This window comes from Opisthocomus hoazin, chromosome 12 (assembly GCF_030867145.1).
Source record: "Opisthocomus hoazin isolate bOpiHoa1 chromosome 12, bOpiHoa1.hap1, whole genome shotgun sequence".
Lineage (NCBI taxonomy): Eukaryota > Metazoa > Chordata > Aves > Opisthocomiformes > Opisthocomidae > Opisthocomus > Opisthocomus hoazin.
Genome location: NC_134425.1, coordinates 29,528,649 through 29,594,251, shown reverse-complemented (window position 1 = coordinate 29,594,251; position 65,603 = coordinate 29,528,649). Strand labels below are relative to the sequence as shown.

Sequence of the window (65,603 nt, the reverse complement as noted above, 5' to 3'; positions counted from 1 at the left end):
CTGAAGGTTCTTGCTTTTGTTGCCAGATAGAACAACTTTTGCCTTACTATTTAAATTTCCTACAAAAGCAGAATCTGCATACGGACGATGCTTTGGGACAGGACAGATTTCGTGCCTATCAAATTTAGGTCTTCATTCCCCTCTAAGCTTGGCCTTCTCAGCTGAAATTAACACAGATGCCATTTAACATTACCAAAAAATCCTCTGTAATTTATATACTACTGCCCTCTACTGCATTTTTAATATAGATCATAAAAGTATGCACTATATCACGCTCAGCAATTTACAGAGCTTTCATGGACAAAAATGTAAATCAGAGTTACAATTCATGCAGAAGTACTGCACAATTTGAACTTCTCCACATTCATTTTTGCCCCTGGATCTACCAAAAACTCACCCCAAACCAAAACAAAATCAACTCAAACCATATAAGTCACGGTTCTTATCAGGTTTATGAGGATCATGCATGTCATAACTCAGCCAGCCAACCTGTTCAGCAAAGCTATAAAACAAAAGGTATTGAAAGTTTTGGGGAAGAAAACCTCAATGTGCCTGAACCAGCAGACCCAAAAAACCCCAAGTATTTGTATAGCTGTACTCCTTGTCTCCCACCTTTCATCTCCCAACTATATAAGAAAAATACAGCCATTATAGAGTTAAAAGCACCCTCCGGTCAGTTTTAGCTGCTCCAATACAAGTTTAAAAAAACCCAAAACCTGTAGATGTGAAACACCTAAGTAATATTAATGCCTTTGGTTTATCTGAGATTCACAAATCTCTAATGCTACTGACTGCTGAAGATGTCTACCAGCACAGAAGACGTAAGTCTACACAAACACATTTCTTTCCCAAGAACTGAAGTTGTCACATTATTGAACATGGTTCACATCCAGGACATGTCTTGGAATAAATGGAATAAATGGTATCAGAATAAACTAGGTGTTATTCCTCTTAATCGAGTGCCCCAGGAACTGATGTTTTGTTTCAGCGTAGGAAAGAGGTTTCTGCAGGACATGAGGCACTACAGACTTAACCTAGTTCCTCCAATATTTACCAAGCACTCTGCATGCTCCTACTCACTCCTTTCTAATGGGGAATGGGCAGACTGAAGTAGACAGGCAATGCTGCATCTTTGCCATTAAAATATAAAGGATTAAAGTCAGGTAAATAACTTTCCTTGATGCCATCATGCTAGGGAACAGTTTTTCTACTGCGAGCAAGCTTTGCTGTTCATTGCCAGGCCACCACACCTGAGCATCTGTTGAGGCACCCCTCCCTCCAGCCGATACTCTGCTAGCTGTACCACGAAGCCAGAGCCAAATCTTGCATCAAACTGAGTCCCATTTGTCTTTACAAAAGCGTGCCTACAATCTTCCCACTGTTTCCCAGAAGTGAAATAAATACTGATTTTGATGGCAAAAAGACTCCCTGGCACACAGAATTTTAACCCGAGCAGCAGCGTATCCCAGGGGGCAGCTATGATTTGAGCTACTGTTGCCAATGTTCGAATTCCAAACTTCCAGGTGTTTCCAGACAAACGAGATGTTTGCTTTCTAAAAATTTCCATGAGAAACTGATGCAGCAGTTACAGCCTCAAGATCATGATGTCACTGAGTCTTCAGTAATTCCTCCCAGTTAAAAATCTATTACCTTTCTAAGCCCTCATGTTTAAAACAAATTTAAATGAACACACAAAAAAGCTCAAAAGCCATTGACCACCGAGAACATCCCATTTCCTTTTGTTACAGATTTAGAATTTGTAAGCAAGCTTTACAATTGCACCAAGTTGGGACAAGAAAGGCAGTGTAGTTGTTTTCTCAATGTTAAGAGTCAATATGCTAGCATATTCCAAAGCATTGTACAAACATTGGCTGAATTTAATGTAGCCCTAGAATACACAGAAAGCAGGAGAAAGTAAAACTGATGGTCAAGTTCTGCTGAAGGCAGCGCAGCAAGTTACCAGAAAGACAGGATTACAGCTGCGACAAAAACTACCAGAAGCAACATCCTACACCGCCTCCCTCCAAGCTTTGATTACAGACAAAAATCAAGGATTACTTTGATTTAGCTTTACTGTTCAGAATCGTTCTTTCTAATTCTTTCTTGGATAGCTATCTGACTCACACAGTCCGAAGGTACAGCTAACCTTTCACACTCACCACTTGTGAGGGTGTCCTGGGTTCGGCCAGGACAGGGTTAATTTTCACCGGACTCCAGGAAGGGGCACAGCCGGGTGGGGTGACCCCACCTGGCCAAGCAGAGCCCGGTATTCCATACCCTGTGCCGCCATGCTGGGTTCCGGTGGGGGGGAAGCTGGGTGGTGTGAAGGCAGTCGTGGCTCGGGAGCACAGCGGTGAGAGCGGCTCTGTGCGTTCTGCAGTTTGTGTTGTGTTTTCCCCTTATCTGTATCGTTGCTGTTCCTGTTCCCTTGGTTTGCTGTTCTGTTAAACTGCCCTTATCCCGACCCAAACTATAACAGAGGGGGGGAATAAAACCTCTTGTCTTGACAGTTCATGTCTTTGGACACCCACCGCATTAGTTACCTCCATGTTTGACAGAGTGGCTTGCTGTCAAAGTACAAGTAAGGCACAAGGAGAAACAGAAGTAGCTGAGCATGAAGAAAAGATCTCTTGGGCACAATCACGCAGGCTCAGCCATCTTGGCTGCACTGCAGGAGGGGGCATTTTGGCAGTGGTTATGAAGCCTGGGTAAGGAACAGGGACTGGTTTAACGCTGTTTCCCCTGGGTCAGCTAGTCTGTGGTGCACACGATAGGAATGCTGGTGAAGTGCAGCAGGCAGGAAAATTATAACTCCTTGGTGGTTCTCTTAAGACATATCAAAAGACACTCAAGATGTAGTCAGATACTGCTAAAGGATTGAGAATGATACAACATTCAACATGGTGTAGGGGTTGGCGGTTTTGTCTGGTTTTTTAATTCAGTTGTCAAAGACTAGCAAAACCATCCAATGTTTTCCAGGAGTAAGGCTCAGTGCTGTACACCCAAACACAAGCTAACTCTGTCACAGGGCCCTGTTTTGCAAAAGCCGAGATGTTTAAGTTGTTCACAGTAGTCAAACTCAGGCTGATGCATGGAGTGCGTAACATGCAGCTTCCTCAAAGGCAACGACGAGTAGTTTAGGTGGACCTCATGAAATTGCCCCCATTTAGGGCTGTTGAAGAATCATCACTCAATAAGAGAAAGTTTCTAGTTGGATTGCTTTGTCAAAGACAAAAATGTATTTTCTGTTTGCATTTTTAACCTCCTAAAGTGATCCAGTTTTCAAATTTCATAAGAGGAAGAGCAGTAACAAAGTCCCTAATTTTATCTTACTGGACTCTCCATTTTTTCCAGCTTCTGAGACCTTTTTTCCTGTATTTCATGCTAAATATTCTTTCTACAGAAGGAGACAAGCTCACTTTTTTTCTGCATCACAGAATTTGCTTTCCTTCACATAAAAGAAGTAATTTTGTAACGGGGCCAAGTGTTTCTGTATCCAGGTAACACAAGTACAAAGGTTCATGTGTTCACTAGCCACTCTGTAACTGCTTATAAGGCTACAGAATTGTTTTGTTTATCAGCTGGCTTTCCAGTACCCTAACACTTAAAATTACCTGCTCCTTTCCAGATTTCCAGCAGTAGCTCTTTAACAGCCCCAGTAACATGCTACGCAGTTGTTGGTTAACACCTAAATTTAAGAATTTGCTCCAGTACATAGGTATTGTTCTAGAAATCACAGGCTCTTTTCTGTGCTTGTTAGCTGAGTGACACTGCTCCACATCAAGCACCTTTAAGTGTTGAGAAAGTGCAAACAGTGCTGCAAGTGCCAAGATGTGCTTGAACTGGTAACAAACTGCTCAGAGCCTGCAGAAGTGCTAGAAGTACCAGTACGATACCACTCCTGCTTCCAAACCTGCGGAGGAGGCAGGGGGAGCGACCTACGCTTCAGCTATTTGAGAACTCATCCCCAAAACCTGAAATAAAGGTACCTTGCTAGACTATTTCACACAAAATTAGTGATCACCTGTTACACGAGGAGGAAGGAGTTCAGGATTGGGACATTCTGCTCAGACGCTGCATGGTTTAGGCAACATCAATATAGACAAATGATTAAGACAAACTTAACACCAATGTTTGAGTAAAACATTGCATAAAAAATTTCTTTGATTTCCTGGGCTCATACTACATTCTGCTTTTGCCTGAGGAATGCTGACTCGGGAACTAAATGTTCCACTTAACACTCATTTGTTGATCTGAGTGATGACAAAGTAAATTAGTCTTAAGACAAAGGAAAATATTAAGCTAGAACTCTGGAGTAAAACCGTAGTTCAAGCAAAAGAGAAGTCAATATCATTTCTAAAAACTGTAATCTCATCATTAAAGTAAGCATTTGAGAAAGCACAGCAAAATAGCATCAGGCAATGTAAAACTGTAAACTTTGTTCTTTGAAAGACGCACAACCTAAGATAGCACCGACATTAGACGAGACGCCAGCCTTCCATGTGGCTTGGCATCACTCTGGCCAGGCCCTGTTATCATTCTGTCCCCACTTCCCCACGCTCACAACCTTCCCAGCTTCCTCCAAGAACTGGCACCGTGATTCAGTGGTGGACTTCCCCATCTTCACAGGGAGCTGGAGGAAGGCCACATTCTCCTTTCTCCTGTGATCACAGGGGGTCAGTGAACCTTGAGGAAGGCATCCACAAGAGTTGCACTAGGACGAGATGTCTGATCAGTAGGAATCCAGAGCACAGAGAAAAGCAGCAGTCACTAACACTCCTCTTGAATTACAGTCTTAACCAGGTAAAGAAAAGCCCCCAGAAAGCAAGTTTCAGCCTTCTTTGTTCTTTTTCCTCAAGAGTTAGAAGCAATTGGTTGTGCTATAGGTTCGTGAAGCATCCAGGCCAGCCACTAGAGGACTTAGGCTTGTCCAACAGGCTTTTAGATTACTTTGATAAGGCAGATAATTTCCGGGGCATTTTGCCTTACAGAATCATTGTCTACCATTAAAGTTTCTTCAGAGCCACAAGACACTACTTTAATTGCAAAAAACATTGTTTCATACAACCATGAAATTGTACGGTCAACAGGCATGGGTTTGTGTATCAGTTTGGGAACCAACAGTATAAAGGCAACTGCAAGCATTTAGAACACTTTAGGATCAAGGGACTAATTCCAAAACTGTTACCTGGAGAGAAGCACAAGGCATCCCAAGGATTCGCATCCCCCCCCCCCCCCCCCCAAGGAGAGCCAGAAAGAAGCAAACAAAAGAAATTGAGTAATCTCAGTCCCGCATCTCCATAAATTCAAGAACCATTAACAAACAATTCCAAATGGACCACCAGACAGTACATCCATTTGGAAGATGAACCAAGAAGCAATTGCTGTGAGAAAAATGAGACACCAAGCGTCTGCGGGGAAGAAAACCAGCAACAAGTTGACATTCATCTGAGCAGTGAGGCCACACATTATTCATGACAGGAGACAAGCTGTATTAGATCAACTTTATTATATTATCAAAGTTTGACAATAAAATATTCCAAATCTATTGAACTCATTCATACACAAAAAGAGCATATAAAATGCTAGGTCTCAGAATGTGTTCCGTACAAAATACTGTTAAGTGTAGAGCAGCAAAATCATTGCCAAACATTCCCTGAATTTAAGAGGGCCTTGAACACACTGTGCTCCAAGAACTACCTTAATACCAAACACTCCTTCCTTCGGCCTGCAAGTCCTTTGCAATTATTGCTAGTTATTGACGCCTTCTGGTTTTAAAGAGAATCACATAGTGACTCTGGACCTCTTCAGAAGTGTTACAATGGCAGCTGAAAGCTTCTTCAGCATTTTCTATACATTTTGTCAAAAATAAACACATTTGGTCCTCAAGACTATTTTTGGTTTCTGAAAATATCCCAGAACAATAAAACCAAGTAAAAATTATGGAAAGGGAGAGACGTGATCAATATGTATTAGGTATAATGAAGATACATCAGCAAATTCAAACACTTCAACTGTGCAGTGGGGCAAAGCACCGGAGTTACTCCTCTTCGGGAAGTGCCACATTCTCCTCTCCTTAAAAATTTGTTTCTTCAGACCTCTCTCCCCACACAAATGCTCGAGTGCACGTGGCTCTAGCAGGCCTGTAACAGTAATGCTAAATACTCCCGCCTTGTAGAGGAACGGGCCATAGCGAGCAAGCACATCAGCCTGCCGAGTGAGGTGGTTCTGTTGCAACCACCGATGTAGTCTGCTCGCCACTCACTTGTCAATGAAAACTCCCTCCTAATAGCCAAGAAACTGAAAAGAAAGGGCTGAACATTATTTTGCAGAAAGAAAATGACAGCTTCTGGACATAAAACAGAACTGTAGCCTGCAGAACCATCAAAACCTCACCAGAAGCACTGTGCTTAACACAGTACTTAACACTCAGGTATGCACATTCTTGCACAACAAGGTTTTATACTGGCAAACAACGTAAAAACAACAACAAAAAGCCACCCAAAAAAACTTTCAGCTTCATTTTACCAGGTTAGCTAACAGAAGTTTGTTAAGAGACACCCTTTAGGGCTTGTCTACTAATGGAAAGCCCATTTATGAATCTTTTAACCTTTCAACTGATCTCAGAAACACAGTACTAGGTTGCCAAAATTAGAAAGGAATAAGAGATTGTTTTTCCCCTTTTGGGACACAAAAAAGTAGTATTAAAAAAGTAGTAAAGGAAAAAAGAATTTAAAAAGCGCATCTTTTGGAATCCTGTATTTTGGAACTTCAAATCACAAAAACCCCTGAAGCTAAACTCTTGGTACGATATTGAAAATGCCACCAATTAATGGGTAAAGGAGCTAAGTGAAGCTTAGTCTCCAGATCAGGTTAAGAGCTGTTTACCTACGTTCTTTTCTCAGTTTTTCAGCCCTTGATGCCCATGTTTGTATCCTGCAACACAGCCTCCACCTCCACTCATTCCAGTGCTTATTAACAGGCATTCCACTTCAGCAAGCAATACAGGTTGTGATAAGCCGTTTTCTGTCATTTCTTTCTGTTATAAACCAGTAACACAGCAACTAAGTAAAACGAGTCAGACCATAGGAACAGCTTTATCACCTTGGAGCAGCCTTGGAAGACAAGCCTGAAACTCACCCAGCCCACAGCCCGCACAAAACAGAACACTTGGCTGAAGGACTTCTGGGGGGGAGGTTTGGTGGTTGGTTTTTGGGCGGATTTTTTTTCCTAACAGTTACCAATTACAAATGGCTTGGGGAAACTCAGTACTTACTCTGGAAGAAATCTAGTCAATATTGCTGCTGAACAGTAGCTTCCTGGACAACTGAGGCCAAGATGAACACTCCATTTTTAACATCAGAAAACTGTACTCTCCCTCAGAAGCAACAGGGAAAATGCAGGAGGAAAATGAAGCTACAGAAGGAAGTTAAAACCTAGGAAGATAATTAGCTTATCCATGACTCTAGTTCAAATTGTTCTGTATTTACAAGTCATTTCTGAATTAGAACCTAAAGCCTTAAACCTACTTCCTGCGCCAAAATGTTTGCCTTCCACAGCAACACGAGTCCAAGCCTGTCCTTTCAGCACATCTTATGGATACGTTTAATGGCAGCAAACATTTTATGCATGCTACCAAAATAGAAACTTTACCCTTTAGACAACTTCAGTTTAAGTAATGAACCCTCAATAGTTTCGATGAGTTTCTGTAACGTTTCAAACATTTTTCTTGGAGGACCTAGCATTCTGAAAGCATTCAAAATTCTGTGGTCAGAAAACTGAGTGCAGTCTAACTGGGTGACTGGTCTTACAGCAAGCAAAAGAGAATCTCTGAGTGAAACTATTTCTCCAGCAGGACTTCTGTAATCACAGCTGTAAACATGGTGGTGGTCTTTAGGCTATCATTTCTGTGGAGTTCAGAGTTGAAATTTTCTTAAAACATCTGCGTCAAACAATACTGGAGGAAGTAAGAGTTGCGTGTTCAGCAACTGACAGAAACATTTAAGGAACAGCAGATTGCAACTTCTGGAAACAGCAATCATGAAACTTGTGATCTATGGGAAAATTTTAGCCTGAAAACAGTTTCTCTTCCGCTGAATGCAACGTTGACCCAGTCACTACTTGGTCAGTAACTGGATCAGAGCCGAAGTATTTGACCGAGAGCAAAGTTCATACTCCACACTGTATTACGCTGCCTTCCGCTCCCCACCCCCTTCCAGGAAGATCACTTTGCTTTTGAATTAATGCCACCATCTATTACCATTTCCACTATAGGAGATAATTTTTCCACCCAGAACCACAATTCTGCACTGTACGGATTGTTTGCCAGTACTCAATTCAATGAGCTTACTACTCCACACAGCTAGTTATCGCAAGCACCAACTACCATTTAGCTTCTTTTCCTCACTGATAAACGAGCCCAAGGTGAGGATTCCTCAGACTCCAGACTGTACACAACCAGGTTCTAGAAGCTGCTGAGCAAAGAATCTCTTCCTTTTTTTTTTTTTTTAAAAAAAAAGGTACCTAATAAGAAGCTTCAAATAATTCACACATCTATCTTTTTTTCCCCCCAAAAAAGCTGTAACAAAAGAGAGGCTGGATATGACAAAGTTAGTACAGTACGAGGCAGACCTCTTCCCTATCTTTTCCAGTCAATATGCACATTTACCAACTAAGGTACTAGGAACTGTGGACCAAAATATGAAAGATCATTTAAAAGGTTCCCTGTGCTTCCCAAAATAGTATCATTCCCTTGTTTTCTGGGCATCTTCCTAGCCCTCCCACTCCAAACTCTGCAAAAAACACACAAAGGAACTCAGGTATCTGTGTAGTATGCGCAAGGGGCTGCACAATCTCCAAATGAAAGTCTGTATGAGTATTAGACACAATATCAGAGGCACCAAAATGCATATTTGACCAAATCTGCAGAATGTAAAAATACCGTGAAGCATCATAAACACAAATCAGAGACGAACGATCACTTAGGACACCACAGAACTTCTTGAACATAGCCTTAAAAACCACTAAATAAATAATTCAAATATCTAAATATCAAGGGATTAAAAGGCATTTTCCCACATTTAAGGGAAGGCATCACAGGTAAGGAAAATAACTGTGAATGCCAGGTATCACAAATCAAAGAGCAGCTTTTTCACATAGGAGATCGTAGTATCATTGGACAGCATCTGAATGTGCTCATTTCCCGAGAGCTCCAACACCACCACTTCCTCTTTTTGCCTGTCCACCCACTTTTGACACTGCAAGGCACTCTGTAAGTTCACCGTTCCATCCCCATCGCTGTAAAGAATCTTGGGTTCTCTGTCAGGAAAACTTTCGTAGTAGAAAGAATCGGGTGTTTCCACACCAGTGCCATAAAGGCAGTGTACGCGCACACCAGGAGGTGTCATCTGGTAGACCAGGGGCTCTGTGTTTTGTCTCATGAGCCAGCCATCTTCAAAATTGATGTCCCTGTAGAATTTCTGGTAATCCCGAAGAGTGTAGTTAGCTGTAGGTGTACTTAGAAAGACCTTATCTGGAGGCCACGTGTAGTTGTAGGGGAGCATCCAATTTGTGGAAACCGCTGACCTCTGCTGGTCTCTGATCTTGAGTGAGCTGATCACAGGTATTCTGTTGTTGTCACCTACAAAACAGTGGCATTTCATTACACACAAAGCAAAGCATGAGTCTCAACCAGCAGCAATTATTGCCACTCACAGCGACAGTCTGGGTTTTTCCTCATTTATGATTGCCTTGGTAATTAACTTCTGCAAACTAACTTCTGATAACTTACAGATTTAAATACAAGTTGATGAACAAATGACAGAGAACACTGCTGCCTTTCCAATATGCTCCTTTTTAAAAGGGAAAATATTTCCTATATGAGCTAAGTAAGAAATGAGCTTTTATTAGGTATTATTTATACTATTTGCAAGTTTTGTCTTAAATGCTCTTTTGGAAGTGTGCTTTACAGTGATTCTGGTACCTAGATCATTTTCTTGCTGAAAGAACAGATCAATACTATGATCCACACACGTAAGAACTCATGAAGACACTTCTAGGCTTAACAAAGTGTTTAAAGTTTTGCACGTTGAAAACAAGCGGACAGTGACATTTCATTCAGCATAGCTATAAAAGTTACTATATGGTTTATTTATCATATGGCTTCGTGTTTTACCCATTTATGCACTCCCTTCGTAATGAAACATATCAGAAGATGGCTACAATTGAGAGAAAATGGCAGACTCTTAAGAGGTACCTACAAAGATCACCATCATAAAAGGAAACAGAAGCAAAGCAAGTCTTACTGTCTCTGCTTACGCTATCAAGTAAGAATGCTGCACTCAAGGGCCAACTCAGTCTTTATGTGTAGCACTTTGGCAAAAGAAAAGTTAGAACTTGTTAGCTGCTGGTGGGAATCACGGGAAGTCACCAACCCCCACACTTCCAGCCAGTGTTTCAGGACTGCCAAAACACTTGTGCTGCTCAGAACACAGGTTCTCTCTAATGTAGCACTAATATTTTCTATCAACTCTGCTAACCTAAACTACATCTTTGCCAGCGGGCACAGGCGAAACCAACAATTCTTGAAAGACCAGCTGACAACTACTGTACTCAGGAAATGGTTTCAGCTGGTGAAACTTTTCCAAGGCATTATATTTTCTTAATATAATATAAATCTAGAGAGCTGAAGCTTATTATCAATTAAGGTCTTAAATTATCTGGCACCCAATAAGCCACAAAGTTGTTACCTTTCACCAAATTTAGACTTAATCTTATTACAGAACTAGCATTTGACCAAAACATTTCAGGATTTTTTTTGTAGACACCAAGTCCATTGTTTTCTTAGCAGTTTGTTCCAAGATGACGAAGTTATAACATATGCATCTTTCTTCATATTTTAACTGTTGTACTTGCATCTTCACAAAACTAAAAGCTGCCTAACAAATGGCAGACAGAGTGATTACTGGAAATGAATTTATTTAAAAAAGCCCTGAGGCACACCCAAGTTTATTTTTGCGGTGGCTGCCTGATCAGACCTGCTTTCCATCATCACACTGGCTGGCACACCTCCACTCTTTTGTCAGCAGAACCTTGATTCAGATTTTCCATTATTAGCTCCAAGTGGTTACAGCATGTGGTGATCCAGGTCAACCACACCATAAAAATTGAAATACTGAAACCGAAAGCGCTATTTGTGAAATAGCAGCCAAGCCAATTGTTCAGTTCCATGAGGTGGCACCATTGCTTCAGCAAGGAGACCTCAAGCACAGGCTTTCCTGCCCTCTTGAGGGGGACTTATGGAGACATTGCTAGTGTAACTCTGAAACAGATAAAAAGGAGACTCAAAAGAGCACCACAAGGACCACGAGGGTCCTGGAAAATGCATTTCATATTCCTGTTGGTAGAAGTACTTCACTGTGCACGCTTACCATGAAGCTACTGAATACTGCTTGGCAGTTTTCAGCATAGAAAGGCCAAGTTCCAAACTGAACAATGAAAGGAAGGTGTACAAAGTTTATTTCCAGTAGAATAATCAAACAGAGAACCTAACTATTCCAGCCTTCTCTTACAGAGCTGTTAGAAAATGCTCATCAAATCCTTCACTGTTCCCTGAAGTGCAGAAGTACCGTATGGCCAAGGCTGTGCTTGAGTCAGCAGGCGCACCACTGGCTGACATCAGAGTGAACAAAGTATGAGGTCTAAGGAAGACACAGCTAGCATTTCGGGCTGACAAAAAAAATTTGACCAACCCAACCACCGCAGTGAACTTTTGTCTTTGCTCACTGTAGTGGGAAGAGCATCCTCCCTTTCTTAGCACTGGAATTGTAACGATATAAGTACTGATCCCACAAAGCACATGAATAAGTAGCAGAAAGTATCACAATAGATGTAGAGAAAATAATTCCACCCGCCTACTGTTCACCTCTTTAATAAGAAAACTGTAGATGTGACATGAAGTTCCTAGCCATTACCATATTATAAACACAAACAGGAGCAGAAAGAATGCATTCACAGCTTGTCTTTCCTGCAGCAATGCAATATTTTTCTTACAAGCAATAATCCTTCTGCACACTCATGCCCTGACCATGTCAATTTTAGAAACTCTTGAACAGACTAATGTAATCCAAGTGTTAAAGCCTGATGGTGGTGGTTTACTACAGATATTTTAGACAGAACTAGCCTAAAAATGCACATTCTGATATTATGTTCTGCCCATTTAACTTTCCTACATGATTCTTTGGCTTCTGCTCTAAACCAGAGTTTAGTACAACAGACATACAGATTCACATTACTACATTTTTGTAGAAATTTAACTATTCAGTATGCACTTGTATAGCTAGCCACTTCGGATGAGATGCATTATAAAGGATAAACAAGATACGAAGCACAGAAGTTGAATCCAACAGAAATCTAGGACTGTGGAATTTTATGAATGGGGTATTAATATTGCTCACTTCCTGCCATTTCTGTCTCATGCAAACTTGTCAAAGCCTGTGGGAAATGGGAAATAATTTTTTACTGTGCCATTGCAATAGACTTCATGTGTAACTCAACTCCAGAAACATCCAGTTTAAGTTCTCTAATTAGTAACTTGAGCAGTGCACTACTGTTCAGAACCAAGTGCCTTTGCTAAGCACAATATTCTTTGATGTGTCCATGCATGGCTGGCACTTGCGGTGTGTTCTGCATTTTGATGAAGTCCAGTTTCCCACGTCAGCTTTGTTTAGGAAGAAGATCGTGATATCCAAAACTAACAAGTCTTTAGCTTGTTTCTGAATAAGACAGAAACATCATCAACTAAATTCCAGAGCACCTGAAATAATCATGGTATCGCACAATGGGGTAATTGAACTTTTTCCACCAGTCATTTGCAGTCATTTAGTGAAATACTTTAAGCCTCTTTATTCAATTATTTCAGTCTCAGGCATATCCAGTATGCTAAACCCAAGATCTCAAAGATCCCCTTTCCTTCTCTGTAGGGTTATAACTTTCGACCAGCCTTTGTGCCATGGGCACCACTTCACCTTGTAAACTTCGTCTACAAGTTGCTCTTCATGTTAATCTCACGCAGCTGTGTGATCTTTAATCATAGGAAGCTACTGAATACTCTGGAGTCCCTTGTTCGCTTTGCAGTACTGAACAGAGAGCAATCAGGCTGGAGGGAGAAGTGACAGCAACAGGAGACACCAGGCAAGACTGCAGACAACATAACCTGCTGAAAATAGGTCAGAAGGGGCTGCAGCTCCTGGTTAACAAATTTTAGTTTAAAAAAAACAAACTTAGTCCACTGCTATGCACACGAAGAATGACAGCCTGGTCACAAGGCTTGAAACAAAGTTGCCATCACTTATGAGAAAATGATTTTTAACTTTGTAGTACCTTAAAATCTCGTCCTCCAGTCTTACAGCTCGCAGTCTAGCCAGCATCCTGCGCTACTAGCACAACACACTGCAAACCCTGGAATTACCTACCTGAAGCCAGCACACGGAGAGTTTTAGCCACTCCTCCCCACGGAGCACCTAATGACACATAATCTTTAATGTACTTGTCTTTCCAATCCTGAGTCTGACGGTTGAGGAAGTAGAGGGTGTACATATTGCCCATACTGTGGGCAATTAAAACAACAGGGCTTCCATACTGCTCATACATCAACTCGATCATCTTGCGAAGGGCCACAAAGTAGTCTCCATTCTCATCTAAAGTAAACATACACAGGTTACACCGTTATAATTAGCGTGAATGCCGAACTTCAACACAATTTTTTAAAAGGTTATTTTTTGAAACTGTGTGGAATTAATGCAGAGCTTAGAAACTCCAGTATTCAGTAGAAGGGTTTGGCTTGGGGGGGTGGGTGGGGGGGGTGTTGTTGCTGTTTTGTTTTCAAGTCTTAAGTAGCAAGTTATTTAAAGCAAAGAAAGAAACCACACCAAAGAGCTTTCATCTGGATCCAGGGGTACCCAGGCCCCAAGAACTAGTCAAAATTAAGGTTTCGAGCATAATTGTCCAGGTAGGATGAGAGAAGAGACCCAAAACATTATTTGTTAGCTTGGAGAATCAAAATTTTGTTCAAGTAACCATGTTATTTACTTGGTGCCTTTCGCCAGTCATAAGGTGCTCCTCTTACATCTTCATCACGTTTGTAGCCCCAATCTACTAAACTCTGCACCAGCATGTAAAAGTAACTGCCTGTAGACATCAGATAAGAGAGAAACAGAACGGTGAAAGATCAGCATTAGAAGCAACCATCAAGACCATCGTGAAACAACCCAAGTTCTGGAGGCATTATCTCTGATGCCATACATACAGACACTCGAACTCTAGTCTTCAGCTTCGACAATCTAGAAAGCTCCATGTTAAACAGCACGAGCGATGCTCGCTGTTCCCACAAGGGAGAGAATACCATTACTGAAATATCTCACTAGCTGGCTGATCTATGAAACAAGTGTGGCAGCAAAACATAGCATGCACAAAACGATCAATTTTCCTCAGCAGAAATGTGTGGAGAATACACTTCAGAATTACTACATTAGAGTCCTAGCTTTTGTTGACTGCACAGTAACTTCAGGTAGGGTATATAATACATGCATCAAGGTTGGCCTGGACTTCAACGCTTATTCTTGGAAACAAATGCTTGCAGTGTACCACAGGGAAAAATGCTGGAAACTATCCCAAAACTATTTTCCTATCAGGGAGTGGACTAAGACTTAAGTAACCGAATGTAATGCTTTAATAGCAAAGAAGGAAGGCATTTGCAGACTGGCTGTATATTGAAAGATGTTACGTATTGCAAGCTTTGACACACAGGCTGTAAGTATTACCACAATTAAATGCATCCAGTAACAGTGAAAAACTGTCAAAACAGCCTGCTGAGCATCGGTCATATCTAAATTCTGAGCAGAACCTCACTTGCCAGTCTTGAGTGCTTATCATCTAGTCCCTGAAGTGAACACGGGCACCTTTAAATACGCCCCTGTTCTAGTTATGAGAGTCATCCAGTGAAGATCATTAAGCACATGACTGCCCTTTTGGGGTTGCTCCCTACAGAAAAGAAAAAGAAATCCACACTACGACAGATGAAGCTGAGTGCATTACCGACTATACTATTACTTGGGTCTTCAGCCACAGCTGACAACTCCTCACAAAAGCTTATCAGAGTCAGTGGTTTCTGAAAGGTGACTTCTACAAAACCACTAAAGAAAAAACCTGCAAACACATTAATGCAGAAATCTTTTGCAGCACAAATGTAATTATACAATTATTCTGACACTGACAAAAGACAGGGAACTATGGAGCATGGTACCACCTCTCCCAAGCCCATTAACTCATTCTTAGGGCCAAAGAACATCTTACTCGGAACTAAGCTGAAATGAAGTGGTTTTGTTTTTGCTTGTCAAGCTTCAGTCAGAATTTTCTACTCAATCCATCTCATTTTCTGAAAGTGTCTGTCTTCAAAGTGCGTACTCTAGTTTCATCCAGAGAACTTCAATTTGTCACAAGACTAAATAACAGAGAACCTTCTTGTCTCAATCTCTCATGCCAAACAACAGATAAAACAATACAGTGCACTGAAAACACTTAAAAGCTAAGTGAGCCGTGTGCTACCCTACTACAAAAAAAAAAATAATCAGTTTTTCTACTTCTAAACAGAACTGTAATTTGAAATCATATTTTAGTAGCTTGTTGTATAAACACACATTAGAGACATCCTACAAGTGACAAAGCACTTCAGACACAGCTCGTACATACCAACACTCCTTTTACTTGGGTCAAGGAATTCCAGAGAAAATGTCTGCCCAAACCCTGGCACTCTGATATCCACCCCATCTGGGGGTTCTGTAATCTTACTGGTTCGATTATATACCAGCCTGGGGGGGGAGAAGAAAAAGAGAGGACAACATGAGACATGTCATATTACATGACAACTCTCAACTACATTGGGTCTCACATGTGCAGTACTAAGAATTTTAAGTGCTATTACGCAGAAACAAACCCACACAAACAGGCAGACATGGGTACTCTAATGGCTAAAATTTTATACAGTGCAAGCAATTATTTTAATGCTTTATGTGCAGAATCCGAGACTAATCTATAAAACTGAGTATACGGTATTGTGGCTGAACTTCAACTTTAGAATATAAGCTACTTGATATAGTTCTATCCTATTTCACTCTGCATCAAGCCCCACAACAGAAAACACTTGTCAAGAACTTAAGAATGTGGCAGTAGAAGATAAAATACCTGTAAAATCAGATACCAGAAAAATTCTCCTAGGTATAAGTAATTCATTTCTGTTTAACTAGAACACCCAGATCAGCATAAGGGAGCACTTGACATTTCTTGACTAATAATAGTTTGCACTTCAGGAAACACAGAGGTAGCGAGTGTTTTGTAGATACTTCTCAAATCAGTTTGAGATATGAAGAATCTGGAGCATTGGGTCAGGAGCAGGTTTTATTACTATTGTCGGGGATTTGTTTGTTTGTTTTTAATACCATATCTGTACAATTGCCATTTCTGATTGCAAGTTTTTACCCCTATTATAATCTGAACTGATACTCCAATCTTCATACCCCAAAAATATCTCTAATCTGTAAGGGATATAGCAAGACTTCAAGCAGAGGTGCAACCACACAACAGCTCAGTCCATTCACACAAAAAAGCAACATGTCAATATAACATTTTTAAATTGCACAAGCTAAATATTTCCTGTTTTCACAGAGATATTTGACTTCTACAGGAATATTCATGAAGCAGACTGAACGATGAAGTAGTCTGGAAGCTTTAAGTCAGGCAATTTTTTAAACCAAAATCATTCTGGAAAGAGACTTCCAGGCTGCCCTGGCAGGACCCCCTGTGTCCCAGCTGCCCATGAGCCTGCTCTCTGATGACATACTGCCAGCAAAAGCGCAAGCTTGCGTCCCTTCTGCCTGTCCCCTCCCAGCTGCCCAACCCACCTCCTTCGCCCCTTGCCTCCTCAAAACTTCAGTAACTTAGCAAAAGAGCAGAAAACATGCTGCTTGAGATAGCCTACAGAGATGTCTGGTCAGTGCTTAAACCAACACTGGGTAACTGGGTGGAGAAAAAGTGGAAAAAAAACAACTAAGAGAACCTCTGCTTCTCATCAGTGCTGAACGACCTCCGATGTGACAGCGTCACATCTTCTGATCCACCCTGTGACTCTCCCCAGCAGAATTCCAAGTCATTTCTCTCAGTGGTCTTCAATCAGAAAAGAAAGTTTAAGACAGCCATTCTGTCCAAAGCACATCAAGCGAAGGAGAGAAATGCCGAGAGCAATATTTCTGGTCTTACCTGATATTATCAATCCAACAGTCAATGATGACGGGCAGAAGCAATTCTAAATTCAACCAGAGTGTAAAATAACTGTCTGTCTTCTTCGAGCAGAGATAGTGCACTACTGATGGCTTATCTAACTTCGCTTCCAACTGGTTACCCAAGTCCCCAGGAACTGAAAGATATAAAAAGGAGAACTTAAGATGAAAGTGTACAACATTTTACATTATAATATACACATCTTAATACTGCAGACCTCATATGCAGTATCACTGCATCCAGGGATAACATTATTTTTTGTAAGTGGATACAAAAAATTACATAAGAACGAAGCACTGCATGCACATTCTCCGCTGAAAACATTTAGACTTCCTAAAATCATTAGCTGAGGACCCACCATGCAGAACAATACTGGATCAGTTCACAACTTCCAAGAGCAGACTATATAGGAACAGGTCATGTTAGGCCATGGGTATGAAACCCAGATGGTCTCAGACGTTATCAACACAATCTGTGTTTTACAATGGAAACTGAACCTTTCTGAAAGAATTTTTCCTTTAGAGTACCTCAACTGCCCATGCAAGGTGTTCTGCTCTCTTCACCGTTGCCTGCAAACTACCAATTTGACAAAAAATGCGAAAACCAGAAGCAGCTCCATTTAGGGTTTTTCTTTTCACTTCACCTCCAGCTGCCTTTTTGCCACACAGATCTGGCTGGCACAACAATCCAAATACGTAGGTTCAGGTCTCTGCCACGCAGGTCTGAACGCAGCCACAGTTTGGAGCGTCGCATCTTTTTGCCCCGTTACATCACTAATACTGGGAGGGAATGGGCTTGTCTCTGTGCCTTCTCCGAAGCGCACTGTTCTTACGGCATACACTAAATGCCAGTATTCCTTTGATGAAGCTTTATTTTCCTTTATTTTAAACACTAGAGACAGGAATTTTAGTTCTGAATTAGAGCTAAGCTTAAAACCAGCATTCTTGCAGTTTTCAGCAGCAAGTTCCAAGAGAAGCTTCTCACATTCTGTTATGTCCAGTCATTTTTTTCCCCCCCACAAGAACCAGAAAGACAAAGATAGAGAAACTTTTCAGCTACTGAAGTATTAGAAAAATTAAGGAGTTAAGGACTTCTTCAGGGTTCCTCCTGCCCCTTCCACCTACACCCCCCCCCTTTTTTTGGGTGTGCCTAACTATATCCCGTTTACTTGTCAATACTTTATTTTGAGGTTTTTAAATGCAGGCCTACCCACACTGTTGCTTTTTTTCCCCCTTCACTTCAGTAAATTATTTAATCAAAACAGCTTACGTCCTATAGGGCACTGATACTTAGCAATGGTTTAAAGAAAGAGATAAATTAGGTGTTCCACCAGAAACTACTAACTGGAAAGCTCGACGTGCTCTCAGAGCAACACTTCCCGCAGAACTGAAAAAGGACAGAATGTCACGCTAAATATAGACCTGGACAACCACGCTGACAACATCCAGCCACTGCGGGGTACACCCCGCCACAAAAGATACATTTCAGGATTTCTTTATTAACTACTCCTACTTTCTCGTTCGGTTTTCAGTGATTTTTATTTCTGTAGTCTTAAGTGAAACGTTAAAAGACCCGGTAGCTGCCCACAGTTTATTTTAGGTCGTATTTCAAGGGCGCTGATATACTGGAAAGCATAGTAAGGGTGATTATAGCATTGCATCAGACCCTCGAAAGAGTTTACTGAAGTTCAGTCTCGTAACCTCACAGAACGCTGCTTAGCTATTCCTCACAGAACTGTAAGCAACAGCTTGTGCCACAGTCTCATGCCTGTGCTGTATGGGTGCTCTTCATTAGCACGGGAACAGAACATTTATCCCGCTCATTCCTGGCTGGCCAGTTTCGGCAGCAGACCTGCCAAGGACAGACCAGGCTGGTGTAGCCTTCAGTTTCAGTGCAAAGCAAAGCAGCAGATTCTGTTCTACCCTGCAATCTCATTTCCATGGGTAAAAAGCAAGTTCTTGGAGAAAAGACACCTTTCAAAAACTTCAACAAATGTCTGGAGCATCAGGGTGTCAAAAACCTGCAGGGGTTTCCGAACAGCACTCCAGTCACCATCCGCACTCCCACCCGGCAGGGAGACTCGCAAGCGAAGAAGTTTAAGATTATAATCCAGACACATTTACCGACCAGAGTACTGGAAGCAGGAAGAGTCCAAGTGAGCCTTGGTACAGTCACGGAGTGATCTTAGATTAACTGCAAATTGAATTTGGTGAAGATCTGTTCTCCTCAAGCGTCGTGAGGACAGAGGCTGTGCTGCATGCAGTTCAGAGTGGAAGATGAGAAACATCACATACTAACAGTCACCCACCACATGCCAAAGAACAAGCTGAAAAGTTTTCTGTCATTCTAAACAGCAGAGAAAGAGCAAGTTCCACCCGTGCCAAGACACAACACTGCCATTCTGTAGCCTTAGGTACAGGTGAGGCCTGTTTGCTTATGAAGCAGGGACTAACAACATCTTTTTTTTCAGGTTTATGTTTCTGTATTCATAGTGAACCTGCTAATCACTAATTCACAACTTGTGTTTTATTTTCTAGCATATATTCTGCAAGCTGAAGAGGAGTCATGAAGAACATATAGGGAACAAGATGCAAATTGTGATTTTTCAGATTATGGCAGAAAACATACAAGATCTTCAGTCCTCACCCCACACAATTTAAGTGTTAATGATTTACATTTCAGCTGGAGGACTTAGTGGCTTTTTGATAAGTAACAGGTTAAAAAAGATCACATTGAAGATTAATTCTGTAGGATAAGCACATACCTTTCTGAATTTCTACTGCTTTCAAATTCCATCACAGAAAAAAACCCACATTTCCCTTTGCTTTCAGACTATACACAGAAAGCATCTGTGGGCAGAGTAATCTTCAAGTAATTTTTCTCCTCATTCTCTCACCTACCAGCATCTGTAGTTTCTAAGCTTTTTTGCTGGAAACATCATAGAAAGTTCTTACTTTCTAAGGCCTGAAGCCTGACCCCATAAATGTACAAAATAACTGGCAAGCGAAGTTCTGCAAAATACATCAGCGCTAGCCAAAACTGGATGTCCAGGGAAAGACCTCAAGCAGCACCCTGGCTTCCCTCATCTGCAGTTGTGCAACACATGCATTGCCTTCTGAGCTGCAACCTTTGGAAATACAATGAAATTTCATATTCAGCAGAAAAAAGCGTTTCCATCAGATCTGATGATCAGTTCTAGCATATTCTCATTTTTCACAAAGACGGTAATCCCGACAAAACTCATTCCAATACGTCGGTGAGCCAGATTTACTTCCAATATTAGAGTGTCCTTTGCTGGGTTTTTCGTCTCATCTGCCCTGACAAAAATAGTAGATCTTATCCTGAGGTGTGTTCTTGTTTGATTAAACTTTATGGAAAACACATTTATAATTTTCAGCTGACAGTTTCAAAAAGGTTACAGACTTTTCCAAGTCTGGGGACTACGCTAACTAGCTTTAGGATACACTGATCCTGTGTCACTATCCTTAACTCCTACTGGCTGAGTCACAGTTCCCAGAAGAAGACAGTAAGTAAATTGCACCCTGGAAAGTGACTCATAAGAAGAGAGGATAGTACCTATATAACAACTGGGGGGGGGGGGGAAGCTATTGTTTGTGTGGCAAAGAGGGCACCAATCGGTACTTTTTTTACAACTTCTATCTGCAATCCAAATGCCTTTGGACATATATGAACCATCATAGCTTTTTTTAGTGGTGTAATTTCCTCAAATAACTGTCATCTTTTTGGTTCTATAGATTAGTCTTCCTTTAAAATGAACCAGGTTTTCCAGAAAATTTTAAACTCTGACCACAGTTTTCTAAGAAGAATTTCTCAAAGTAGCTCATAGACTCCATGACAGACCACCACAGAAAAGGCTTATGTTTAAAATTAGGAACAAGAAAGCAAACAACATCTCACATGATACTCCCAGATACCTTGGATCACATGAGGCGTAAACATTTAAATCGCTGCTGACATCTAGCCAGCTGACCATACAAACACACACCCGCCTCCATTAGCGGTCAGCAGGAATTCACAGTCTTTTGCATGTAAATCAATTATTAACAAACTTCTTTTAGGTGTCTTTCTAGAAAACTTTAGCCAAGTACCTAACAAATTGTTTGCAGAAGGTATCAGAACATTGATATAGTAATTGTGTTGAGTCAGCTCTAAAAGGTAAGGAGTTCTGTGAATCCACCACTGATCTTCTAAAGACAGGTTATCAGCTCCCAAAATTGATAAGACACAAGATAGTGTGCAGTGATTAGCGATGGGCTATGAGAAAATGGAGGAAGAACAGCCACAAAATAAAGGAACTTCTCACTGCAAGCATTGCAAGACAAGCAAGTCGAATACATAACCAAACTGATAAGACACATGCAAAAATATTATAATTGCATATAAACATGAAGCAGATACCCAGAAATACTTGCACAGAACATATGTATATATTTTTAGTAGCTACTGTCAGTAGAGCAAAGATATTCAGTAGGTTATCCTGGCTCTTAAAGGAGATCTCCCTGTATCAATATATTGTCCTGGCTGAATAGGAAACTCTGAAAAAAGGCACAAATCAATTATCTTAAGTTGTCCACTTTTCCCCAAAAGGCTTTAGAAAGGAGCTCCAAGCCAATCACCTGGCATTTTAATCAGCATTGTGGCTTTGATATCAAGCCTTCAGACAGGATTCTGGAAGTAAGGTTTTGACTTCTACCTCATGTTTCTTCTTCTCTGCTTCCACTGTTCTAGGAATACTCTGTGATATTTAAGTCTCAGGGAACACCGATCACTTGCAGTGCAGCTTTACCAACACGATCCTCAGGCACAGCCAGCTCCTGCTACCAAGGCACCATTTGATTACGCATAGACCAGCTGAAAAAAAAAAAATCACCTGATCCAAATGGAGCTGTGCCACTCTCCACATTCCTTGGGCCAGCTCCTCCGTTAGGGTAATTCAGCTACAAAATTAATCACTTCTTCCTCAACAGGTTAATTTTCTCATGCTTTAGCAAGACAAACAGCTCCACAAAGCTGCCAGTAAGCATGCCCACGGAGAGCTGGGGGAGCACCAGCGAGCTGCTCGACTAGCATAGCTGTCTCAGAGCCACTCTTCCCCTATGCCAGGGAGGGGGGCTCTACACATCCAAGACCTGCTGCCACCACTACTACAGGCAATCGTTACAAGGCTCTATTCAAGCAGCTCATCTGATCTCAGATTGGAGATTCCTACAAGCAGTATTTCTGTTAGTACTCAAGGAGCAGAACAAAGTTACCCATATATGAGCACCGCCACATATTTGCAGACTACTGCTCTGCTTCCTCTTCCGTGCCTTGGGTAAGCGCAGGTTGCAACTGCAAGTAGGGCCATTACACAAAAGTTTAAGAACCAGCTGCACCAAGTCTTGTGACCATCCCTGGTCTCAAACATTCATGAAGCACCCATTATGTTGACAATGTGCCTTTAAACTGCATTCTTTCCGACCAGATGGCCACCTCACCACACACAGAGTAAGACCAGAGTTGTTAACTTCCCTTCCTACTCCAGGGTTTTACCTTCCACACAGACCACGAGTGAATGCTTAGATCTTGAGACCATATTTCCTACAAGGTCAAAACAGATTAAAATCTGAACACTTTTGACGAATTAAGGGTCTAGACACCAGCCTGATACATCAGGAGGATCAACTCTGTATTCCCCCCTGTGAGTGGGCTCCAAAACCATGGCAGCCTTGCACAGACCCGTGCGGAGCAGCCTTGCGTCCATCTCTCAGGCCCCTGTCGCACTTGTGATTCCAGGGCAGCATGTGTTTTTCTCCCCTCTCCCAAACACCTCTGTTAAGCCAGCACTCAGAATGCCTCCCTGAGTGATTCTCCTAAACCCTTTTGCCATCCTCATCGCAGCAATTCCTAAAAAGCTTATCTTAACTTGTCACATACGCAAGAAGGGTGAAGAAAAGGTCATGAAAAGTTAACCAGCATCAAGAGGAGAACATTTCATACAAAACCAGCGAGTGACCGACAGTCACTCCTCCTTTGTTTGTTTAACCTTCACGGCCCATGTCATGTCTAACTGAAGCTGAGCTCTTAGTGCAGGTGTTTTTACAATAACGCTCATTTCTATCCATAAAAAAACCCATGGTACTTTACAATAGGAAGTTACAGCAAATGACTCCCTAGGAGCACCTATTTTGTTAAACATACAGGCAACCCAGAAAAATTATGTTAAAACCGATTCAATCTTCAGTTTCCGGACAGGTCAGGACCAGGCAGCAGCAAACACCAAATTTTAAAATGCATACCCTGACTAGAATAGTAAGAGATGCGTGTGCTGTTGCGTTTGATGAAAATCCACTGCAACAGCCACGGAGTCTGGGTTTTAAACCACTCCCTGACCAACGTGTGCTTGGCCACGCGGTGTTGACCAGCATGTCTCTCGGGAAAAGAGGACATAGGTCAGCTGTGGTTTTTAAAAGCATCCTTAGGGAACACATATACTTACAGTAGACCCACGCTTCTGTAATCAGTACCCCCTTATCCCAACTGCTTTTAAGTCTTCTTTGCTTCCTTCATAGCTAGAGCTGAATACCGGATCAACATTAAGAAGCTTGCACTGGAGTAAGTGCCACAGCTCACTGCTAAAAGCCAGCATTGTGGAGTGGAAAGGCGGGATCAGAGATTGCTTCGAACCTTCACAGACAGAAGGCAAAGAACTTTTGTTCACGTTTCAAGTCCAGCCTCTTAGGACATCATTTCATGGCTCTTGCTTCCAACCCTACCCGCTCTCCGTTAGCTCAGCCACCTCTTCAGAGCTGGGAAGCTGCACCCACTGGCCCCGAGACACACAGCACCTTCTAAAGGGTTGTTCTGCGTTTGCCCCGCTGTGCCACAAGTTTGTAACAGCAGTAACAAAGTCAACAGAAGAGCCTAAATCCCTGGAAAGGAGAGGAGCTGAGACCGAGCAGCGTGCCGCTGGCTGCTCCCCTCTCAGCACTTCTCCCCTGCCCCCTTCCTCACCACGGGTAATGGCATGGTAAGGCCGCGGAGCGCGCCCAGCACCTTCACAGGACTGGCCACCGACACCAACACCACCAACAGCACCGAGCTGACGTCCAGGGGCGCTTCGGAACTGCCACTGCAGCAGACGCGTTATGAAAACATTTAAAATCCATTCACAGCTCTGCCCGCCCGCGGACACCGGCGGCTCCCAGCGCCCGGCACCCAGCGCCCGAACACCGGCCCGCGGAGCCCAGCGCGGCCGGGGCCTGCCTTGGGGAACGGGCCGGGGCCCCGCACCGCGGGCCAGCGCCGGCTGCCCCTACCTGCCCGGCCCAGGCCTGCGGCTCTCGCCTCCGCGGCCGGGCCCCCCTCTCTTACCCAGCACCACGGGCGGCCCGGCGGGCCGGCGGCGCGGCAGGCACCCGCCGGCGGGACACAGCAGCAGCAGGAGGAGGCTGAGGAAGGGGCTCCCTCCTGGGCGCGGGAACAGCCTGGCGCCGGCCGGCGGGGCCATCGCCCCGGCACATAACCCCGGGGCCGGGAGGAGGAGCCGCCCCGTCCCTCCGCCAGGGCTGCCGCGGCTGCCGCCGGACTGCGGCCCCGCCGCCCGGGCCGGCCTGAAAAGGGCCCGCCCCGCCCCGCCGGCCCCGCCCCCGCAGGCGTCACCAGCTGATGGCGGAAAGCTCGAGGCGCGGCGGTGCGGGGCTGCGTTGGTGTTACCGTGCCTGCCGCCGCCTGCCCGGGGTGGGGGGGAGGTCCGCGAGCAGAGTGAGGGGCGTTCGGCGCGAGCCCGGAGCGCGAACGCAGGCGGCGCGGGGGGGGCTGGTCCGGGCGGGGCGGGGAGCGGTGCCTGGAGCCGCAGCTGATGGTCAGGGTTGCGCTGGGGTTGTGCTGCCTGATGAGGTTCAGCCAGGGCAAGGGCAGGGTCCTGCACCTGGGGAGGAACAACCCCAGGCACCAGTACGGGCTGGGGCTGAGCTGCTGGAGAGCAGCTCTGCGGAGAGGGACTGGGAGTGCTGGGGGACGACAGGGTGACCATGAGCCAGCAGCGTGCCCTGGGTGCTAAGAAGGCCAGTGGGATCCTGGGGTGCATCACGAGGAGTGTGGCCAGCAGGTCGAGGGAGGTTCTCCTCCCCCTCTGCTCTGCCCTGGTGAGGCCCCATCTGCAGTGCTGTGTCCAGTGCTGGGCTCCCCAGTTCAAGAAAGATGAGGAGCTGCTGGAGAGAGTCCAGCGGAGGGCTGGGAGGATGAGGAGGGGACTGGAGCATCTCTCCTACGAGGAGAGACTGAGGGAGCTGGGCTTGTTCAGCCTGGAGAAGAGAAGGCTGAGAGGGGACCTAACAGATACTTACAAATATCTGCAGGGTGGGGGTCAGGAGGATGGGGCCAGACTCTTTCCAGTGGTGCCCAGCGACAGGACAAGGGGCAATGGCCACAAACTGAAGCAGAGGAAGCTCCAGCTGAACATGAGGAAGAACTTCTTCCCTCCGAGGGTGATGGAGCCCTGGCCCAGGCTGCCCAGGGAGGCTGTGGAGTCTCCTTCTCTGGAGATATTCAAACCCTGCCTGGCCGCGGTGCTGTGCAGCCTGCTGTAGGTGACCCTGCTTTGGCAGAGGCTTGGGCTGGGTGATCCCCAGAGGTCCCTTCCAACCCCGACCATGCTGGGATTCTGTGATTCTGTGAGCAGGTTTTCCCACCCCTGCTGCAGACCCGTGCCTGCTGAGCCAGGTGTCACCAGTTGGTGCTCAGGGCGAAGCCATTTCTGACAGAGTCACCTTGCCGCAAGGGCCCAGCAGTGCCTGCTCCCCAGCTTCCTGCATCTCTCAGCGTGTCCGCGTGTTGTCAGAGATCTCCCTGCCTTGGCTGGTCAATGCCCCAGCACGAACAGCGTCATGGCTGAAGACATGGGAGTGAGAAGTGTAACACTGCTCGTTGGTGTGGTGGCTCCTGCCAGCTGCGTGCACTGTGAGCGGCAGGGCTGAAGCTGTCCTGGCCTCACTGAATTCAGTACCCGACAACATTTGTAATTCCCGCAGAAAGACACGTCAACGACATCTGTGTGCGACGGCAGCATCTGGTAAAACAGACACGCAGCCCGTTGACTGGAGCTTGGAGAGGTGCTGGGGGTGGCTTGGCTTTGGCGTGGGAGGAGGAGGAGGACACGTCTTCCTCCTGAAATAAGGCAGGGGAAGAAAATGCAGCAAATCACTTGAGGAAGCGAAGGCCAAGTCTAAATCTAGGCTTGCCTTTTTCAAAGCAGCTGCCACACCCTGTATGTTCACAGCGAGTGGAAGGGTGTCCACATCCAGCAGACCCACAGGCCTGTCCCAGAGGCAGGTGCTTCGTCACCGTGCGAGTGCTGACTTGAAGTGACCTCGTACGAAAACAAGCTGCAGGGTGTGCGAGCGTGGCTGAGTGTAAAACTGATTGCAACAGGGATCCTGGTGTAGGAATTAAATGTTACAAAATGCAGCAAAAGACCTTATGGAAGAGGAAAAAATATTTAAAGAAAACTGTTTTCAGTCGCTCACAGTCGTTCTGTCCTACCCCTGTGCTCAGAAGCCCCAAAACACGCGTGTCCTAAGAGCCAGGCCAGGGTCACTTGTGCCTGTGACAGGAGGTTTGAGGAGTGACAGCTGTCAGGTCCTCACGGCATCTCCTGGGTTCCCTTGGGTAGCAGCAGAGCAGTTTTGGGGCAGGTTTTCTATGCCTTTTGGGAGCGAGTTATTACGATGCCATTTTTTTTTATTTTGGGCCTGTTACCTTTGTTCCCTCCTTTTGCAGGGTCTGTCTGTCTTGCTGCTGAGCTGACAGGAAGAGGAATGGCCCGCAGGAGTTACTGGAAACTGGTTGCTGCCTTCCTGTTGCCAGAACGCAGGTCTTCTGCTAAGGTGTCCCTGCTGCAAGCCTCTCAGGGCACAGGCCTTTTGGTCTTGATGTGAACACTGCATGTGCCAGCACTTACCAGCTTGATTGCTCGTATTTGTGGCCTTGATTATCACACGCGTATGATTTTTGTAACCCTTGCCTTATGATTCTGCTGATGATACCACCCAGAGACATTTCCATACTCAATTCAAACCAATCGTAGTATTTCTTTTACAAATCTCTGTGCTGTTCTGGCAGCTGGGAATATCTTCACTTTTCACTAAAAACCTTCCATCTTATTCTTCTCCAAGGAAAGCCTGCTAAATACATACTTGCTATTCCTCCTGCTCTGCAGGCCCAGGCTCTTCAGGTAACAGTCTTCCAGCAGATGAATTGAGTAGCATATATCAGTTATTTCTTTTGTTGTCTGCTTTTGGGAGATCAGGAACATTCACATTCAAAAACAAGGTAAATTAAGCTGTTTGCATCTGTAACAGCTTAAATTTACACCGCAGATTTCTGTTTTCATGTGGAGTGCCTGGTCGTGTTGTCACACCAGCAAACACAAACGTGAGGAACCTTGACACACTGAAGAGTCCCTCAGCATTGCTTTACAGCTGATGATACCCTGCTATTAATTGAGTCAGTGTAACTATTTCTAAGTGCTGTTTTGTTGGAAGGGTGACCCAGGTCTTGCTCCACAATGACTAACTTGAGAGCAGGGCATTTGCAGATTAACAGGAATTCGGGAACATGACCATGTGTAGCCACATGGCAGAATTCTGCTAGTCATCATCCAAGGCAAATTCAAGAAATGACAGAATGTAAGTCTGAACTACCAGTAAAATTCCAGCAAGCTTATTGTTATACAAAGTACATGCTGTATACTGCTTCCTTCGCATGTTTTGTATCCAAAGCTGGTAGAAATGAAAAAGGACATTGTTACAGTTGAAACTACTGATAAAAGCAGTGCTGTACATTTTTAACTTATATGTAAGGTGACGAAAATCATTATCTGTACTCCAGATGCCAGTTTGCTACCACTGTAGAGAGTTTTTTTAATGTGCATAATCAGTCTTCTAAGAAAATATTCTTCTTTCAGAAAAACCCATCAGAAATAAACTATATTAAACACCAGAAACGACAATATCAGTAGCATTATCTTTGTTTAAGACTCCATGAGGGCTTGCACTGGCAACTGGACAAAAACCGTGAGTTGGATAAGAGTTTGCACACTGTTTATTTAAAAGAAACAGTCCTTTCCAGAAATCTAATATTTGCTTAAACATCTTTTATTTGGTTGAACAGAATTCTCTGTTTGCTTCTGATCCTTGCCGTTGAAGTAGTGTTTGTATTGGCTCAGATACCCCCCAGCACAGTTGTGGTGAGCTAGACACGCTGGTGGAAAACCAGAAAGTTTCAAAGACGGATGTGAAGACAACCGAAGTGCTGGCACAGATCTACATTCTAGGCAGAAGCCCATGTCAGCACTTGCTGCACTGTTAATGCTGTAGGTGACCCTGCTTCGGCAGGAGGGTTGGACTGGGTGACCCACAGAGGTCCCTTCCAACCCTGAACATTCTGTGATTCTGTGATTCGTTGAGGGATTTACCAAGTTCAGAATATGTTAACACAGTCATCATCAGCCATATCTTTCAGAAATGTGCTGTCTCAACTTTGACACCTCACAAGATTTTACCAGGCATCCTAATTTTGCATTTGAATTTGCACCAATACAAATGAGCTCTGAGACCCAGAATCCGGCCTTCATGAAAATGAGAATTGTGAAATATGGATGCTTGCAGAAGCCTCTTAGCCAGGAAAGAAGGTACAAGATCTAATAAGATGCTCATTATCATGTACACAAAATACAGAGTTTGGATCGATATGGAGTGATTAGCTTTAATCATCTTCCTTGTTACTGAGTGTATAGACAGCATATGCAACCCATTTCATTTTTTCCCTTAGACATCAGTATGACATCTCTTCCTGAATACCCAAAAATTCTCTTTGGAAAGTATGGTAGTACAGATCTGTGACATTTCTTTCCTCCCAACCCCCAAACATCACAGAGCAGCCCCAGCATTCAGCTTCAAAGAAGTTATGTTCATATGCACAGTTTTGGACTCGTGACCAAGGCCCGAAAGGAATCAGCTAGTGAGGAGAAGTCAGGCCTATCCAGAAACCTCCATAAGCCTACGCATTGCTAAAAATGAACTTATACAGAGGTGTAAGGAGCTTGGGAAGACTGGAGGGATACATTTTGTTGTACTTTGCCTGAAGTAGTCAGGTTCCACAAAGTTCACATTCAGAACAGCACACTTGTTCAGTTTTAAGCTTCATTACAGCATACAGATTTTTTTAAAGAATGTGGGATTTTTTTTCCTCCTAATAATTCTTCTATCTGTGCCACAAAGGTTTCCAGTGCTCCTTGGCACAACAGGTTTACCCTTCGCAGTTCTCCTACATCAGCAGGAATCCTCGCTATTGTTTAAACATGACTTTATTTTGAAAAAGCAGCGCTAAAATAAAATCATACAACACCAATATGATCTTTCTTCACTGTCTATAGATCAAGGTAATTGTTTGGGTTTTTTTCTGAACAAACACCAGTGCTTAAAACTCAACTCAGGAGGCAGAAAGCAAGTTTAATCCCTTCCTTCTCAAGAACAGTTTGAGGACCAGCTAAAGTCAGTCATACCTGCACAATGTGTTTTGGTTTTCGTGCGGTGGTGACTGACCTGTGACTGCCTCACACGTTGCAGCTGGCCTGCAGGGTGGACAGTCACAAACATGTATTTATCTTCAGAGCTGAGCGCACTTTGGCACGAGGCAACTTTTTTTTTTTTTTTTAAAATAGCAACACTAGGTTATGTAACAATATTTCTTCAGAGTAAAACATGAAGTGTGGAAGATTCCATAAACATGGCAGGCATTCAGTTCCATTTATAGCCCAGTTTTGTTAAATTAGCCAGAGGCAGGTTCCGCTTCTGAACTGCCTGAAGAGAGTATTGATTTCTTACCTTTACAGAATCACAGAATCACAGAATGGTCGGGGTTGGAAGGGACCTCTGGGGGTCACCCAGCCCAACCCCCTGCCCAAGCAGGGTCACCCACAGCAGGCTGCACAGCACCGCGTCCAGGCAGGTCTTGAATATCTCCAGAGAAGGAGACTCCACAGCCTCCCTGGGCAGCCTGGGCCAGGGCTCCGGCACCCTCAGAGGGAAGAAATTCTTCCTCATGTTCAGACGGAACTTTCTGTGCCTCAGTTTGTGCCCATTGCCCCTTGTCCTGTCGCTGGGCACTACTGAAAAGAGTTTGGCCCCATCCTCCTGACACCCACCCTGCAGATATTTGTAAGTATATATTAGGTCCCCTCTCAGCCTTCTCTTCTCCAGGCTGAACAAGCCCAGCTCCCTCAGCCTCTCTTCGTAGAAGAGATGTTCCAGTCCCCTCCTCATCCTCGTAGCCCTCTGCTGGACTCTCTCCAGTAGCTCTTCATATTTCTTGAGCTGGGGAGCCCAGAACTGGACAGTGTACTCCAGATGAGGCCTCACTAGGGCAGTGTAGAGGGGGAGGAGAACCTCCCTCGTCCTGCTGGCCACACTCCTCCTAATGCACCCCAGAATGCCATTGGCCTTCTTGGCAGCCAGGGCACACTGCTGGCTCATGGTTAACCTGTCGTCCACCAGGACACCCAGGTCCCTCTCCGCAGAGCTGCTCTCCAGCAGGTCCACCCCAAGCCTGTACTGATGCATGGGGTTGTTCCTCCCCAGGTGCAGGACCCTGCATTTGCCCTTGTTGAACCTCATCAGGTTCCTCTCTGCCCAAATTTCCAGACTGTCCAGGTCACAGCCTTCTGGTGTATCTACCACATCTCCCAGTTTGGTGCCATCAGCAAACTTGCTGAGGGTACATTCTAACTCTTCATCCAGGTGTTGATGAAGTTAAACAAGGCTGGGCCCAGTACTGACCCCTGGGGGACACCACTTGTTACTGGCCTCCAACTAGACTCAGCGTCGCTGATGACAACCCTCTGAGTTCTGCCATTCAGCCAGTTCTCAATCCACCTCACCAACCACTCATCCAGCCCACACTTCCTCAGCTTCCCTAGGAGGATGTTATGGGAGACTGTGTCGAAAGCCTTGCTGAAGTCAAGGTAGATAACATCCACGGCTCTCCCTTCATCTACCCAGCCAGTCATTTCATCGTAGAAAGCTATTAGACTGGCCAGGCATGATTTCCCCTTGGTGAATCCCTGCTGACTATTCCTGATAACCTTCTTTTCCTCCACTTGCTTCATGATGGCCTCCAGGATAAGCTGCTCCATCAGCTTTCCCGGGGTGGAGGTGAGGCTGACCGGCCTGTAGTTCCCTGGGTCCTCCTTCTTGCCCTTTTTGAAGACTGGAGTGACAATCCAATCTGGAGAACGCAGCCTGATGGGCTCTTGAACCAGGGCTGCTCCCCTTCCCTTCTCCCTGCTTCCTCAGCTCTGCACGTTCAGTCCCGTGCTGGTCCCCACGCTGCTGCTCGCTGGCATTGGGACAGCAAGCAAGACTCAAAAGAGGCTCCTTGGTGTCTTTCCGGCTGGATTTGGTTACAGGGCAGAAGAGGGCCAGAAAGAAGGGAAGAGGGCGGTTGATAGTGCGAGTACAGGCATGCAGGCTTCCGTGAATATCAGCCTGTCGCTGTCATCTCTCCTGTCTTCAAAGCCTGTGTCTGTGTAACAGAGATCAGGTTACTCTTTTGGCTCACGTTTTGCTGAAACAAATCAACTTGTCCTTGTAAACCATCCACATAATAGAGCTTCAGAGTAAATTGGAGGATCTAATGACTAACAAGCTGAGCTGCAGAATTCCTACTCATACTCAGTCTCGAAAGAGACTTTTGTTAGAATCTGGGAGTGCGAAATTCTTAGCAAGAGTGCTGGGACTTAAGGTACTCGGAGTTTTACCTAAGATCTACTCTGAGTTGGTATTCTGGCTTGGACCACTCAATAATTTTGAAATTGAAGGTAGGCAAAATATGGATTATTTTCAAAAAATAATTATAATGTGGAAATTATGAAAAAAAATAATGAAACGTGGCAAAGGAAGATGGAAAAGGGAATTTTGTGTAGGGTGAATATATGAGGAAAAAGTTGAAAATATAGTCACTGTTGTGACGAAAACTGAGTAGGTCGAACCCTCAGGGACAGCTTATGTCTTGCACAAGTCCCCATAAATTACAGCAACTTCCCAGCATGTTGCGTGAGAGGTAGAACCTGACATTTCTTCCTGTGCGGAGGAACTGTTTGCACCCTCTGAGGCAGAGCGCTAGCGGGGTGGTGTTGATCTGCAGGCAGGACACTTTTCAGATGAAGGGAAGATTTGGAGAAAAAGCAGAGTTCAGCACACTGTTCTCGTAAGGCGAACACCTCTTACCAGCCTGTCAGAGTGGCTCGCGCACAGTGACGTGCGTGTCAAAGAAAGCAAAATGAATCTTGTTTGTTGTGGGGCGTGAGTCAAACAGCAGCGTTTCAGGGTTCTGGCCCACGTGTAATGAAAAGGCAAAGAGACCACAATTCTTCCATTTAACAAGAAATTGCATCCACCCCTTGTTTGGCATCCCAGCTGGTCAGGGTGTCGGGGAGGTTGCTGAGAAATACAGGGCTTAGGACGTTGGCTAGCTAGTGCAAAGTTACTTCTGAAACGACAACGCTGCTACTGCGAGATACAGCTGAGTGCTGACAGAAGTGAATCCAGTTCTGAAATCACAAGCGTGGCCAGAGGAACTGAAACTGAGGTCGGTCATTTAGCAGTTTATTGAGGGGAGTGTTGGTCTTTATGTGGTCTCATTAAGGTTTCACCCACTCATTTTCAGTGCTGGATTGTTCAAATATGGAAGGGTGGAAAAATATCTGATTCCGATCATACTTGTTCAGAGACTTCAGCATATAATAAACAATCTGAGAGTTCCTCTTTAGTGGGTGAATTAAAAAATGAACTGATGAGAATTTAGTTGAGTTTAAGGGATATGTAAAGATTTCTTTTTCTTCATTTTGTAATTATGGCACTTTGGATCTGAAATGTGTATGCAATCCCACTCAAAGGTGCATCTATAAAGCAAATGGTCTGCTTAGATGTGAAGATGTACTGTACATGGACCATTAATGTGCATTAACATTAAAAACCAAATTAACAAGATTAACAAAATGAATTGTTCAGATCTGAGTTTTGACTGTCAGTGCATGTAAAAATAAATGCCTGATCTGCTGTTTGATACCACTTCCCAAAGAAAGAGAGTACCCACAAATGCATCTAAATTGTGCCCAGACACTGACTGTCCCCTCCCTTGGGTGTGTGAAGTTAAGTGGTGTTGCCTGGTGATTCCTGGGAGGACATAGTTCCCTTCTGTGCCGAGGGACACAGGCAGTTGGGAGGGGTTAGCTGTGGGAAAATGGCTTAATCAGCAGCATCGTGAGTAGCCTTGTGTCAGGCTGTCAAACCAGTCAGTGCAAAAATACAGGAAAATTAAGGTTGGCAGGGACTTTTGGAGGTCGTTATTCTAATCCTTTTGTTCGAGTCATAGTGAGGATCAAACTTAGATCAGGACAGTTATTCTGATACTTCTATTGGGCACATAAGACAAGGAGAATATATAATGATGGTTCTAATGAAATTCCACCTTTTCCTTTAACCCCTTTCTGGGATTAATGCTGAGTCAAGGACATTTTGAACAGGAAGCAGTGAACTAACCTGTCATGTTTTAAACTGCAAAATGATATTTTAGAGACATTTGTGCACTTGTTAGAAAGGGGAATCTTGCTGGGACTGCCTGGACATAGTAGTTTGAGAGAATGCATTTAGTGGAACAACTGTTGTTTTTTTTTTAAGTAATGTGCTGTAAACAGCTCGAGAAGCTTTAAATATCGCTGCCATGCTCCATTGCCAGTGTGTTACCAGAATAACACTCTGAAGAGTTTCTTCACGCTATGGTGAAAATCATTTGGCTATCGGTGTTTGGCAGCTGGAAGTGAAGCTGCTTAGCATGCTGCTATCATGTGACATAAAAACAAATTTTCTGGTGAAAGCAAGAAATCTATGAGCTTTCATGTGGCCCATAAAATGGTCTCATGATTTCCTGTTGAAAGGATATACCATTATGAGACACTCTCAACTCTGCTGCTTGGACCTGACCCAAACATAGCTTGTGAAAACAGTTTCACTGTGGTTGTGAGCTGAAAAGATGCACTGATTAGCTGGAGAAAACAGTTCTCTCAAAGCTTCTATCTTGCTCTCTTTTATTGGGTAGTTCCTCATTTTTTCAAGCTGCTAGGCAGTGTTGTGCTTACAGAAGATGACTGTTCTCAGAAAACATAGAAATGTTAACAACTGCCAAAATTGAAGTTCTGCTTAAATGTTTGGATTTACATGCTTTAGAGTTGTCTGCTTGATATCTGTGTAACCTTGTACAGAAGATAGTATTCCGTGATGATAAACAATAACCAGGCAAACCTCCTGAACTACAGCTTCAGTCTAACGTTGTTCAAAACCTGAACCAGAGAACTAGAACTTGGATAAAGTTTGTGACTGGATCTGTGATTTGTCACGGCCGGGACCACTAATAATTCGGTCAACTGATACTCAGCAGTGGCATCTAGCAAAAGTGCTAGTCGTGTTTTCCCTACTACATAGTCTGTTTTTCACTTGGTAACAGACCTCAAAATGTGCCCAAATCCAGCACTCTGTGTCAGGATATATTGCACGTAGCAAACGTTGTTCTGTACCAGCTCCAGCTAATACAGAGGAGAACCAAGGCAGCAGAGCTATAGCAATCGTTTCAGTAATATTGTGGTCGGATACCACACAATGTGGTTAATACGTAGCAACGCAAAAGTCAGGAAAACAGCCATCGTAAAAAAAAGGAGTCACACATTTGCTGCATAGGGGAAGAACAGATATTGAAGAGATACCATTCAGTACCGCTGAGGACTAAGTGCTTCCCACACAGACAGGCACAACAAGACACAAAGCTAGCAAGAAAAAAATAACGTGTGCAATTAAAACTGCCTTTCATACAATAACAAGTAATGGCATCTTGAAATGATACTTGACTTTTAATGGTTTAAGCACAGAGTAGGGCACACAGCAAACAGAGCTACAAAACTCTACCAGACAGAGGACAACCTACGATTTAAGGAGTACAAGGTAGTTGCATCACAAGAGGATTTCTGTGGTTGTGGAGCATCTGGAGTAAATGAAGGAATGACACAGTGACCTTTGGAACAAAGTCTTCAAAATGCTAGAGCGCAGACTGGCATTGAGGAAAAAAAGCTAATTATTATTTGCATGGTTTGAATGCAAACTAAACTAATCCCCAATTTTTTTTTTTTAAAAAAAAGGACATTTTTGACAGTAGTTTAAGTGCAGGCAGCTAAGCTATCGTCTGTTTTACACTGTAACAGGGTGAAACATCCCTTGAGATGAGGGATCTTAGACTTCATATAGACTTAGTTTCTTTCATTCTCCCTCTATAGCACACTGCAGTTTAACAGAACTCTTGAACTTCAGAACTAGGCTGTTCCTCTGTCTCAAAGAAAATATAAAAGAACTGAATGAAGGGAGAAGGGCAAGAGGTGTGATGAAAGTGTAGAAGGGTTTCTATGTAGGGATTGACCATGTGTGCAAGAACTCTTCAGTCTGGAAATAAGGAATGACTGACAGATGTAAGATTTAATCAAGTAAGGACTATGGAAAGGATGAACAGGGACCAACTATTCACTGCTTCTTCCAGCACAGGAACTGTGGGGAGCCAGGTGACGCTAACAGGAGAGCAGCAAACGAACAAAAGGAGGTGGATCTTCACACAGCATGTATCAAAACTGCAGTGCTGAAAGTTTACCCTGAGTTCAAGGGTAGACTTAAAGAGTCTGCAGAGTAAATGTCTACAAAGCTTGATTAAACAAACAGAAACCATACCTGGCTCAGGAAATTCCTCAGCTTTAATTGGCTAAATGTGAGAGAATATGTGGGGCAAGTATAGTCACAGGTGGCTTATTCTTATATTCTTCCCTAGGCACCTGCTTTTGCCTGCCATCAGAGACAAGATACTGGACTAAAACAACTTTTTGGCCTGACTCAACACTAGAACATAAGAAATAAGAATGCCTAAGCCCAGATAATGTTATTAGGCTCAGGAGTCAAATGTAAGAACAATATGAGAACAGATGACTTCAGAGTGTATTAGCTTTACATTCTATTAAAATCCATAAATAATTAGATTTTTAACTAAGAAAATAGTGCTAGCACTTTCTGCCAGTGTAAACATGTGCTTCATTTAATGGAGAAATCATCATTATTCACAGCCATTTCTAATATTAAATTCAAAATCTACAGAAGCAATAGATCACGCTACAGAAGGATAGAAAATTACCTGTTCCTGAAGATTGCATATCTGACACCTTTTCCATACAATATATTATGTGTGCAGTTAGTAAATAGTTGTTACTGTAGCTGTGTGTCATCTCAGCATCAATCCTGACTACTTTTTATTTCAGATTAAGAATGATTTGACAAGATCATTCTGAATAGCAGCACAGTACAGCATACTAGCTTCTCTAGCTATGCAGAAGAACATACCAAGTATGCTAATTACTATGTGACTGACGGTGTCAGCATTCCTCTACAAGCTTCTTTGGCTAACACATCTATGGTGGCTGCTACAGAGCAGGAGAAAATCATGGAATCAGAGAATCATAGGTTGGAAAAGACCTCTAAGATCATCAAGTCCAACCATCCACCCAACACCACCATGCCTACTAGAACATATCCCGAAAGTGCCACATCTACACATTTTTTTAACACCTCCAGGGATGCTGACTCAACCACCTCCATGGACAGCATAATCCAATGTCTGACCACTCTTTCAGTAAAGAAATTTTTCCTAATATCCAATCTGAACCTCCCCTGACACAACTTGAGACCATTGCCTCTCATCCTGTCGCTGGTTACCTGGGAGAAGAGACCATCCCCCGCCTCACTACACCCTCCTGTTAGGCAGTTGTAGAGAGTCATGAGGTCTCCCCTCAGCCCCCTCTTCTCCAGACTGAACAGCCCCAGTTCCCTCAGCCACTTCTCATCAGACTTGTTCTCCGGACCCCTCACCAGCCTCATTGCTTGTCTCTGGCCACGCTCCAGCCCCTCAATGTCCTTCTTGTAGTGAGGGGCCCAAAACTGAACACAGTACTCGAGGTGCGGCCTCATCAGTGCCCAGTACAGGGGCACGATCACCTCCCTGCTCCTGCTGGCCACACTATTGCTGATCCAAGCCAGGAAGGCCACCTGGGCACACTGCTGACTCATAGAATCATGGAATGGTCAGGGTTGGAAGGGACCTTAAAGATCATCTGGTTCCAACCCCCCTGCCATGAGCAGGGACATCTTCCACCAGCCCACGGTGCTCAGAGCTCCGTCCAACCTGGCCTTGAACACTGCCAGGGAGGGGGCAGCCACAGCTTCTCTGGGTAGCCTGGGCCGGGGCCTCACCACCCTTATGGTGAAGAATTTCTTCCTAATATCTAATCTAAATCTGCCCTCTTTTAGCTTACAGCCATTCCCCCTTGTCCTATCAATGCACCCCCTTGTGAAAAGCCCCTCTCCATCCTTCCTGTAGGCCCTTCAGGCACTGGCAGCTGCTCTAAGGTCACCCCAGAGCCTTCTCTTCTCCAGGCTGAACAGCCCCAGCTCCCTCAGCCTGTCCTCATGGGAGAGGTGCTCATGTTCAGCTGGCTGTCAACCAACACCCCAAGAGCTTTTTCTGCCAGGCAGCTCTCCAGCCACTCCTCCCAAGCCTGTAGTGTTGCGTGGGTTTGTTGTAACTGAAGTGCAGGACCTGACATGTGGCTTTGTTGAAACTCGAATCCTTGTGTGCCTCATAAAATTAGTACAGTCTTTCTACTTTCAGTGCAATTAACATCAGCGCATTGGCTGATATAAGGCCACAAATCCAAGACTCCATGTGTAGGGCCCAAGCTAGTGGCTCAATGCTTGTCTATTAAAGGAATCAAATGAGACTGGGAAACTGCTCAAATCTGCTGAGCTGGGTTGTTTCACAACCTGAGAGATTGCAATTTGATGTGCTTTTCAAGGAGACTACAAGAACACACTAATGGAAACTACACTGAAAGAACAATTGCTGATGTCATTGCCAGACTTTCCAAACTTTGTTGGTTCAGAGGCATAGAAAATTAAATCAGATTCCAAGTTATTTCTGCTGCAGAAGGAGCTGCCATTACTGTATTAGTTACAGTGGAACATAACATTGGAAATGAACATATATCAACAGAACTAGGGCAGCTATAAAATAAGTATTTAGAACATAACATGATCTGCAAGGCAGAAAAGGCATTGTGATTTTCATCTGTAAAGTTGTTGATAAATTAGAAACCATATTGAAACTTAAGTCACAATCCACTAACCTTCTTATGCAAAAGAATCAGTTCTCTGGGTCTCAGCCTTGAGCGCCATGCACCACACATGAAGAAAAAACCTACATCTCCACAGCCTGCAGTCTTAGCCAAGAAAACAATAGATGGTTCCCCAGTGCCGCCCTGTGTTGAAAATACATAGCTACATGGTCCTTTTACGTCAGAGTATGCTACAGGAAATAGTGTACGCCTGGTTTACGTGCAGAACAACACCTGCCATCTGTTGCGGCAGCACATGCACAGCAATGGTTTAGGGTTTTCTTAATCACAGGTCCTTCACTAAGAGATGCACTGCTGAAGACTTGCTTTCGTTATACTGCTGAATAACAAAAAGAGACAGTAATACTATAGTAATGTAATATTTACATGCAATCCCAGCAAACAAGGTAGGAATGGCAGTTGGTTTAGCTAAACAATAAAGAAAAATCAAGTAACTTTTGGCAACAAATCATCCCAGCGGTATTTTTCATCAGTATTTTATTACTGAAGAGTACGTAGACAGTGTATTTGATTTACCCAGTAGCAATTGTAGTTCCAGATACACTTGTGTAGATAAGGATTTTGGCGAGCAACAGTTTGTGTACACACAACTTAGTGATAGCTGGTGGAGAACAGGCCAAAGTCTCACCTTAAATTGTAACAAATATATACATTTACTGTTTGAAAGCTTGCACTATGAATAACAGGAAATTAAAACTGTAGACATTCATAATCATGCTGAGAAAAGATATTTTCAAGTTTTCCCATTATTTCTGCATAATTGTTATTCATATTTCTGCTTATAGTCAGAATTATAAATATAGCTTTCCACTATCTTAATTAGCACCTCCACACTCATGAACCTCGTATGTCTGGTTGTACACGGAAAATATTTTGCTGTGTGCTCAAATAGTTTCACAACTGCTGGAAACCTGTTCTGATTGTGATCCTTCTGTGAGGCTAAGGAAGGTACCGACCCGTAAGCCTGTATTGATGGGCATACAACTGGTGCCTTGGGCGCGCCTCCTGTCACAGGTTCTAAAGCAGAACAAACAAGAAATCTTTTCTCTGGCCAGTCGTATAAAATGTTGGTATTTGCTACTGAGCTGGGTAAGGGGTGTCATTTCGTGACACTGTTAGAAGACTGACTAACAACCACGCACATGGCACAGAACATTTCAAACTTTGTATTTATAGTTCAAGATATACATCTTTTGTTATCTTCTGGAACTGACCCCAGGGTAGCTCTGACGAGTTATTTTCCTTGGTGATAAAGGAACCCTGAGAGTGTTGTCATTTGTACTTACTGCCTCATGGGCTGCTGTCACAAACAGTGTTTGCGAGAGCTTAGAAATATCTGGTACGTGTCTTTTCCTACACTCAACTTTCCTTTGCAGTAGTTGCAGAGCAGAGACATTATTAGCTGCTGCGCACCACCATGAGATCCCATTTATATAGGAGACCCTTCTGTAATCAAGAAAGCAACATTTACATGAGCTATGAGCTAGCCCATAATTCTCTGACCAAGGCAAAGTGTGCCACTTTCACACTGTTGTTGGTAGCACCGTGGGATGGAGTTTGTGGTAAGACAGCTGTACCAATCCTGCAAGCACTGTCTTGCTTAAAGGCTGAAGAACAGAGGGCTTTGGTACCTTCCTCTCTTCAGCATTAGCAGGCAAACAAGGTTACTAATATCAGTTTCCAGCGTCTCAGTGGGTACATGACACTTGGTGATCATTATTCTACAGTCACTTATGAGACAAACATCCAGGGGATCCTTCTGAAGGCAAAAATTGGAGAGGATTTTAAAAGTCTTTTTGGTACCAGTTATGCAATGCAGATTTCCCATGCATCAGCTGCTCTGTGAATCGTTACAGGCATGCTCTTACTGCGTGGAGGGGTGGATGCGCTTAGCACAGAGGCTGTTAGCCGAAAGACTCTCAGCATTTGAGATCGGGTATGTCAGTGTCAGTGACATCAGGTATGTCAGTGACAGAAGGAAGACTAGGGAAAATGCGGGCCCTCTCCGGAAGGAAGCTGGAGACCTGGTTACCCAGGATATGGAGAAAGCTGAGGTGCTTAATGAGTTTTTTGCCTCAGTCTTCAACAGCAAGTGCTCTAGCCACACCGCCAAAGTTGCAGAAGGCAAAGGCGGGGACTGGGAGAATGAAGAACCACCCACTGTAGGAGAACAGGTTCGAGACTGCCGAGGAACCTGAAGGTGCACAAGTCCGTGGGGCCTGATGAGATGCATCCATGGGTCCCGAGGGAACTGGTGGACTGACTCCATCATATTTGAGAGGTCATGATGGTCTGGGGAAGTCCCCACCAACTGGAGAAGGGGCAACATCACCCCCATTTTTAAAAAAGGAAAAAAGGAAGAACTGGGGAGCTATAGGCCAGTCAGTCTCACCTCTGTGCCTGGTAAGATGATGGAGAAGATCCTCCTCGAAACCATGCTAAGGCACATGGATAACAAGGAGGTGACTGGGGACAGCCAACATGGCTTCACCAAGGGCAAATCGTGCCTGACCAACTTGGCATCCTTCTATGATGGGGTTACAGCGTTGGTGGACAAAGGGCGGGCAACTGACATTGTCTACCTGGACCTGTGCCAGGCATTCAACACTGTCCCAGATTATGTCCTTGTCTCTAAATTGGAAGGACATTGATTTGACAGACGGACCACTCGCTGGATAAGGAACTGGCTTGATGGGCGCACTCAAAGAGTTGCAGTCAATGGCTCAATGTCCAGGTGGAGACCAGTGACGAGTGGTGTGCCTCAGGGGTCGGTAATGGGGCCAGTGCTGTTTAATATCTTTGTCGGCGACATGGACAGTGGGACTGAGTGCACCCTCAGCAAGTCTGCTGTGGTGTGGTTGACACGCTGGAGGGAAGGAATGCCATTCAGAGGGACCTTGACAGGCTGGAGAGGTGGGCCTGCGTGAACCACGGGATGTTCAACAAGGCCAAGTGCAAGGTCCTGCACATGGGTCGGGGCAACCCCAAACACAAGTACAGGCTGGGCAGAGAGTGGCTCGAGAGCAGCCCTGAGGAGAAGGACTTGGGGGTACTGGTGGATGAGAAGCTCAACATGATCCAGCAATGTGCGCTTGCAGCCCAGAAAGCCAACCGTACCCTGGGCTGCATCAGGAGAAGCGTGGCCAGCAGGGCAAGGGAGAGGATTCTGCCCCTTTACTCTGCTCTCATGAGACCCCAGCTGGAGTCCTGCGTCCAGCTCTGGAGCCCCCAACATAGGAAGGACAGGGATGTGTTGGGGCCAGAGGAGGCCATGAAAATGATCCGAGGGCTGGAGCACCTCTCCTACAAGGACAGGCTGAGGGAGCTGGGGCTGTTCAGCCTGGAGAAGAGAAGGCTCTGGGGTGACCTTAGAGCAGCTGCCAGTACCTGAAGGGGCCTATGGGAAGGGTGGAGAGGGGCTTTTCACAAGGGGGTGTAGTGATAGGACAAGGGGGAACGGCTCTAAGCTAAAAGAAGGCAGATTTAGATTAGATATTGGGAAGAAATTCTTCCCCATGAGGGTGGTGAAACACTGGCCCAGGCTACCCAGAGAAGCTGTGGCTGCCCCCTCCCTGGCAGTGTTCAAGGCCAGGTTGGATGGAGCTCTGAGCACCGTGGGCTGGTGGAAGATGTCCCTGCTCATGGCAGGGGGGTTGGAACCAGATCACAGAATCACAGAATCACAGAATGGCCGGGTTGGAAGGGACCTCTGTGGGTCATCTAGTCCAACCCTCCTGCCGAAGCAGGGTCACCTACAGCAGGCTGCACAGGACCTTGTCCAGGCTGATCTTGAATATCTCCAGAGAAGGAGACTCCACAACCTCCCTGGGCAGCCTGTTCCAGTGCTCTGTCACCCTCAGAGGGAAGAAGTTCTTCCTCATGTTCAGACGGAACTTCCTGTGCCTCAGTTTGTGCCCATTGCCCCTTGTCCTGTCACTGGGCACCACTGAAAAGAGCTTGGCCCCATCCTCCTGACACCCGCCCTGCAGATATTTATAAGCATTTATTAGGTCACCTCGCGGCCTTCTCTTCTCCAGGCTGAACAAGCCCAGCTCCCTCAGCCTCTCCTCATAGGGAATATGTTCCAGTCCCCTCACCATCCTTGTAGCCCTCCGCTGGACTCTCTCCAGTAGCTCCTCATCTTTCTTGAACTGGGGAGCCCAGAACTGGACAGCATACTCCAGATGAGGCCTCACCAGGGCAGTATAGAGGGGGAGGAGAACCTCCCTCGTCCTGCTGGCCACAGTCTTCTTGATGCACTCCAGGATCCCATTGGCCTTCTTGGCAGCCAGGGCACACTGCTGGCTCATGGTTAACCTGTCGTCCATCAGGACAGCCAGGTCCCTCTCCGCAGAGCTGCTCTCCAGCAGGTCCACCCCAAGCCTGTACTGATGCATGGGGTTGTTCCTCCCCAGGAGCAGGACCCTGCATTTGCCTTTGTTGAACCTCATCAGGTTCCTCTCTGCCCAAATTTCCAGCCTATCCAGGTCACGCTGAATGGCAGCATAGCCTTTCGGTGTGTCTACCACTCCTCCCAGTTTGGTGTCATCAGCAAACTGGCTGAGGGTACATTCTAACTCTTCATCCAGGTCGTTGATGAAGAAGTTAAACAAGACTGGGTCCAGTACTGACCCCTGGGGGACACCACTAGTTACCAGCCTCCAACTAGACACAGCGCCGCTGACGACAACCCTCTGAGTTCTGCCATTCAGCCAGTTCTCAATCCACTTCACCGACCACTCATCCAGCCCACACTTCCTGAGCTTCCCTAGGAGGATATTATGGGAGACCGTGTCGAAAGCCTTGCTGAAGTCAAGGTAGACAACATCCACAGCTGTCCCTTCGTCTACCCAGCCAGTCAGGGTAGATCCCTGGGTCCTCCTTCTTGCCCTTTTTGAAGATTGGAGTGACATTGGCCTTTCTCCAGTCCTCGGGCACCTCTCCTGTCCTCCAGGACCTCTCAAAGTTGATGGAGAGTGGCTCAGCAATGACATCCGCCAGCTCCCTCAGTACTCGTGGGTGCATTCCATCGGGGCCCATGGATTTGTGGACGTCCAGATCGCTTAAGCGATCCCTCACACAGTCCTCCTCGACCAAGGGAAAGTCGTCCTCTCTGTAGGCTTCTTCTCTTACCTCTGGGGCCTGGGATTCCTGAGGGCCAGTCTTAGCACTGAAGACTGAAGCAAAGGCGGCATTCATTAGCTCTGCCTTCTCCGCATCCTCTGTCACCAGGACACCCGCCTCATTCAGCAGCGGCCCCACATTGTCCCTGGCCTTCCTTTTGCTGCTGATGTAGTTGAAGAAGCCCTTCTTGTTGTTTTTGACATCCCTTGCCAGCTTCAATTCCAGGTGGGCCTTGGCCTTCCTCGTCGCATCCCTGCACGCTCTGACCACGTTCCTGTACTCTTCCCAAGTGACCTGTCCCTCTTTCCACATTCCATGGACCTTTCTCTTCCACCTGATCTCTACTAGAAGCTCCTTGTTTAACCATGCAGGTCTCCTGCCTCCTTTGCTCGATTTCTTTCTCAGGGGGATGCATTGCTCCTGAGCATGGAGGAAGTGTCGTTTAAAGAGCTACCAGCACTCTTGGACCCCCCTGCCTTCGAGAGCCCTGGCCCACGGGATTCCTCCCAGTAGCTCCTTGAAGAGGGCAAAGTCAGCCCTCCTGAGGTCCAAGGTTTTGATCCTGCTTATCGCCCTGCTTCCTCCACGCAGGATCCTGAACTCAACCATTTCATGGTCACTGCAGCCGAGTCTACCTCCGACCTTCACATCCTCCACCAGTCCCTCCTTGTTTGTTAATACAAGGTCCAGCAGTGCGCCTTTCCTTGTTGGTTCCTCCACCACTTGCATCAGAAAGTTATCATCGATGCTCTGTAGGAACCTCCTGGATTGCGCCTGCCTAGCTGTATGGTCTTCCCAGCTGATGTCAGGGTGGTTGAAGTCCCCCATGAGAACCAGGGCCTGTGACTGTGAGGCTGCTTGCAGCTGCCTGTAGAAGGCCTCATCAACCTCCTCCTGCTGGTCAGGTGGCCTGTAGTACACACCCACTGTAATGTCACCCTTATGAGCCTGTCCCTTAATTCTAACCCACAAGCTCTCAACTGGTTCCTCATTTGCCCCCAGGCCAAGCTCAATGCATTCCAGTTGCTCCCTCACATATAGAGCAACTCCCCCACCTCTCCTTGTTGGCCTGTCTTTCCTAAAGAGGCTGTAGCCATCCATGACATCATGCCAGTCATGCGAGTTGTCCCACCATGTTTCTGTGATGGCAACCAAGTCGTAGCCGTCCTGCTGTATAATGGCTTCCAGCTCCTCCTGTTTATTGCCCATGCTACGTGCATTGGTGTAAACACACCTGAGCTGGGCTGTCAATCTCACCCCTGACCCTGGCACGCCAAGCCTAGGCTCATCCCTAGTGAGCTGGGCAATATCCCCTTCCCCCTTCGAACCTAGTTTAAAGCCCTCTCAATGAGCCCTGCCAGCTCGTGGCCAAGAATTCTTTTTCCCCTTTGACATAGCTGAGTTCCACCTGTCACCAGCAGGCCCGGTGCTGTGTACACCTCCCCATGATCAAAGAAGCCAAAATTTGACTGATGGCACCAGTCTCTGAGCCACCTGTTAACCAGGTGAGTTTTCCTGCCCCTTTCAGTGCTGTCCCCTGCCACTGATGGGATGGAGGAAAACACCACCTGCGCCCCTGATCCCTCAACCAGTCGCCCCAGTGCCCTGAAGTCCCTTTTGATGGCCTTGGGACTTCTTTCTGCTATCTCATCCCCGCCAACCTGCATTACCAAGAGGGGGTAGTAATCAGAAGGCTGCACCAGACCAGGGAGTTCCTTAGCAACATCCCTAACCCAGGCCCCAGGGAGGCAGCAGACTGCCCTGTGGGATGGGTCCGGTCGGCAGATCGGGCCCTCTGTTCCCCTCAGAAGGGAATCACCTATGACAATGACCCTCCTTTTTTTCTTAGCTGAGGCAGTCGTAATTCTTGGGGCTGACTGACTCGTTCTAGGCAACCCCCTGGATGGAGCTTCACCTTCACCCACATCCTCTGTGGCCGGTCCCACACACTCCAGAGCCCCATATCTGTTACTTCAGGGCAACTGGACAGGTGAGGGAGGCCGGGGGGAGATTCGCTTGCCCCCCCGAGCAGGGACCCGTTTCCATTGCCCCCCATCTCTTAGGCCCCCTCTTTCTGCTCGGTGGCAAGAGGGTAGGGGGTTCTCTGCTTTCTGTGGAGCCGCCTCCTGCTGCCTCTGCCTCAGGGAGGGCAGGGTGCTGCTCCACCAGTCGATCTCCCTCTCACACCCCCGGATGCTCCTCAGCCTCTCCACTTCCCCCTTCAGCTCTGCCACCAGGCTGAGCAGGTCATTCCCCTGCTCGCACCGAACACAGCCGCTGTCTCTGCTGTCCGCCGGTACGAGCGCCAGGCTCAGGCACTCCCTGCAGCCAGAGACCTGGACGCCCGCGTTCTTGCGCGGGGCCTCCGTCTGGGTCCCCACACTCCTTCGAGCAACAGCTTTACCACGGGTGGTAACCATGGCTAGAATATCTCCTGGAAGAGCGATGCCCACTACTTGAGTTGCCGGGAGGGGCGGCTGCACCCTGCCTGCCGCCTTCCCCGCTCGCCCTGCCTGCGCGAACTGCTGCGCGAACTGCTGCGCGGGCTGCTGCGCCGCTCCCGGGCTGCTGCGCCGGCTCTGTTCGCCGGCTCTGCTCGCCCGCTCTCCTGGTCGCTCGCGCTCCCTGATCTTTAAGGTCCCTGCCAACCCAAACCATTCTGTGATTCTATGATTCTATCTTGTAGTGGAATTCTGATTCTCAGAATAAACCTGCAAAAGCTGGAAATATCAGTTAGAATTTACATTTGGTGGTCCAAGCACAGCTGTCTGAAAATGCAGAGGGGTGGTGTGAATTAGAGACCGTCCACCAGAGGGAAGCTCATGCATGCATACAGAGAAACATGAATGATTTGAAGGATGAATGAAACACGCCCCTAATATTTCAGCCAAAGGAAATCCTATTCAAGATGTTTCTTAGCAGTAGCACAGAATTCTTGAGCTTGGAAAGTTTTCAGAAGCTATTTGCCAATCTAAAGGTAACAGACTTAACAAAGTTTCCCATGTTAGTGACTGAATTGTTGCACTATGTATAACATGCGTGCACACAAAAAACTTCATAGATTTAGACTTTTTTTTTTTAACACAGAAATGCAGCCTAATTTCACTGTTGTTAATAGAATTAGACCAGAGCTTATAAAGTCAGCAGTCCAACTGCATATTCATACATTAAAAGCCCTTCCCACATGTGGTCACTAGAATGACGAAGAGACTAAGTTGTTTAGCCACTGTTGGGTTTGGCATGTTATTGAACACTGCTCTCCGTGTTAATGGAAATATTTGTTAGATTGCCCAGAAAGTTTGTGTACTACTAGTGTAAATTTGACAAAGAGCAGTCCGATGCTTTCAGAGAGTATTAAAGATGGCTTGCAAACAATCTGAAGCTTTCGTAGTAACCCAACGGTCACACAGAGCTCTTCAGAAACACACTCCCTAGCTCATGTTGACTCTGATCCCTGTGACAAGGAGTCTAACAGCCTGTCCTCAGAGTCCTGCTCAGAGAAGCCTAGGCATCTGAGCACCTGCCTGGGATCTTTTGTGAAACAGCAATCCCGGGCTGTTGCTGCAGTTCTGAGCTTCATTTGTTTTCCTGTGTAAATGAAGGATGCAGCCAGAGGCAGAGGCTGGCTGGCAAGCAAACCTCGACTGGTGGAGAAGCACGTTTCTGAAAAACATCAGGACAGATGCTTCCGAAGTTCAACCAGATCCATACACCACTACATTAGCACTATACTAATACTGATACCAATCGATAATTGTACAGACAACTGCTCTTCGCTACCAAAAGTAAAGTTTTAAGGAGGAAAATCTTACAGACATGTCACCCACTTCTATGGGGACATGCAGGTTCTTTTAGGGGTCCTTGGTCAAATGAGGGCTGGCCACAGAGACTCTTTTAGTGCTTTATTGTGGCATAAAAATTGTAATGATCAGCATAGCTTATTTTTATCTACAATTTTTAGCAGTTAGCATAGCTTATGGTTACACAGAATTTTTAGCAATTATCATAATAATTTAGCTTTCAGTTAAGCAGGATTTCTAGTAATTGGTATAGCTTTCTTGCTATATGGAGTATTTAGCTACTTAGGCTTTTAGCCACATGGGCCCTCTGCAGAGCAAGTCAAATTCTTAATCAGCGTGTGATACCTGTCCCTGTAGCCTCGGGTGGCAAGATGTACTGGGCATCTGTCCTTGAATTTTTTTTTTTTCCCACCAGTGAAAATCCCAACTTAGTTCAATCTAGATATGCCACTGGCAATAAATTGATAAAGAGCCCTTCCACAATTACTTCTGCAGAAATAATGATGTGTATAAAGGTGTTTTCATTAGAAGAAGAGACATTGCCCAGCACTTCCTTTCATTAGTTGATTTTCACAAGTGGTTTTCAGAAATTCCCTTTAGAATACAAACAACTGGTTTGGGTTTGTCCCCTGCCCAATCTGTATTAAATGTAGTTAAAAATAAAAGGAACTGGAATCATGTATCTGATTAAATCCAAATTAAGATCTTTATTACACAAATAGTATTTTGAAGATATAATACTTCAGTGGAGTTGTTCTGGATTTGCTTTTGATCTCATTATACTCTTATGAGATCAAAACCAGCTAAGCTGATTTGGGGGTGGTGGTGTTGCAATCCTTGTTCCATGGTGAAAGAGACTTTTCAACTTAGTATTATGCACTACATTCACTAGGTTTGTAAAGTTCTACTTCAACACTCAGGGAGATGACCTGTATCACAGTCATAAATTTAAGAGAGCAAGCTGCACATAACTCCTTTTTTCTGTGCATCTTCTTTGTGGAAAATACCCTTCCAGTTTCACTTCTGTGACTCTTGAACATATCTGTTGGTGCTGCTGTTTTAGTTCCTACTTTAACTTTTTAGAAACGGACTTCAAAAGAAGATGTTTTGACATCAGCATAACAGAATATTTTCACATTCTTTGGCCAAATACTGAAGAATTTAGGATTCACCCAGGATTTGGATAGTGCACTGACTACCAAGTTTCCTAGGAGATGAAGTCATAGCCCATTGCTGGCACAGCAGGAGGACAATGTAATAGTTTATTTTCTCTCTCACACAGAGCGTTTCCTCCTATAACCTCATGTCCAGCCTATTCTGATGGTTTTTGTTTGGCTGAAGGACTGCAGTTTCCCAGAGCTTTAGAAATACAGCTCCCACCCACTTCATTGTACCAGTACAGTCTCACTGTAGGACAAATGTTGATTTTATTTATGCCAGCGTATTTCTAAAGCATGATTGACTGTTTTCTGCTGAAGTAAAAAAGATGACATGAAGGCAGTAAGCACAATTTTTTTGTGCTTTGGAATGGAATTTCACGTCAAACATATAATGCACATTTGTGGTTTAACTACCACCCCTCGTATTTTGCCTTTCATGAAATAAATTGTTGAGTTATTCATACAAACAAGAGCAGAATAGCATAAGGAGGGTTTCTTTCTCCTCATAGCTGTTGATTTAACAAATTAGCAAGCTTCTTTAAGTAGGGGCACTTTTGACAGACCAACTCCATGCTTTAAAATCTGCTGAAGTATGATGGATGTATAACTAAAAACAAAGTCAAGTGCTACACTGTATTTTTATTTTTGCTTTGTATGCAAAAATGCACACTGTTCTCCTGAGCAACAGGAACTGCCATATGTGGTCAGATGTTTCTAAGAGCGATCCTTAGGATGTGAGCACATATGCCGTGTTAGTCCACAGAGTATCAGTTAGAGAACTTTCTCTTGAGTAGCTCGCTAACACCTTCAGAATAAGAGCAGTGTGCCAGGCACTGAGGATACTGGCAACCAAGAAGAACTGAAGAATTTCCAGAATGAGTCAAGCTGAGGATAGCAGTATTCACTCAACGGGGAATATTGTGAGGTCAGTAGTCTGCATAATACTGAGCGTGTCATTTATTATTGGGACGCCTGGAAATGGCATCGTCATTTGGACTGTTTGTACAAAAATGAAGCAAGTATCTCCTTCGGTCCTGCTGATCTTGAACCTGGCCATTGCAGATGTCCTCGTAGTGATTACTTTACCAATCTGGATTTACTCCTTTGCTGACTCGTGGGTTTTTGGAGTCACCTTCTGCAAAATACTGGTTTTCATTATTTACTGCAGCATGTATGCTAGTATATTTCTAATTACAGCGCTGAGCTTGGAGCGGGTAATGGCTGTGTTTTACCCTTTCACAATTCAAAGATACAAAACAAAAGAAAAGATTTCTTTAATTATATTCCTTATTTGGTTCCTGTCTATCACTTTCGGCGTTTCTGTCATTCCATTTCAAGAGACAGAAAAAACAGACAGTGGACTACTATGCACGTGTCGCAACTACTCTTCTGATAGACAGAAAATTTCCTATCTTTTGCTGGAGACTCTTGCAGGTTTTGTAATCCCTTTTTTAATTATTTGCACTTGTTATATGTGTGTTGCAAGAAGAATAAGCAGAATGACTTACCAATCTAAGCGGCGATCGGAACGGCTCATTGCCAGTATTGTGGTGGCATTCATTTTGTGCTGGTTCCCTCATCATGTCTTCAACATCTTAGATATTATTTCAATGCAGATAGAACTCTCTAACAAGGAAATGTCTTTGGCACTGGATGAAATTGTAGGCAGAGGAGTGTACATCTCTGGAGCACTGGTATTCATCAGTAGCTGTATTAACCCTCTACTTTATGCTTTTGCTGCACGAAGATTTCAGAATCACCTGAGTTTTGCCAAGATGTCAAAGCTGTTCGAACAAATGAGTCAGACTGTAACAGAGGAAGACAAGAAAAAAAGTTTGGTTGTAACCAAACAGGAAGATACTTTGGTAAGCACAGAAAATCTCTAACAAGGAAGATAGACTTAGTGAATGATGCGGTTCTGTGTCATTCCTGAAGTAGTCCTTTCTCCTCATACTTTCAGCGACATTTACTAAGCAGTCCAGGTAAAGCTAGAGACAGCTAAAAGTTATTAGGGTTTGTTTTGTGTGTTATAAAAGAACTGACACTGGCAACCTAGCTCAGTTCCTAAGTTAGTATCCACATCATGAAATTAGCACTGTTTCACCGGTGCTGAGAACCTCAGCAAGGTGGCTGCAAACTCAAAGTGTAAGAAATACAACATTTTTACTTTCCATTAAAATTATTGGTGATTTCTAGAAAGTCTATGTGCAGAAAACAGGAAAGAACTGTATGTGGAAAATGGGAGCTTTGAAAGTTTAAAACTAAGTTTCCTTCAGAAAAAATTGTTAGATTCTCAAAAATCCTTATATAACCCAAGGTTATAAGCGAGCGTACTTAAATTCTTGGTATGGGTAAGAACGGTTTTAACAACACATAAAACCTTTGGGTAGATGGAAAATATAAAGCTATTTTTATTCATTGCTTTATTCAGGTTTGAAAGTAATAAGGGTTGTTTACGCAGTCAAGCTCATTTACTGTATTATCTTCTGTTAATATGTTTTAATAAGTAAAATGTGAAGTGTGAATTGCCTCCAGAATAAACAGGGGGTGCGAGAATTTGGTGTTGTACGGCAAACATGGTTACAGACTTCATGCTATATTTGATGTCAAATACATTGCATACTTCAGTGGCAACTAAACTATTGCTAGATTATATAGACATACTATGAGTATCCTCAGAAAGTCTGATTCAGTTATGCTTCCAAGATGTCTATTAAATTATGGACGAATTGGATCAGGCTCTGGTGGGAGGGAAGGAGAGATCCTTGATACTATTTTTTATGTGTAAGAAAATTATGGTAGCAGTACAAAGTTTCTAATACCATAAGAACTTCACCTTGCAAATAAAAGCGTTATTTTTTCTTCTCTAGTAGAACAAAGTGGAGTTTGGTATAAGAAACGAATAAATTTAGGGCTTACATGGACCTTATTTTAGTTTTGTGAACGTGTGCAAACTCACTGTGGAAAAATTGCATGGCATCAAGTGTTTCCTTTTGAAGTTTTTTGATTTCAGTTGTGCCTAACATTTGTTGTGCTTACTCTTGCTTATTTTAAGTCAATGGTTTGTATAAAGATCAAGATAGCTACTGATTACTAGGAAACATACTGTAATTTCCTGTACATTGTACAGCTGCTAAATAGCTATGTTACTCGTCTTTACAAAGAAATTACACATACTAACTAGAATTTAATTTTCAAAATACGATTATGTAACAACCAAGGATGTTTGAGTTGTATTAATTTAGCTTATAAATGGAAATAAACATGGAGAAGTAAAATCCTTAACTGTTAATGGAAGAATACTGCTCTAATCTTTGCATATGTATTTGTTTTTCCTGCTTGTTGTGAAAAAGTCATTTTTTCTTCTCAGTAGAAGGGAAATCCACACCGCAGAGGGCTTGCCATCTGTAGGACTCCTTCACTGAAATTAAAGAAAACTTTAGCAAGACCTTGTCTGCAGCAAAGAGTGAGCAGCAGATTAAATCCCTTAGACTTTACCCCATCCACCTACCACTCTTTTTTCACCCCACTAATGTCTCTTTAATTGTTATTAATATATTCAATATAGCAATGTGGCATTATCTCACAATAAAAGCAGCAACTTTAATTATCTACTGTATAAAAAAGTGAAGCTGTATTTCCCAATATGTTCTCGAGATAGGAGTAACTTGCTACTCAACACCACCACAGACCAGATGAAGACTTGATAAGCACGTGAGCACTGCAACTGAACTGGAGTTCTAGGCCACAAGGAGTCAAGCGTTTCGCAACGTACAGGTTGGGAGAAGACCCAGACAAACTTCAGTACAACTACCTGACGGGCGTTTTCCTTGCTGTCAGTCTGTGCCCTAGACATAGCTATAATCAACCTTCTGATTAGGGATTGGGTTAAACCCCTAACCATCTGTGTGCGTGTGTAATCTATATCTTGTGAATGAAGAGATTTTTTATGTCATTTGCTATTCAAGGAGCCTTCTGGGAGCATTAACTGCCTGTTAAGTGCCTTATGCTCAGCTATGCCTAACCCAGGACAGGCTATAAAGCAATCCGTGGCCAGATATATACTCTCTGCAATACTGCCTACTGCAGTGGTGTTTGGGCTTTGTTTGCTGTTTTTTTATTTTAAATAAAAGGGTAAGGGATAGTGAGTCAGACCTTCTTTCTTTTCTTTTTGTACTGTCACTCACAGACAAGTGAACTTTGCTGCTCAGACTGCATCCCGCACAGCATCCAGGAATCTTAAAAAGGGAACTAGTAACATTCACAGATCAGTAAATTCTTTCTAGGGAATAATGGAATGATTAGATAAGGCAGTTTTGAATTGAAAGCTGCTAATCTGAGGATTCAGAATCATTTACTGCCAGGTGCTGCTGTACCACTGAAATTGCAGTACTTCGTATAGAGACCTAAACTAAGTTAACTCAACAAGGAAACATTTCTTATGGTCAGTAGACCAAAAAGCAGCACATCATTAGCTATATTTTACTTCTGTGCTTTGTCAGTAGGTGCAGGAATTTTCTTCCTCAATATTCAGTTCTCACATTTTTTCCACTACTTTTTACTCACAGCTGCAGTACTGACATACTTGTAAAACATGCAGTCCTTCAGGGAACTAGAACCACCCTCTTACGTTCATATTTACAGCCTTGGACAGGTGCCTCCAGTAGTCAGTCATCTTGAAGAAGGATGTTTCCTTTGAAGGCTCTTTGAGGAGCGGTAAAAGATGCTAAAACAGCACCCTTAACTAATTTCACCTTTCTGTAGAGCAAATAAAGTGAATTCTTGTAAACATTGGTATGCACAGACAAAAACCCACTGATTTAATATTTTTGGCAACACAGCCATGTAACTGCATCTGTAAGAGTCAATGCAGAAGCATAAGCCATTGACATGGTTGACTGCTTCTTCCTTTAACAGGTGTGCATCAGGCCTGTCAGTGTGGCAATTTACTACTTCACCTATGCTGACGTACTCGGTCTCAAAACTACAGGGGTTCCAGCTGGCCCATTCAGCCAATAGACAGCGGATGTTCTTGTCTCCTGCAGTAATGAATCCCAGCCAAACCGAAGACCTAGCAGAAATTTGGTGCAAAGTGCTGCATCTTACGACAGTGATACTTCACATTTCTTGTTGACTACGTGACATATCCATCTAATAGATTATATTGGAACACTAACAGAAAGCAAAGACTTTCCTTGGTTGTTCAAGCTAGTTCAAAGCAGTGACTTGGAGGTGAGGCAGTCTTATTGGTAACTCTTGAGACGCTCAGACCCTGCTGAGAGAAAAGAGGTTTCGTCTCGTTTGAGTTCCTCTTATTTTTCTTACTTCCTATCTCGTCGGCCCTTGTTTATGCAGTCTGTCTCTGTGGTTTCAGTGTCCAGCTATTTCTCATGACACAGCAAGGAAGAAGGCTGAGCTGGGAGAGGGCCACTGCAGTCACCTGAGCCAAATCACCCCAGATTGCACTGAAGTACAGGGAACATTATGTGGAATCAGGGCGACACTGCTTAGAACACAGAGTACTAGGAGGTGACCAGACGGTTTGAATTTCTTGTGTTTGTAAAAAATAATAATCTTCTAACATTATATCTCTAACATTAAAGTCCTACCCAGCCTGAAACTTGCTGTGAATATCTCATGGGTATACATCAGGAATTTATCATTCACTGTAGCAGGGTTATGCTGCGTAACGTGAATTTGTGCTCTTTTAACAGGGTTGAAGGAGAGCCTAAAGTATTCTTAGTTCAACCATAGCCAACATACAAGAAGGATAAAAAAAGAACACAAATAAAAAGTATATCAGTCCTACACATTTTGTTGCCTGCTGACATTAAAAGTTTTCTGTAAACATCACGGTAAAGTAGTTATTACAGCAGTCTGAATTAAAACAGTGGAGCTGTGTGGATATTTAGAGGCAACTTGTAATTTAAGAGGTAACACAAGGGAAATCACAGAGATTCTTGTTTGCAGGCAGAATCAGGGCAACTGCATTATAGTAAAGAAAATGTTTTTTTTTTTTTTCTTCAACTAAACCAGCAGAACATTGTCTAGGAAGAAGTAAGCAAAAGGTAAGAGACATTTTAAAGACAGTTGTGACTGCAGTTATGGAGCTTTTAGGATCCCTATTAACAGGACTAAAAGAAAGATTTGCATGCAGGACTGAGGTGAATGGAGTAAAAGAACCTGGAAGCTAGCAGATGGCATGAAGACTACGTTGGCGTGCAAGTTCTTTCACAGTCAAGCTAGCATCTGAGCCATAATAAATATTTTGGAATGTGCGGAATTAGAGAATATTAACAATGGTGAAGTTTTTCTTTGGTTTTATAACTCACAGCTCTTGAATTAGTCCTTTTTCTGCATGTATAGGGAAAAGGGAAGAGTAAGGAAAAAATGATGTTTGATTGAAGTGGAAAAGCAAGTGAGAAATAAGTCAGTTGAGATTATTAAGAAGAATATGGCCTTAGAATGAAACTGAGAAGTTCAGCTATGAAAGCTGAGTAAAGAAAGAGAACAGAGAGGGAAGTGAGAACTGTTCTGTTGCAAGACAGTTCCAGTTTTTTGTAAATGCTCTCTTGTCAGATCAGGTAATCACTAAAAGAGTTCTTGATCAGAAAACTCCTCAGCTAGATCTCCACTGGTCAATAGGTTAAAGAAAAAAATCCTATGAAACACAGCTGAGACATAACTCTGTCCTCTGAGAGGGAGAGCAGCTTAGGCTGCCCTGTTAGCACGTAGTTGGGTGTGACCAGGGCTATGATGATGGCCACTAGGATTTCAGAAACTTTACAACACTGTTTAGAGTACTAAGAAAATTCATGCAGTGATAGGTATGGAGATAATAGAAATGTGTGCTATTTGATTCCTACCTGTCTTCTTTCCCCTTAAATTAGTTATTCCAAAAGTCATGCTGGTGGTTCTTAGTAAGGATTCAACTTTTTATACTAGGTGCATTTAAGCTGAAAAAAAATGTTCAGATTAGAAGAAAATTATTTTCATGGAATGTGTGAAGTCACAGAATCACAGAATCACAGAATGGCCGGGGTTGGAAGGGACCTCTGTGGGTCACCCAGTCCAACCCCCTGCTGAAGCAGGGTCACCTACAGCAAGCTGCACAGGACCTTGTCCAAGCAGGTCTTGAATATCTCCAGAGAAGGAGACTCCACAACCTCCCTGGGCAGCCTGGGCCAGGGCTCCATCACCCTCAGAGGGAAGAAGTTCTTCCTCATGTTCAGACAGAACTTTCTGTGCCTCAGTTTGTGCCCATTGCCCCTTGTCCTGTCACTGGGCAGCACTGGAAAGAGTTTGGCCCCATCCTCCTGACACCCACCCTGCAGATATTTGTAAGTATGTATTAGGTCTCCTCTCAGCCTTCTCTTCTTCAGGCTGAACAAGCCCAGCTCCCTCAGCCTCCCCTTGTAGGAGAGATGTTCCAGTCCCCTCACCATCCTTGTAGCCCTCCGCTGGACTCTCTCCAGTAGCTCTTCATATTTCTTGAGCTGGGGAGCCCAGAACTGGACAGCGTACTCCAGATGGGGCCTCACTAGGGCAGTGTAGACGGGCAGGAGAACCTCCCTCAACCTGCTGGCCACACTCCTCCTAAAGCACCCCAGGATCCCATTGGCCTTCTTGGCAGCCAGGGCACACTCCTGGCTCATGGTCAACCTGTCATCCATCAGGACAGCCAGGTCCCTCACCGCAGAGCTGCTCTCCACCAGGTCCACCCCAAGCCTGTACTGATGCATGGGGTTGTTCCTCCCCAGGAGCAGGACCCTGCATTTGCCCTTGTTGAACCTCATCAGGTTCCTCTCTGCCCAGCTTTCCAGCCTGTCCAGGACACGCTGAATGGCAGCACAGCCTTCTGGTGTATCTACCTCTCCTCCCAGTTTAGTGTCATCAGCAAACTTGCTGAGGGTACATTCTAACTCTTCATCCAGGTCGTTGATGAAGAAGTTAAACTGGGCCCAGTACTGACCCCTGGGGGACACCACTAGTTACCAGCCTCCAACTAGACTCAGCGCCGCTGACGACAACCCTCTGAGTTCTGCCATTCAGCCGGTTCTCAATCCACCTCACCGACCACTCATCCAGCCCATACTTCCTGAGCTTCCCTAGGAGGATGTTATGGGAGACCGTGTCGAAAGCCTTGCTGAAGTCTAGGTAGACAACATCCATGGCTCTCCCTTCATCTACCCAGACAGTCATGCCATAGTAGAAAGCTATCAGATTGGTCAGGCATGATTTCCCCTTGGTGAATCCATACTGACTACTCCTGATAACCTTCTTTTCCTCCACTTGCTTGTTGATGGCCTCCAGGATAAGCTACTCCATCACCTTTCCCGGGATGGAGGTGAGGCTGACCGGCCTGTAGTTCACTGGGTCCTCCTTCTTGCCCTTTTTGAAGATTGGAGTGACATTGGCCTTTCTCCAGTCCTCGGGCACCTCTCCTGTCCTCCAGGACCTCTCAAAGATGATGGAGAGTGGCTCAGCAATGACATCCGCCAGCTCCCTCAGCACTCGTGGGTGTATTCCATCGGGGCCCATGGATTTGTGGACGTCCAGATCGCTTAAGCGATCCCTCACGCAGTCCGTGATTTAAGTAAAGGAATTAATGGAAAGGATGCTATAAACTCTTCTGGTGCAGGCTGAACAGTCACAACCCTTAAGTTAGGAAGATTATACATCTGCTGCAACTGCAAGATCCATTTATTCTCAATTTAATGGACATTAGCTACCTGAACTGCATTTTCATCGCAAAGGTACCTGGTTACACTCCAGTTTTGGCTGCAATTGTGTAAGTACTATCAATGTGTACAACTAAGTGCATTACTATTTCCATTGGCTGTTAACCTGAAAACAGTGTGAACAGTACCGAGACATCTAGAAACATTGTGGACATCCATAATTACAGTGCCCTGAAGGGAAGTGCATGTCCGGGTGGTCTTAAATCAGAGGATTTGTAGTTTCGACTGCTCTTAGTAGATCTTAGAGTGAAAAGTTTTTTCACTTTTGTATAGCAGCCCTGTTCATGATGCAGCACATTACTCAAAAAACGAAGGGCAAAATATTTCATTTTCAGAGAATTTTGAATTTGAAACACCATTTATGGCTTGTCATTAATCTGATAGTGTCACCATAAAAGTGACAATAGGAAAATAGCTGTGTGAAGATGACTTCTCGTCACTGACACCTCATACTATGGTAGGATGTTGCAGATTCCATACCCTAACTGTACTGCAGAACGTCGTGAGCCTAATATTAAAGTTCACTGCGTAATTCCCTGTTGAACTTGGTGAGTAGTATCAGAAAGTTAGAAGTCATGGACATTTTTAAAAATATTGTAACTAATGATTTACGTTTGTATCCATTAGATATAAAGCTATAGCCACAAGCCTGCAGCTGTGCTGTGGAAGGGAGCGGGCTGTAGTTCGAACCGAAGGAAGCCTTTGGCGTAGCAGCCTTTTTACACACCTGGTTCTCTCCTGCCACCACGTGGCTCTTCCACTTAAAGACTTTCGCCTAATTATAACGCTCTTCAAGTTGCTGAACCGACCGGTGTGGTACTTTGTTCGTTGTTTCAGCTGTGAACCGTATTTTAAGGTTCAGGCAATAGGGACAGAAAGGTTCACAAAAAGCCACAACAGGACATCAAGCATGCAAGTTTTATTCATTTTGGAGTGATCTAGTGGGTTCTTTTCTTACTCTTCAGGAACCGAAGCCCAAATTATTTCAAACACTGGATAAGTTAGGCAGGCTGAGAATTTTTGACAAAATAATTACCTCATGCCAGATTGTGAAAAGCCTGTGCTGAAAACAACGAGTGGGGTTTTTTTTCTCTCAAGAAAACCATCATTAATTGTGGCGAGCTAGAGCTTGACTCTTAAACTGGAGTAGCTCACATCTCATCCCAGGCGACAGTATTGATTTCTAGGCTCTTGGCAGTTTTGAGGTGCCCTCAAAAAATTTCAATAGGTCTTGACTTCATTGTGATAAAATTAGGAATAGTTTTTGCAGTCTTAAAGATGTCCATGATAAGAAAATCGCAAAAGCTTTGCCTTTAAGAAAGAAGAAGTGTTGACAGCAAAGCAGAAAACAGAATCAAAGAGATTTGTTTCCAAATTCCCTTTTTCTCTGATGCAGTGTTTAGTTTCTCTATGTAATGCTTTCAGAGTCTGTCTATGAACAAAACTTTGCTTAATCCTCTTACTTTTGTCATGTTGAATAACAGTACACTAATTGATTAATCTTACTTTCAAAAAGATCGGAATCGGAATCAGAAGAAACTGATTTTGCTGAAGAACTTCTTGTAGGTACCTCTAGGAAGAAGAGCTCACGAATTGAAGGGTTCTACCTATGTCTTTCCTTAAATATCCATTCTACCCTAAGCCTTGCATTGTATGTAACACCGAAACCCAGACTTTTTACATTACACACCTTACTTTACTCTGTGTTCACTAGAGTAACATGGCAATTGAAGATTTTATTTCTCTGTGGGTTCCCTCAGGGCTTCTGTTGTTGTTATGCAGGCAGGGCTGGTCCAAGGGTCAAGCCAGGAAGTCAGTCTGTATGGCAGGGTCAGCATCAGGTCCACTGAGCGTGGCCAGCATCAGATACAGCCCAGTGATCACCAGGCAGGACCCTCGTGGTGAGTCAGGGTTGAGCTCAAGCCGGGAAGCTACTCCGTAGGTCAGGGCCCGTATCAACAAGGTGCGTGGCCAAGCACGGCCGTGGCAAAACTCACACCAGCTGCTCCAACAGCCCAGCTCAGGCAGGGGCTGGAGCTCCAGGCCAGAGCTGGTGTGGACTGCACAACCTATAGCCAGGGTCTGTGGAGCAGAGGCCTCAGGTGGAGCTCACCACAGACTTTAAGGGTTGTTAGTGCACTCAGGGACCCGACTGATTCTCAGCACTAATGGAAACACCAAAGAACAAGAAGAGAGTAATGCAAATTTTGCATTTGATAATGCCCATAAGCTTCAATTGCCATTTTATGTAATGGCTTAGTTGGACAACTTTGTACAAAGAGGGGGGGTCTCAAAGAAAAAGTTACATTATTTTTGCTTTTTAACATTTCAAGGTTGCCACTTTTTTGCTGATATTTACGTTCCTTGTAAATTTAGTAATGCACCTGCAGAAGAATTTACCTATAAGAACTTCAGAGTCTTCTTCCTACATCTAACCCTTTTTCTTTCCAAAAGCCTTGAAGTCTTATCACAATTTCTCTGTGTTTGAAACACAGGGAGGTATTTTGCTTCCTCTGAGATACAGAAAAATAAGTCTTCGCTTTTAACCATTGGAAATACATGGAAATTCTACAAGAGAAGGAGCAAGGAAAGCGTACACTGTTCTGATCACAAAGATGTTATCACAAACTGCACTGAGAATTCCCCCTGCTTTGGATCACTGAACTTTGGCTGGAGTTAACCAGGTGATTAGGTAGCCCCATGGAACCGTTGGATTGGCCATGTGATATGATCTTTCATTTCACTGAAATTAATGCCGCTGGATGAATAAAGTTAAACATTTAGCGTCCTGAGCACAGTAGCAAAAAAGAAAAAATGCTTGGTATGTGTTTAAAACCATAATGCTGCATTTCCCAAGCATCAAATTCGAAGTGTGTTAGCTATAAGCACACGTTTCCTTGTTGCTATATAATTTTACACACAGAAATAGTTTTAGGCACACCACTAGTTTCACAGAGAGGTAGTGATGTTATTTTAATGTTTGAAATTGCTGGTGTTATCCACAGGTATTAAGCGACATCGAATGGAAAGGGAGTGTTGGAGAACCCACAGAGCATTCTCCCGCCTTTTTTACCGACAGGCGAGGGAGCAGCAGGAGGCGAGCAGCCCTCCAGCCGGAGCTGACCTGTCTCGCGCTTTCCTCATTCACCTGTTCCTCCTCACCTTAGGGGAGGTAGCACCCATTTCTGTGCTGCCCTTGCTGCTAGAGTTGCTCCTTCCCTCTAGGTCTGCGGCAGCTCGGCAGCCCCGTTCCTGCAGGAGCTGCGTCCCTGCCACCCCAGGCTGGGGAGCTGCCCGTGAGCCCTCACCCTGTGCCAGACCCCCGGCCCCGCCGCAGTGACTGCGATGCCAGGGCCACTCATTCCTGGCTCTCTGTCCGCGTGTTGGAGCAGTGCAGTGAGGCAACGGCAGACAGACCCACACCCGCACGTCGCACCTTGCCATTGCTGACTGTGTGCCAGGGAATCCCCTGCGCATTTCCTACACTGACAGGAATAATTCAACACAATGAGCGCCGCACTGATGAGCTTGGAAAGTGAGGTTTTGTACTTGAGGCTCAGTGTAGACATAGGCTTACTTTTCATCTCAGCTACTTTAGCCAAAACCACTTCCTTTTCTTTCTACTTCTTCCCCTTTCCACGTGCAAAGCAGCTCACCATCATTCCTGCCCAAGGAGAATTACGGTGGTGCAGGCTGTGACTGTGAGCTGGAAACATGCCTCAGATCATTATTCTTCTATAAAGTGGACTACAAAATAAAAAAGGGGAAACCCAATTTGATTTGTCTGAATCAGAAGATAAAGACTAGTTAGATTAGAAGTTAGCTTAACTTCCCATATTTTGATTAATATTATAGTTTATTCAATTCCTCAAAGAGCTCTGTTAAAGAAATAGCAATTATTAAAAAATATAGTGGCAGGAAAACCTAAGGATTTATCCCTTTGTCTATATAAGATCATGAACTGCTTTGAACAGTTAATTCTCTCTCTCTACAATCTGTTGTTTAAACATTAACCCTGGATGTGTATTGATGATTACATGGCAGAAAATAAACCAATAAAGCATTAAAATATTTCTTCTTTAAGGAAGAAGGGGTCTGACCTATGTAAAAAGACACTCAGGGAATGGAAAACTGCCTCTGCAGTGGTTAACAGAACTGAGGAGACTTGATTGAATCAACAAGAAAATGGGGAATGCTGCAGTGAGAAAGGCAGTTAAAGTGAAGAAATATTTCTCTGCTAAATTTATAACTGGCCTATGGAAACCAGGGCTGCAGGTGTTCATGGAAAGAAGTAGTGTTGCAAGAACTTTAAAACTCTTTAACTTAATGACCAGTTACACAATCTAAGGCAATGGTACGAAGTAACCCTATCTGCCGCCTCAGGGTGTAAGCGGGGGGTCGGGAGGGCACGCTTTTAGTGCCCCAGCATTACCTGTGTCTCAGAAGAAGATGTTTGTTTGTGTTTTTGCTGAGTAGAATTCACATTCCTGGAAGCTTTAGGTGGCTGATGATTCTGGACAAAGAGTTCGGTTTTGGATTTAATATAAAACATTTCTGTAGAAATTCCACCGTGCCTCAAAGTGCACGTCAAAGGCAAGGCGGGGTGACACATGGTGCCTTGATGACCTGCACGCAAGCAAAAACCCTCTGCACACCTGAAGGAGGCTGTGCGAGTTGTGCTACTACTCTGTGCTATTATTACTCTCAGTTTACAGATAGGAGAATGGAAGGTGAAGGGAGGTACTCAAGGCTGCACAGCAAGTGACAGGAGAAGAGTTAGAAAAGTGTAATGACACATTACCCTAGCTAAGTATAGGTCTAACAAAATGATCAACATACAGCACAGGTAGGCAAAATACCTCAATTGTAAAATTAACATTTGCTCAGAGTATAGTTAGAATGAGCAAAGAGTTATATATATAAAATATATAATAAGTATATAAATAATGGCCTTTACAGACAAAGGTTCCCACATCTCAATTAAAGCAGTTGTTGTTGCTTTTCATTGCAAAAGTCTTTAAAGAAGTTCTGAACGAAAGCAAGACATATATAGTCACAAAGCAATCTCAAACAGCAATTTTCATCTGGAAAAATCAGGAACTAAAAAATAACAGTTTGTGCAGAAACTAAAAAATCGCAGTTTTCAGAGTGAACACCTACTCTTGAGGTATTTGATTTCAGCATCTCGAGGTCAGACTGGAATCCCAGATTATTACTTCTTACATTTACAGAGAAGATCATACATAAATAGTTGTTTATGTCCATCACATAGAATACCTCCTTTTAGAAATGAGCCCAGAGGCTACCTCAAGACGTCTTAGAAGCCCACAGAACAAAGAGAGTGTTTTTTATTCTAGTTTCAGACTAGAAACAAATAAACATTTTGGACTCAAGCTTGTAGCAAAGTAGAAATGTGCCATGAAGCCTAACATTTATCATTGATGATACAAGTTTTAATTTTTAAAATTATTAGTATTTTAAGGACCTCTGTTGTATCATAAATTTTCTGGTATGCTGTATCACGATTTATTGTTTTAACATCAGGCCTCTAGAATTATGTTTCAACTTGATTATATATTTTCCATTTGGATGCAATGAACACAATAGATTTTTTTGTACATTAATTTAGTTTTGGGCAACTTGCGCTTCACAGAAGCCAAAGGTGAAGGCTGCATCTCTCATACATCCATCTAAAAGGGATTTCCTTCTCAGTCTGCAAGGTATTTATCTCAATTATTACCTTAGTTTCAGGTATTTATCATGGACAGCTTTCTTCAGGAGTTCAAATATTTTCTCCAGGTTGGACTGCCCATTATAAATCACTGCATTTAGAAAAAACAGTCCGATGGGAGGCGAGTCTTGCCAGCGTATTATTCACGCCTTTGCAGCTCTCCGTTTTTCACCCGGCTGCTCAGCGTGTTGAGCTGGGCAGATGCTGCCGATGACACACAGCTCGTTCACTGACCTGCTGGTTTTATGCAATACGCTTATCTCATTGCCTCTGGCTTTTATTTCTTTTATAACCTACAATATTCAAATCTTCACTAGAGTACGGGGAAGATGGTCCATGTTTAGAAAAGATTTAATGAGCTAACGAATCATCATTTTACCTTTTGCTCAGCCAACACAAGGAAGCGATCAGTGTACAAGAACAGTTTGTGTGCATACATCTGGATGCATCCACATACACTGCTGTATGTATGGCAAGACTGCATATGCAGAGACTGCCAAGTTTTTTCACAGGATAAATAAGTTGTATTTACGAAAGTTATAAGGTGATTAAATACATATGTTATAAAAGCAAGGAGAATCCCTAATTGTGCAAAGAGTTTGTTCCTGCACAACTGTTGCATGCATTATTTACTCTCATTGACATTAATATGACCACTCCCAAGCTTAAATTAAGTACGTGCTGAATGTTTAGATTTTCAGAGGAACCAGAGTATAAAAATCTTCTTAAACAGAAAGCTAATTCCAAGATTTTTTTTCTTTTGGAAGAGAGTTCCTAGGCTGCATTTACTCTGCCCAATGTTATTTCTGATATCTACAACAGTTCCTTCACATGTGTAGTCTATTGGCACGTGTGTATGGGTTTGAAATGAGAGATACATCCACAATCTAAAGATATTTAAAAGTTATAACTCCCAGAAGGAAATAATTCTGTATATAAAGAAAGAAGGGCGCAGCATGGTCACCTAGACTGAATATGTGCACATTGTACCCAAGTTCATGTTGGCTAACAAAGTACCATAAAGTCCACTTTTGTGTAGTAATAGCATATAATAAACTAGAGAAGGAACAAGTTGCAGACAGCTTCTGCAGAGCATGTGATGTGCTGCGTGTTCACACCCTAGCATGCCCTGCAGTAGCTTGTTTGTACATCTGTACCTAGAGGCAGTAGAATCCTTGTTTCACCTTTTGCTCAAGCTGCATTTAATAGGTATATTAATGGAATATTATGGTATATTAATGGTATATTAAAGAAGCAGGGAAATTTTTAGTATATAACTAGTCTCTGTAAACAAGAAAACAGTGAACACCACTGAGAAATGAAAATTTGAAAATGCAGGTTCTGATCTATTTGCATAATATAGTATTTTGAGATTAAAAATCAATCCAACAGCCATAATGAGATTTGCAATAAAAAACACAGGTGTGCAAATCTAATGGTAGCTTCCTCTTGGAAGCATAGAACACTTCAAGTACTATAATGGAAAAGCAGTGCTGTGGAGCAAAATAGGAAAGGAGAGACTGGCAGTTGAGGATATCACTGATGCTACTTTACTCAAATTTTGGAGGGCATGATTTGGTTAACAGGGATAGAAAAGACACAAGAATCTGAAGACAGAAGTTTGAAAAGTGCTGAAGAACACTAAAAGCTCCTCTTCTATATACATGATGGCAGTGGCACAGTTCTTACCGTCTAACTTCAGGTATTTAACAAAGTTCGTTTGGTAACAAAACTGGCACCCTTCAGGAGATGTCTTAAATTAAATTACGGATTTCTCTCTTCCCTCTGCCCTTCCCCTGTAAACCTCTCTGCTCTTGGCTATGTGATCCCACTGCTTAGCTGGAGCCACCTCTGCAGCTCTGGACTGCAGGTGGTTCAACCTGAGCAAACAGCAAAAATTTATCCTTGCCCACCTTCCAAAGGTGTACATTTTTGCCAGGTTAGAGAGCTTATTTGCCTGACCTTGCGATCAATCAGATAAACTCCAGAGGCAACACAAAAAAGATGTGTGAGGAAAAAGAAGCTGCAAAGGCGGACAGGACTGGATGCCCTCCCTCAAAGAACAGCGCGTTTGGCTCAGCCAGTTGTCACCCTCTGGACTCCCTACTTAACCTGTACAAAGAGGTGGGTAGCGCCTGAAGCAATTTAGAGAAATATCTTATTCATTTGTCAACCATATTAAAAAATAAGGAGATTACTTTCCCAATTTATCTTCTTAAACTAAAGATTTCACTTGATGTGATATAAATACCCCACCTTCATCTTCCTTCTTCCCAATCCGACATCCAGAAAAGCTGGAAAATATTCTGTGACCCTCAAGGACTTTTTTCCATTGTTAATCTTTGCTATTTGGCATCTCTCTAATCTTTCTGGTGACGTTTTCTC

At 44.1% G+C, this 65,603-nt stretch overlaps 2 protein-coding genes across 3 annotated transcripts; one reads left to right on the top strand and one right to left on the bottom strand.

Moving 5' to 3' along the window:
- Window positions 1-5,490: 5,490 nt before the first annotated feature.
- On the bottom strand, window positions 5,491-24,924 carry PLA2G15 (phospholipase A2 group XV). Its single transcript, XM_075434144.1, has 6 exons — window positions 24,706-24,924; window positions 17,311-17,467; window positions 15,748-15,866; window positions 14,089-14,187; window positions 13,473-13,697; window positions 5,491-9,640 (listed from the first exon to the last, which is right to left on the bottom strand). The coding sequence occupies exons 1-6, from the start codon at window positions 24,839-24,841 to the stop codon at window positions 9,129-9,131; spliced, it is 1,248 nt and encodes a 415-aa protein (XP_075290259.1). The 5' UTR covers window positions 24,842-24,924; the 3' UTR covers window positions 5,491-9,128.
- Window positions 24,925-49,508: 24,584 nt separating this feature from the next.
- On the top strand, window positions 49,509-52,875 carry LOC104335247 (leukotriene B4 receptor 1). 2 transcript variants are annotated; one of them, XM_075434161.1, is made up of 2 exons: window positions 49,509-50,611; window positions 52,120-52,875. In XM_075434161.1, the coding sequence occupies exons 1-2, from the start codon at window positions 49,622-49,624 to the stop codon at window positions 52,288-52,290; spliced, it is 1,161 nt and encodes a 386-aa protein (XP_075290276.1). In that variant the 5' UTR covers window positions 49,509-49,621; the 3' UTR covers window positions 52,291-52,875. The 2 variants fall into 2 exon arrangements, with proteins under 2 accessions (XP_075290276.1, XP_075290277.1); XM_075434162.1 differs by having other exon boundaries at window positions 52,117-52,197.
- Window positions 52,876-65,603: the final 12,728 nt, after the last annotated feature.

Bases quoted from the DNA above. Each gene is read 5' to 3' on its own strand.
- PLA2G15 (XM_075434144.1), bottom strand. From the start codon at position 24,841: ATGGCCCCGCCGGCCGGCGCCAGGCTGTTCCCGCGCCCAGGAGGGAGC. The intron at 17,468-24,705 runs GTAAGAGAGGGG...TATATCTTTCAG, and splicing joins CGGGCCGCCCGTGGTGCTGG to TTCCTGGGGACTTGGGTAAC. The intron at 14,188-15,747 runs GTATGTACGAGC...TGATGTCTACAG, and splicing joins CCCAAGTAAAAGGAGTGTTG to GCAGTTACTTTTACATGCTG.
- LOC104335247 (XM_075434161.1), top strand. From the start codon at position 49,622: ATGAGTCAAGCTGAGGATAGCAGTATTCACTCAACGGGGAATATTGTG. The intron at 50,612-52,119 runs GTAAGCACAGAA...TCTTCTCAGTAG, and splicing joins CCAAACAGGAAGATACTTTG to AAGGGAAATCCACACCGCAG.